The following is a 72089-nucleotide window of genomic DNA, read 5'->3' as shown; positions in this document are numbered from 1 at the left end:
GTTATTGTAGCCGCCACACCAGCATGAGCAGATGCTACCCCTTCGTGCGCTGCTTTAATCAACTGTGATCTTATGTCTTTGTTGGGACTATTGAGACCAGCACGGGACAGCCGCATAGGAGCTCCCGTCATGCTCCGCGGCTAGCCACAGACACGGCGAGATGACGCACATTGGAGTGAGACGCGCTGTGGAAACGTTCTGCGATTCAGCATTCCTCTAATCCGCGGTACAGCAGCCCGGTTGGACCGCAGGTGGTAAGGGCTCCAACGGAGCAGCTAAACCGGGCACATTCTGAAAACTGACCCGACGCCTCCATCGAATTCCGGAGGCAGGAAGATGAGCAGCAGGAACAGGATGATGCAGTGGAGCAGGGGAGCGGCAGCCAAGTTGAGCCAAGTCACTGCAGAGACACAGCAGCACACCAACACCGTGGCAAGGACCGGACCCGCAACGGCCGAAAACAACTGCTTCGGACCACTCCACCCCCCTCATACCCCTTGCAGCTGAGGCACTGAGGCTCTGGTAAGAAAACCCTCGCGGCGCAAGGTAGTCGCAGTAGGAGTAGACTCAGACTCCCGCCTTTGCCCCAGCACCCGTAACATCGGAGGGCGCGAGACGCGGTAAGGGGTGCGTTGTCGAGCTGGGGGGGTGGTTAGGAAACGGAGACAGCGCGGAGTGACGGCGCTACTGAGGGGGAGGCTGGCTGTAAGGGATCAGAAGGCAGTAAGGGCAGTAAGCAGGAGACTGCTGGCTGTTGACTCTATTTGAACACCCTGATTTTGGGACTACAACTTCCCGGCTCTTCTTATAGCCTGTTGGCAGGCGGACTTGCTTAGGAAAACTCCAGTTTTGACTCTGCAAGGGAGAGACCGCCACGGTATACGATACACGAAGGTGAAGCAGGGATTGCTTCAAGAGGAAAAAAAGGCTGGAAGAATAAACAAGGTATATTCTGTCAGGATGTGGCCTCGCCACGCCATGCGGCGCTCTCCGCATCAGTCTATCGGTGCAGGACGATCTTCAGCCAGGGCAACCAGATTAGCGCACACTGCTAAAATAAAGCACCCTGCTCCCTCGGGTAACCACATCAACAAGGCTTAACCTTTAGACTCTGCCCTGCCATCAACTACAAATTTATCTCTCAACTTCACTCCGCCCCTGTCTCACAACTCACCATCTTCCACGATTAACATGACAAGTTTGCACCTCAGCTCCGATCTCAGTTCTGTCTGTTTATCGCAGGAGCCAAGAGTTTTGGTACTCGATCCAGGTCCCAATCCCGGATCTCCTGGCAGAGGCTCCTCACTGGTTATTCAATCATCCCCTAGCCAGAACTTTGAGGCCTCTGGCAGCCAGGTCTCTGTTATGGATACAGCTCCTAAACCGTTATATCCTCTGTTTGGGAATGGGTCGGGGAAGGGCCAGAAGGATATCACTCCTTCACTAATCAATGATTCTATTTCTGCTCCTCAGACAGATAGCTCCCCATCGTACGACCCAGTCAGTAGTGCCGGGGGTAGCACAGCAGTCGGATCTCCTCCTTTTGTTACCACTCTTAATGGATCCTCCGAGGCAAACGATCTAACAGCAGCCCTATTTCAGGAGCTAAAAGACAAGACAAGACAGACACAGACACTCCACCAGAAAGTTTACTCCTTCAGATTTTAAGGGAACTAAAATCTCTGAAAATTTCACAGGATGATGCAAACCAGAGAACTGAGTCACAACTAAACTTAATCTCCAGTAATATGCAGCAACTTAACTCACGAATTAAGGAGGTTGAGCAGCGAGTTTTGGATCTTGAGGACGTGCGTATGTCTACGAAACCTTCCCTGGCAAAATGTCAGGCAGATTTGCTAGATCTTCAGATCTGGCTTGACTATGCTGAAAACCGATCACGCAGATCTAATTTGAGATTCACAGGGGTTCCCCTAGGGCGTGTAAATGGTCAGACAGTGACAGACTTAGTTACTGCTCTTATTCAACATCATATTTTGTTAGATCCAACAGACAAGCACTTAGATCTTACTATTATGCAGGCCCATCGGGTCCCTGCTATACAGCCTTCCAACGCTAAGTATCCTCGCACTATTCTTGTGAATTTTGGTGATTTTCGCATCAAGGAACGGATTCTTCAGCAAGCAGTTAAGAGTAAAATCCACCAGATTCCCGGCGACTATGTATTTAAACTTTTCTCAGATATGTCGGTGGTGGCTGCGCACCGGAGAAGAGAACTGAAGACGTTGATCCCGGCATTTCAAAAGGCTGGGGCCCAGGCTGGGCTAGTGCAGCAATCTAAGCTTAAAGTTTTTTTTCAGGGTCACTCTAATTTTATTCATACAGTTGACGCTGCTAATTCTTTGCTCCATGTAATGCAAAATCCTGAGCAGTCAAGACGGACAAGTGGGCGGGGGGAAGTTGGGGCGGGAAAAGTATAAGGGGAAAAATATAAGGGAAAAAATATAACAGAAAGGGGGGGAGACACATTCTGCGCTAAGAGGGAGGATCTCATTGTATTAGAATGGCAGATTGTACTGAGAGCGACCACAGCACACTTCCAGGGTAGTAATACTTTAGCCCCTCGCTGGTCTTTGGCTTTTGGTGCTATGTCAAGGCACCAGGTTAGGGATGAAGGGGATATGGGGGTGGGGGTGGTCTAGGTTGGCCCAGACAGGAGGGCTCCAAGTATTGGCCACCAAGGGTGAGGGATGGGGCAGTAGGGGAGGGAATGGGAGGGGAGGGTAGGATGTCAGAATCTATTTTTTTTGCCACTCCAGAACGCTGTTACACTTATTATTATAGAATTTTTCAGCCCATAATGTGGGCAATATCATTCAAAGTAAGTCAAGGTTTAAATCAATGGCAAGGTTGTATTCTCCATTAAGAATACTGTCCTGGAACGCAAATGAATTAAATAACCGTAGGAAAAGGACCGCAATTGAGAAAAGGGTTGTTACTTTAAACCCTTCAGTTACTCTTTTACAGGAGACTCATATTCCGGCTAATAAAGTCTTGGGCTTTCACATGTTTAGAAAGATGGTCGATTTTAAGGTGGTCGCTGCAGCCTCAGCGGCACGTAGAGGTGTGGCGGTCTTTTTAGCCTGAGGCCTCAGTGCACACCCACTTGATTTTTTTTCTGATCCTGGAGGGCGATGGTGCTGGGTGCAGTGTTTGATTGCCAAAGAAAGATTTATCTTCATTAGTTTGTATGCTCCCTTGCTAGATGACCTAGCTCCTTATGTTGGGATGTTTCAATCACTTTTGCAATTAACAGGCAAAATCATTATTGGAGGAGATTTTAATTTTCTTCAGGATCCAGTTTTAGATACTACTGTCCGGGGCAAGAAACAGCATAAACCCAGAGTTGCAAATTTTTAAAAAGATTACGTTAGGGTATTGATGCTCTGTGATCCTTGGAGAACGAACGTTCCTAATGGGAGGTAATATACCTGTATCTCAACTCGATTTAAAAGCTCCTTGCGTATTGATTTATTTCTGATATCAGAAACATTGTGTTTTAAAACTCAGTCGGTGCAGCACTAAGGCCTATCCGACCATGCCTCCCTAGTCCTAGAAGTGCCTCTCTCTTCCAAAGTCACTAGAAATCAGACTACAAGGTGGGCCTTCAAACCTGCAGCTTCTCCAGGACGAAGGATGGTTACAGATTTCCCAGGACGAAATAACATAATTTTTTTTACGGAATCAGGGATCTTCAACCCCCGCTGTAATTTGGGATTCATGTAAGGCCGTCTTCAGGGGCTGGGTAATTGCTAATGAGGCTGCAGATAAACTTTATCTGAGACAACAAATTAGGACACTGGAGGAGGCAGTCCAAAGCTGTTTAACTGCTTACCTACATGCCCCTTCTGAAAATAATAGACAGTCCTCCGAATCTGCCAAAAAGGCATTGACCAATAACTTTTTTAAGACTGTTGACACAGACTATTGGGCTTATAAACAAAAGGCTTACGAAGAAAGTAATTTCGCAGGTAAATTCTTAGCATGGCAAGCCCGAGATCGAGCTGCTGGGAATATTATACATGCTTTAAGATGTCCTGTTACTGGATCTAGACACACTAACCCCAGAGCTGTGGATGAAATTAGGCTGGAGCATTATAGAAGAATTTACAGCCATGCTCCGAACATTCACCCTAGGCCCATTACAGAATTCATGGGGAGACCGGACATTCCCAGACTTACAGAAAAAGACAGTGAGGCTCTGATACAGCCATTCACAAAGTATGAACTTCTTGACGTGGTTAAGAACCTATCCACGAGGAAGGCTTGTGGAACAGATGGCTTTCTGGCTGAATTTTATAAGGCCTTCATTAAAGCATTTTTTAATGATTTTTTGGCTTTAATTAATGGCCTTCTGGTGGGTAAGCAGATTCCCAAGACCTGGCATTTAGGAAATGTGGTTAGCTTCCCTAAGATGGACAAGGACAGGGAAGACCCTAATGCATATCGTCCAATTTCACTGTTAAATACAGACTATAAAATTATTACTAAACTCCTTGCTAATAGGCTAAATCGGGTAGTTAATAAACTGGTGCATTCTGATCAAAATGGGTTTATACCAGGTCGGCAACTTGCTTCTAATACGCACTTTCTGGCTGAGGCTCTGGACTATTTCGCTTCTAATAATGTTCCTGCCATCATTCTTTTACTAGATGCGGAAAAAGCATTTGATTTGGTTGTATGGGACACATTTTTTGCAGTACTTGCTAGCTATAAGGTACCCTCCCAGATCATTGCTCTAATTCAAAGGCTCTATCTACACTCGGAAGCAAAAATTATGACAAACTCCAAGTGCGTTGGTCAACTTCAAATACAATGGGGGACTAGGCAGGGCTGCCCTCTATCCCCGATACTCTTTGTTCTCTTTATTGAGCCTTTAGCCATTAAAATTAGACAACATAATCAGATACAGCTTCCTTTAACGTTTATGGGGAAGATTAAACTTTACGCAGACGACACTATTCTGTTTCTAGATGAAGAACATATCTCTCAGGAAGCGGCTCTTAATGTATTCGCTGAGTTTGAACAAATTGGTGGCTATAAGGTCAATATGACTAAGACTGATATTATTTTGTGCGGCACCTCTTCTAATAAACTGCTTCCTGAGTTAAGATGCTGTGTGAATCCTAGGCCCAAGAGATACTTAGGGATTTACTTCTCAGCTAACATAGGAGACCTGTACGACCTTAACTATGCTACACTACTTCTGAAAACTCAGGTTTTGTTGACTCGTTGGGGATCTCTTCCCCTTTCTATACTAGGTCGAATTGTGTTAATTAAAATGTCGATTTTACCACTGTTCAGTTTTCTGTGTGTTCTGACACCATTTTTTAAAAACAAATTGAAGTTTATATTGCGCCCATTTATTTGGCAAAATCGGAAAGGTCGAGCCGCATTAAATATACTATATGTGGAGAAAGAAAAGGGTGGATTAGCTCTGCCTAATGTTAAAGAGTATTATTTTACTTTTTTTGCGCATTATTTCTCTAGCTTTAAAATAGATCAGTCAGCAGGCTGTGGGTTCTTCAATGATTTCCGTGAGTTAATATGCAGGGAGCATAATATTCGAAATCCAGCTCTCTTGGCGAAACCTCCTAAAAAAGTGCATTATAAGATTCTTAAATGGTTCTTTAAGAAAAAATCTGACTTTTTTAGAAAATATTCTATTACATTTCTGCATTTCGATACCCCTCTCACACAGATCACGTTACGTTCTGGTACTCAGCTCAATGCATACTTAGCAAGGAGATGGGAATACGCTAGATTCAGTAAAATTGGGGATTTTCACGCTAATGATATCTGAGAGACTCCCTTAAATATCCGGACTGCTGTTAAAAATTACTTTTTCTTGCTGGGATCCTATAATACTTTGCTATACACTCTGAGGGATCTATATCTCAATTCTATTATTAATCCCCAGTCGTTGATCGTAGAACTGGTAGATCCTCCTGAGATAAGGTCCACGGGGTCATGGAGAAAGCTCTTGTCAGACAGGGATAAAGCCAATCCTGGGGTAAAAGCGCAAAGGAAATGGGCTCGCCAGGAGGGCTTAGATCTCTTGAGCAAAGGCTGGGAGAGAATTAATCATCTGAATTTCTCAGTTCTCAGAGGGGTAAACTGGCATCAAATGATATTCTTCAGCAAATGCTTATTATATCGAACTCCGCAGGCCTTTCCCGTATGGGACCTAGTTGTCCCGACCAGTGTTTTCGCTGTAAGGAAGTAGGGGTGGCAGGCTGGACACATGTGATTCCGACATGTCGATGCATACAAGAAGACTGGTCTGGAATATTTAAGATGTTAACAACCATGGCGCAGGTATCCATCACTCCCAGTATCTGGCTGATGTGCCTAGGCTTTGACTCTGAGGCTAGGCTCCCTTCTAGGTGGGAGAAACTTGTATTTATCGCTACTGTGGTCGCCAGATCTCTTCTGCTAAGAAACTGGTGGTCTGAGCTCTTTCCCACTGCTCAAGAATGGCGGTGAAAAATGATGCAAATCAGGAAATAAGATACGCTAACAGAGCAGGAAGTGGTAAAAAGTTTTCTTTGATTTGGGGTGATTGCTTCTCAGATACATTTGGATGAATTTCTCTATGGTTTGATTTTCTATGGAATGATTATACACAGTTAATTATGTTCATTGTAAGTGGTAAAGGATTGTTTTTGTTATTATCTTGATTGATCCTGACAAAGGGGGGAAGGGGAATTTAAATTTAATAAAAAGACATTTAAAAACAGAAAACTCTATGATATTGTTCAGTAGGCAGGGTGTTTGTTGGAACTGGGTACTCCAGTTCATATTGTAAAAATTCTTGAGTTTGTAATTTAGGGTCAAAGATGTAGTCTACATCAGTGGCTGTCAAAGACGTGGTCCATTTTATCCAACATGGATGTAATCCTTTAGCATTAGGAACACTTGCTTTGGTAACAGCCTATAGGGCTGGAATGGGAGAAACGACAATTTTGCTTGCCCTAGGCTAGAGGTCTTTCTTTTATGACAGCCATCTGAACAGCAGTGAGAATTTTCACAGTGGGAGCAAAGCGTTGTTCTGCGGCTGACTACAAATGTGATTTGTAAGCAATCGGGACGATCTCACCCTCATTAAAGGTTACATAAGTGAAACCAATGGCACCAGCAATTACTCTGATAACCAAGTGTGTTTTGTTGTCACTTGTATGTAGGTGTTGTGCTGCAAGCATGTCTGTCTGCAGTTCCCTAAGTATTCATGTGTGTTAGACTGTCCAGAATTTACTTGAAAAGTCAGGATATATTAGGTCATGTAATGGTTTTATGCGTGATGCATAATCTGGAATGAAAGTTCTGCCAAAATTTAGAAAACCCAAGAGAGATTGGAGTTTTTTATCGTATTTGGAGGTTGTAGTTGTGCGCATTTTTCTAAGAATTGTGGCGCTAGGCTCTTTCCTCACTCAGTAGCTCATATCCCAGAAATAGGACGCTGAGGAAGGCAATTTTTGTTTTTTTGAAGTTGAATTTGTAGCCAAATTAAGCAAATCCAACAACAATGTGGGCTACCCATCTTAAATGTTGTAGCAATTCATCATCTGTAAGATAGATGTCATCTACATAGGACAATGCTTCAGGGTCAATCTCGTGCAGAATTGCAGTAAGACGAGCTGCAAACAGTCCTGGGCTGTTCCTGTACGCCTGAGGTAAGCCTAGTGCACTGAAACTTGTTAAGTCTCTACTCTCAGGTGCTATAATCTGGCAGAAAAAAAACATTGGAAATATCCAGAGCTGTTTTGTATTTTTTAGGCACTATATTGTTCATCAGTGCTGTGTTATTTGAGTTTTGTATAGCGTATGTGTGTGTATGACTGTTTAAAAGTCTGTAGTCTAAGACTATTCTGTATGAATGGTCCGGTTTGGCTACTGGGAATAAAGGATTATTCATTGGTGAGACACAGGGTTCAATTATGCCCTGGTACTTTATTTGTGTGAGTATTTCTCACACTGGTGCTTTTGCTTCATGTTTTATTGGGTACTGAGGTTGGGGTTGAGGTTAATTTTTTATGTAAATGACATGGTAGGGGGATTCTTTATCCCATCCTACATGGTTGCGATATAACGCAGGTGCTTGTGCCAATGCCCAATCAATGGCATAGGATTCAGCGAGTTCCTCCGGAACAAGGGGTGAGAAAGAATGTTTAATAACATCCCCATACGAGCAGGTACAGACAAATTCAGGTGGCCAATCTTGTTCGGGCAACAAAACATCATATATATTTACCACGCAATCCCAAAAGATTGCGTCTATTGTTCGTTCAATGTCTCCTTCTAACTGTAGCGTTACTTTAGACACCAAATCAGGCGTGGAGACCCGCATGTCTGCAGTTTCTACTTGTAGAAAGTCATCAGTTGCTTTCACCTCCAGATGCTCTAGAAGACTGGCGAAGTATTGTGACCTCTGTCGCGCTGTCTAGCAGTGCTAGTTCCCACTTCCTGTTCTTCAAGAGGACCCTCTTTTGGAGCGGCATGTCGTACTGCGACTGCTGCCACCTTTTTCTTTTTGAATTGGGGTTTTTGTTGGGGAGGTTTCTCTTCCTTTTTAATCAAACCCTCTGAAGAGCTTTGTGATTCCTGTCTCGGTTTCACGTACTCTGTTCTCTGCTCTGATCGCCCACCTCTCTCACTGCGTTTTTGCGACAAGTCCTGAACGAGATTGGCGTGTATCAGTAGATTGATATCTATCAGGCTTTTTTTAATTATCTCTATTTCTGAGATTGTATCTATTTTGTGGAGTCTCTAATTGCGGAGATTCTTCCTTTTCTTTTTTAGATGTCTGTTGTTTTTTATCCCAGCGTTTTTTATTACCCTCAGGAGCTTGCTTGGAAAATTATTTATTAGATTTGCCCTGAAATTGTGGTTTAGTTGGTCTGGCCCCTAGACTATCTCAACCAATACTAAAATAGGTCTCTGCGATAATCTTTGGCAGCTCGCGTACTTGATCCTGTTGAGAAACACCCCAGAGCCGCCTGCAAGTGCGACTGCTTCCCCTTTAAGGTTACTTAAGGTTACTTAAAATAATAGCGGACACTGTGGCAAAATTGGCCATTAATTGCATCCCCAAGTCCAGAGCTGGGACAGCCCCGTATTTATCTTGAATTTGTTTTAACACTTCTGGTAAGTTGGCAGGCGTCGGTGTACCGTGTGCGGTAGTATAGAGTGCGGCAAAGACTGTGCCCCATGTATTACAATGATCAGCGCATTTATTTCCTGTGCTAACCAAAACGGAGTTTCCTCTCGTTTGGCAGTACTTTACCCACAATCGAATGAACAGTTGCAGAATTCATACCTGGCGTCACTGCATGTGGTTGTGCCGGAGCAGCACTTGCAGGGTTTGTATTCAATATTTGCATCACAAACTGGACTAATCATCTGTATGTTTCTGTTATTTCAGTATATAAGTGATGAACCTCAGCTACCGCTAAAATTGCTACTGCAGGGTGAGGTGTATGTGTGACCAATAAAGGCCAGGTAGGACCATCATTGCTTATGCTAAAATAAAGTGCATGGAGCTATATCTAAAATGGCTACACAACAACCATACACAATACTCCACAGAGCCTACTTAACACCAACCAGGCTTAATCGAATTTTCCCTGTGGCGCACCTCACATGGCCCAGATGCCGTTCCAATGAAGCTGATCTTCAACACATGCTATGGTCATGCCCCACCCTAGTGCATTAGGGGCGCTCAATACATAGCATCCACACCACAATCACCAACATACCAACATAAATACATGGGCAGTGACTGCCCTGGGCATCTTCCAGCGGGAGAAAAGTCATAAAGTAAGAGCATCCTTCGCAAGCATGGCCTTATTATTAGCCAAGCAGACACTCACACTCCTTTGGAGAATGGATAAACCCCTGCAATCACACTATTGCACAAATCACCGGGGTGAAGCAGAGAGAGCCAACCTACATCAGGAGGAAGCTAGGCACCTTTGCAGGAGACCCATAGCTGCAGCCTGGGACGCCATGTATTCACAGTTCCAGAGCTGGTGTGAGACACCCCTACCCCCTCCATAAAATTCTGCCACTGAAACAACCTGTTGCCCTGTGGCAGATCTCTTGGCCTTGATTCCCTAACCCCTGTGGCATCATTTCTGTCTTCCTTTCACTTCACCTGCCAACACCTTTCAAAATCACCAATCCTGCAGCATGCTGAGTGCACTGAGTATACACCACTAGCATAAACGCCTCCTATTGCCTCTCCCGGGCTCACAGACCTCCCCCCCCATAGTCACTACCATTGATCTTGCTCATGCTTTCTTTCAGCCCTCTCACAGTCCTACAAGGTTCCCACCCTCACTCACCTAACAACTTGATTCCATCTATGTAAGGGCTTAGCCCTGACGAATGTTGGTGATAAATTAGGCATAACAACTCTTGTACTAACACGGCCTTGCCAGTCTGTTTTATATTAGCACCATCAGTCATCTACTAATACATCAAGTAACGTTGAAATCAAATGTAATGTACTTTTTTTTTTATGCTTCTACATATTGAAGTAGAAAACAGCATACAAGAAATAACCTCAATAAAAGGTTTTAAAAAAAAGAGGCCTAGCTTCCATTGTGTTCCATTGTGAGGAGTGCTTTGTCTTCTGCCGGTCTCACATTGCGGTCAGTGAACACCAGATGAATTTTGAGCCGATTGTTCCCATGCTTTTTAGGAATCGTGGTACATGTCCTGACATTGCTCCTGGAGGAGGCCTGGGACAGCCTTGCCCAGACCATTGCGGATGGGTCAGAGGCATCTAAGTTTACTGTGCAGTGAGGCATGGAAACCACTGATTCTGTAGGCCGAGCCATGGCTGCGGCAGTAGTGTTTCGTTACCAAGCGTGGCTCTGGTAGTCTGGCATTTCAAGGGTTTTCCAAGCTGCCCTAGAGGACATGCCCTTTAAAGGTGCTTGTGTGTTCTGTCACAGTGATGATTCTGCACAGCAGCGCTTTCAGGACAGTCGAGATGAGGCAGGTCCTTAGGGTATCCTTCTGCCTTGGCCCTCGTACTTTTCTTTCCAACCCTCCTCTTGGGCAGGGGTGGACAGGCTCTTCTCTTGCATTGGATGATCCTTCTGTCTCCGGGATGAAATTGTAGAAGCCACGTTATGTTCCAGTCGCCTCACCTTCCCCACCCTTCTTCCCTCCCATCCTCTGGATGGTTCCTTTCTACCCCACTTGGGTACCCCTGTTGGTAACAGGTGTTTATTTTCCACATGAGTGGCCGTTCTTATGTGCTCCTGTCACTGGACAGGGCTTATTGAATTAAGATAACCCGGTTGGGTGCTCCTGGCAGTGGACATATTTTCAGAACCTTCCTGCTGGAAGAGGGTTGTCCTTAACTGGCCTGTGAGGCCATTTCGGTCAATTGACAGCCTTTCTGTTCCTACAGGAGGTGCCATCAGGATTTGTTCTGCACCTGTACACTTTAGCACATTTTTATGCTGTTGAGTGAGCTTGCTCTTCTTACTCTTACAGTTGTAGCGGTTGCCTTCCCTCTTGCTCCTACTATTGTTGGTTCATTTGGTTTTTTAGTACTTATGTTTCACTGGTGATATTCTTGCTCACCAGTGAGCTGTGTTATGTATGGGCCTCGGAATCTTCTTTATGGTGTTGGATTGTGTGCTAACTCCTTTATAATTTTCTGTATAAGCGCCCCCTAAATGCCTCTTCTGGGCTTTGGACTTGTTCCGGATTACCCTTCTAGGATGCCTCCTTTCAGAAGTTCTTTACCTGTATGGACTTGTATTTTTAGTAGAGCTCTTTGTCTTCTCTCATACTAAGTCTCTCTGGGATACTACAGGTGATAATATATGGTCTGTTTCTTGCACCCGCAGTGTTTGTTTCCCAGAGAATGTGAGACTTTGGTTCCTTGGGGTCTTCAAGCACTATTGCAATAATCTTGGGGACATTCTGTTGCTTCCAAGTGTAATCTGTGCTGCTGTTGTATCAGCCCTCTTAACATTAGTCCATTTGGCTGCACATGCTGTCCCTGTGCGATTATAGATGCAGTTTGGGCAAGGTTCTGCGAGGCATAGTAGACTCCTTCTGTGTTCCATTCCTGCTGGCTCATGGGTAGCCGTTGTTCCACGCTCTTGTAACTCAATTTCTGTGAGCAGCCAGGGGTGTTCCTAGCCTGTGCAGATTGTCCCTTATGGTTTTGTGCAACAAAGCCTTTGTGTGTTGGACACTGTCTACAACATAAGTCACTGTACTCTTGGTTATTCCCTTTTCAGTGCTTGGTGCTTGCTTCTTTACATGCTACACCTCAACATTGTCGTTGGATGGCCTACCATTCTCCTTTCTCTGGATAAGGTGGACTGCATCCTACAGCTCTGGCAGCTGTGGTTGGTACTGTTTGGTTTCTGTGACAAGACTGTCTTGTTCTTCATGCTTGGTGACTGCAGGTTTCTCATGCACTGTCCTGGGGCTCAGTGGCATGTGGCATAGTCGTTGGTGTTTGAGACCTTCAACGGCTGAGAATTGCTTCACTTGCAGCTATCTTTACTCATATAGCTGAGCTATTGCCTCTACTTATCAACGCTCCCGCGGGACAGGAGTTCAATCTCAACAAAAAGAAAATACAGCTTTACAAAATTTGAAAGAAAACCACATGATCACAATAAAACCTTGTGACAAAGGGGGCAGCATTTCCGTACTAGACACTACATACTACACTGATAAAATGTTGGATCTGATCCAATGTTCTGATTTCTATAGAGCAGTGCCTGGTGATCCGGAGGTCCGGATCAAGAGACAGATCAAAGAAAAGAACAGCATTGCATTGCATTGCATTAGAGTCAGGGCTTATCTGTCAGAAAGAGTTCGATTTTCTCACACCAAAACACACGAGATTTCCCATAATATATGGACTTCCCAAAGTACATAAGAACTCAACAGATCCCCTTCTACGCCCTATTGTCTCTACCATCGGTTTAGCCATCGAACCTCTGTCTCAGTATGTTGAAGCTTTTCTAAATCTATTAGTGACTCAGCTCCCCTCTTACGTTCGAGACACGGGACATTTCATCTCCAAACTCGAAGGTTTAGACTACAATCTGAAACAAGAAACACTGGTCACTATGGACTTAGAGGCCCTATATACAAACATTCCCCAACAACAGGCACAAGACTGCGTTCAGTCTTATCTTGCAGATCTGGGCGCTGATCCCTTACACGCTTTTATCTTGGAATTTCTGAAAATTCAACAACTATTTCGAGTTTAATGGAACTATTTACCAACGATAAAAGGTGTAACGATAAGAGGAGAGACAGCATAAGCACTGGGGTCCTGGTAAGCATGGCCACTGTCTGTGCCCCCTGCGTAGCAAACTTATACGTTGGGGCGTTTGAGAAGTGACATATCTACAATGAGATTGCCCCATTTTTCGAAAATATACATTTATGGTGCAGATACATAGACAATGTCTTTTTCATTTGGAGAGGAGAAGAACAGGATTTGCAGGAGTTCTTTTTATGGTTGAACCTCTGTGATAATAATTTGAAGTTCACCATCAAACATGATCATAACCAAGTAGAGTTCTTAGATGTCCACCTCAAACATCTGGATGGACGCCTGGCAATGTCTGTTCAGTAAACCCACAGCTAGGAACACTCTTCTGCACTTTGATAGTTTCCATCCCAGGAGTCAAAGACAGGTCATTCAGTTTTCTCAGTTCCAGCGCCTGAAAAGGAATTGTACAGAGATGAAGGATTTTGTCAAGTATGCAGATGTCCTCTCCGATTAAAATAAAGCAGAGAGGTTATCCCACTAAAGTGATAAGAGATTCACTAAAGAGTGCGAAGTATTACAATTGCGAATTACTGTTTCAGGGCAAGGAACATACCAGCAATGACAGGCTGGCATGCATCATCCATCACTCCACCTTAAACGACAGAATTAGGAAGATCATTAATTCTGAGTGGCATATCCTGAATACAAATGAAGACTCGCTATATTTAGAGAAACCCGTATTTGCGTTTAAGAGAAACAAAAACCCAAGATCTGGTGCAAAGATCTATTGTTGGATTAGAACCCATCAAAGGCAACTTTAAATGTGGAAATTGTCATGCCTGTGAGGCAGCCATCTACCTTATCCTATGTCCATGTAACCTAGGATACGTGGGAGAGACTTCGAGGGAGTTCAGAGTCAGATTATCGGAACATAAATCCTCCATTAAAACTCAGAAACTCAATGCCCCCCTAGTCACTCACTGGGTCACTTTCAACCATAAGGAGGAGGATATCAGATGGACCATCCTTGAGAAAATATCCTCTAGTGACGATCCGGGTTCTGAACAATTTTGAAAAAAGAAAGAGGTCTTATTGAACGAGGATATTCCTTGGTACAATGCCCTTTGAGGCCAAATGGTTATAGGATTGGCGGAGCCTTACTGTGGTCCTTTACGAGTATGCTACGGGCCTTTGAGCCCTTACTCTTTTGTTTTATTTTTTCATTTTTAAATTTTGTTCTTTTTCTTCTTCTTTTCTAGATTTTACCATGTCCTTAAATGAATCTTTAGTACCAGGCCTGTCCAACCAGACCGAGGTTCATCCAATAGGAGTCTACCTGATTCTGGAGCTATGACCCCCTATCCCTCATGCAATTGCCTTTATGAAAATTTGCCTGCATAGTTCTATGTTTATAGTTTCCTTTTTTTTCTTGAATTTTTTTCTATGAGCCCCTATACCTTTTTCTACACAGCTGTGTCATTCCAAGATGGCGTCACGTCTCCTCTTGGTTTGGCTATCTTTCTTTCGAAACGCATATCTCTTGTCCATTTTTAGCATTTGCTGGCAATCGATTTCCGGCAATTATAAATGGCTGGGAACGCCACGCAGCACTGAGATAGCCGTTCAGCTTCCTACTTCCCCATGCTGGATTATCCTCATTGTTTCTTCTCTTAAGGTAAGTGTCCCTTTGAATTATGGCGTTGTGAGTTTAACCTTGGTATTCTAGCACACCACATTTGTTCAATACTGTTTTTTTTGTTTGAATGATTGTTCTTTTTACAGTTTTAGCATGTTCATTTTTAGCATTTGCAAACTATCAGTTTCCGGCTACGTAGAATGGCCGGAAATGCCGCATAGTACTGAGACAGCAATTCAGCTCCCTACATTTTTATACCGGACTATCCTCCTCTTCTCTTCTTGTAAGGTAAGCGTCTTTGTGATGAACAGCGCTGCAAGAGTAGCTTTCACTTTCTTGTGCGCCAAATTATATTTTTCAGTTTGAACGACTGTTTTTCTTTCAGTTTTAGTATTTTAGGCTCCCGACCCTTATCGTTCGTGGCAGTTGATTCAGTTTGCTTTGGCAACTATTAGGTAAGTATATAACATTCCTGTGTGCCATACTTTTTCAAATATAGGTCACGGGCTCTGTGTCTAACTTTTCTACAATTCTATCTTTCAGTCTGTATTACTGTTCTTCATACTGTTGTAGTATTCTGGGCCCTTGTCCTGCATTATTCGTGGCAGTTTATTTGGTTGTTTCTGGTAAACTACCAGGCAAACACATTATTCCCTTGCGCTATATATTTCTCTAAGCATTGTTTTTGCATGTGTTTAGAGTCTAAACTTGTTTCACATCACAAGTCTTTGTGCGGTATTCTTGCTTATTCACTTTCCCTGCACTTTCGGTTGTGTAAAAGGTCCTCACACTCACTGACTCGGGTATTCCCACTCAGGAACAGACACTTGTTATGCCCCTACTTTATGCCATATGATCGTTATAGAAGTTTATGTGTCTTTAACCTATATATAGATTTGAAGATATGACGCTGTACGCAATAATGGATATAGTGCCCTGATGAAGGTGGCTGTGAACATGATGAACTCATTCTAAAGTGTAAGTCCACCGAAACGCGAGTCGGCAGGAAAGATGACACATAAACATATGGAGTAACAGCTCTAATAAAGAATTTTATTCTAAAGCTATATCGGAGTCACGTCAGCTAGAATCTACATTGACATTACAAGTATTGAATCCCGTGAATCTAATCATAACATTTGATTGTATGGACTCTTTCAGAACTTATTATTGGAGACTATGTGGATACAATCTGCACATTAGCCAGATATCTGCTTTTATTTATACATAGGATTTGTAATAGTTTTTGAGTAAAGTTGTTGTGATATATATATATTCTGTTTTGAGAAATGTATGTATGTAAAATCATTTGTGATTCCTGTGTCTGGGTTTTGTTTACTTGTATGTTGTATGTGTGATTGGTTGTCTATGGTCCCTGTTTGTTTATTTGAGTATTTGTTATGAGTTATTGTGTGGTGAAGGGGGGTGTTTTTATATGTTTCTTATTAAAGATTTTCTATAAAATTGAATATTGATGCATATATACACACATCTATGATTTGATTATTAAAAGGAAAAAAGATTTTGTATATCATTTAAGGCCTTCTTTTATTTAAACTAAGCAGGTCTACGAAATGTATAGGAGAGTGATACATTTTCTACTTCAGGACTTCATTCCCACCACATGATAATGATATTTTCTATTGTGCAGTTGACCCTTTGGGGAATGCAGGTCTTGCAGTTCCCCTGTTGGGATTTTGGTAATAGCCAAGCCTGGCTCTCTTTCTGGATTTCATTTATGTAATAGCCTTCACACAGGGAGGGTGCCTCTTTTTAGCTTTGGTTGCATGACATTGACTGCTCTTGCTGGTGAAGTTGAGGTCTTATTATTTGCTGTTTAGCTGGTCTCTTTCGCTTCCCCACTGTCTCCTAACAAGGTTTTTGGGCAGCAGTTGTCCTTTTCACTGTTTAACTCTACCCCTTGGCACTGTCACTTGACACTCATTGTCCCTTATCTTGTTGCTGGTGTCTTTCACACTCTTCTCCTTTTAGTTTGTGGTTTTCTTTCTCCTGCTGCTAGTGCATTGACGTAATAGTGTTCTATTCCATTTCCAACATGTAGTCCTCTTTCTCACATGGTGTCCTCTTCTACGTCCGGAATATTACTGTTCCTTATAAGTACATTGTTCAATTTTTTCGTCAAATTTTGTCATATTGCCATCTTTCTGTATGTCTGCATGTTTCAGTATGTTTATACTCCACTAAATGCAACTCCATACCACACAGTGCCACTCTACTCCACACATCACTTCACATATTATGACTCTACTCTATGCCAATACACTTAAAGCCACATAATGCCACACAATGCTACACCACTCCACACAATCCCACCCCTCTCCATAGCTCACCACACAATAACAACTCTACTCCTCCGGCACAAAGTCACTCCACTCTACACAATGCCACTCTACTGCATTCAAAAGTACTCCACTACACTCCAAACCACACAATGCCACTTCTCACCACAAAATGCCACACTACTCCAATCCACGCAATGCCACTCAACTCCATGTTGTCCAGTGCTAATTCACACCATCCCAGTCCACTAAATGCCATTGCACTGCACTCCCAGTCACACAATGCCACTCAATTGAAAGGGACTCCACGTCACTCAGTGCCACTCTACTTCATGCCACAGAACACCATTGCACTCTACTTCACACAATGTCACTCCTCTCCATACACTGCCATGCAGCGCAATACCGCTCCACCCCTTCAAAGCCAATATCCTTTACATAGGTGATTCCTGTTGGCTTTGCTAATGCTCGTTTTGCAATATACCTGGTATCCAGTTGGTTTTCTGTCCCCTGGAGGTATATTGAGTACAAATCCTCATCGTCAACACCCACCATCAAATGATCCATAGTGCAATGATGTTTGATATTATGATGTTTTTTTGATTTTCCTCTAACTGATATATGGCATCGAGAGTAGGAACTAGGTGGGGTGCATGATCAGAGGGACTTGCACACTACTCCCCATGGCTGGATGGTACACTATGAGAGGACAACAAACAGGCTCAGGAGAGTACACTCACAGAAATGTATAATCACATAATTGAAATAGTCTAATTCATTATATGAGAATAGGGCGATATGTTGAGATACTCCTCTGATGTTACAAATTTGATACCTTTTCCGGATGGATTATCAAGTGAGGGAAATGCAGGGTGATGCCCTTCTGAATGGCAAGCTTCAAAGACTGTCTACAATGACTTTCTATGTCCTGGATAACAAAGGGACTCTGATAGCTTAATAGGGGCCTGGCAAATGCAATTTGCAACTAATGGCGTCCAGGAAAGCTAATTTTTCAAAATGGTCAAACCTCCACATATCCATTTTGGGGTGTATACAGATTAATAAAATGACCATTGCACCAAAATGTAATTATGTCCTGGGCATGCTTCCACTAGCAGTTCCTACATTTTTATTGATGGTATTTATAGACTGATTAAATAATTTGTATAAGGAAGATATTATTTACCAATAGGTCTCTATTAAGTGGTACCTAGAGTAATTAGGGCTTGTATATTAAGGTCTTTTGGACTGGTTGAGGGAACTCTGAAAAGGCAAGTATAGGTTTGCTGCTATGCTTAAAATGCAGCCTTTTTGGCAAGTAAGTAGGATACCCTAATTTAACTGTAAGTCCCTAATTTATGGAAAGGCCTGTAAGTTAAAGTGTAAGTGCAGAGGATGGTTCTGTGCCATCGTCGCACCTGAGGCAGGAGCTCTCTCTACTGCAGGCACCAGGCAGATTTCCTTTTGCTAAAATGAGTCTTTGGAGCTGAGGAACAGCTTCCACAGCACCAAGGCTATTTTACTTTTATCATTGAAATGATGACCAGCGCATGGCATGCTGACATAATTACAGTGACAATGAAAGTGAAATGAGACGATTGGCTCACTTCATTTTCACTGCATTGGTGCCTGGGGAGGGTTATCTCAGCCCTCTGAGCACGGATACAAACTGGAGAGGTGTCATTGGAAAGGGAAGAATCTCTCTTTTACAATGGTACCATTCCCCGATGGATTGCAGTAATCCCCAAGCAGGAACTCACCCACTACGCCCCAGGGACATGGGGGAGCTGCCCCTTAGGCTAGGGCTTGTGCTCCCCCCACCACAGGGAAAGCTTTAGTCGTTCTGCCCCCCTGAGGTACGGATGAGGGGAATTACTCCATCTGTCCCCCACTGGGTTTGGGGGGCACAGAGCCCACTAGACACCAGGGATTACTTTTTTTGTAATTGTAGGGTTGGGGTCTGCCCAACATGGTCACGACCATGCCTGCCCACCCCCATAGAAACAGGAAAATAGTCTTTCTGCCCCCTCGGCTGTTGACTTGGGTATGAATCCACGAAAAATATATTCCCGAAACTAATGGTAGAGTGACATTCAAATTTTATAAAGTGACTAAGTTTAATTTTAATGGCTATTAAGAAATGTTTTCAAATGTTCTACCATGACACAAGAGGCAATGTCAGTAGTGAATTGGATCTCCCCATTTTGTTTTTATTCAAAGTCTATTAGACAATTCCATACTATTAGGAAAAAATATTAAAAAGTTGGATTTAAAATCGTCCCCTTGGAGAATATCTTTGACTAACCACAATTACAATTATAAAGCAAGTAAGGTGCAGATTATCTTAGTGTCATTACCAGCATGAAAAAGACCACATTTGTAGCTGTCAAGTTCCTTTTTCTTTGACTGAATCATTTATTAATTCCCTTGGTGGTAGTTTGGATGCTTCACAGCCTGCAGGAAAGTACTTATGAAACACATGAATGGATATGTGAATTATTTATTATTGTCCAGCTAAAGTAATTAATGAGTACATATTATAGAACATTCTCACAAATAATAATTCAATTAAGAAACAACAATGACTGCAATGTGGGAACACAAAATAGGTATTGGAATGGTTTTTGGAGAAAAATTACCTCCAATTGACCAAGAGGTGTGTGAAGATTTTCCTTCATGGAATCAAAAACGAAATTTTCTTTGAAGTAGGTTTTAGTATCTGTTAAAAGGATATAAAAGTAGTGGGAAAAACATGAGCCAGATAGCTATATTGTGCTATGAATGGAACTAATTACAACATAGCTGAGGAAATTAGATAAATATTTTACTTTAAATTGAACCCGTTGAAAGAAAAGATGTGTGAATATATATATGTGTGTGTGTTTATATATATATATATATATATATATATATATATATATATGTATGTGTGTGTGTGTGTATGTGTAAAGAACAATACATGAGAAGGCGTTGGGCATAACACACTTATACTTCAGCACTGCTAATATTAGCTTCATCATTAGATAATATATGCTTCATCCTTCCATTATTACCAACTTTGCCTTGATGGAATTTTTAGTAATTAGGTTGTCAGTTTCTTGACAGAGGTGGAAGTAAACCTGTGCTACATCTCAAAAAGCAATAGGGCATAGAATTGACCATAAACAAACAGTTGCAGCAATAAAAAGGCATGAATGGCTTAGATATAATTATGACAAAGGAAAGTTTATTTTGCGAACGCAAGTCCACAGATTCATGGGATAGCAATATGTGAAATGTTGCCTATTGTGCTAATTACTATATAAATTCTCATTTTTAATAAGTGTCATTTGCCATTCAGCAGCACATTGAACCATTTTGTTACTGACTCATGAGAACCTGACAGCGTTAAAATTCACATATGATAATCATGTAAATACCTGAAAAAGTGACAATCGATAGTAACTGAGGGAAATAGCAGAAGACACCATTGCTGAAATTGCAGTACACTAAGGGGAAAAGTGAAAGATGTCATCAAACAGATCGAAACCCAAATATGATTTTTAATTCATTTTGTTTTTATAAAATTTGACACACACATTCAGTCTTGTCAAACATATATTCCCAAGATAGGCATCTATTATCTATTAAAAGAAAAACCCTAACTTACACCTTGTAGTCAATTAGTATAAATGATCTTACTTTTACAAATTACATGTTTTTTAAAAATTCACCAATTAGTTCATTGACATAGAAATTACAATGTATTGCTAGAAGTGAGTCAACCATTATTAACTTCCTGATTCAGTCTTTCAGTTGTCATAAATTTCGAGGGTATTTTTTAATCATCTCGCATATTTGGTCTATCTTATTGTTTAAGAACCTATTCGCCAGGAATTTGCTGTCCTTTGCGTAAGTTGTAGAATTGAGAGAAAACATAATAAGTTTAAAAATTTTATTAAATTAAGGTATGGAGCATTAAAAAAAATCCAAAATTATAATTTACAATTGTACTATTCTACTTATAGTAAACTTCAACATTAAGTTGATATATATATATGTATAGAGGACATTATAGTTAAGTTCACATTATGCGTGCACAACAACATAGAGATAACTATAACTCGCACCCCTGCCATGCAGTTTTCTCATCAATAATTTTACAGCAAATGTTGCTCAGTTATTATCAATGTCTTATAAGATGTTATGAGTGCTGTAAAATGTGGGGTAATTAGCAGTGCAATGCGAGGGTGCAAGTTATAGTTACTTGAGATTAACTATAAATGCTGGATTTCTAAAGTTTTGTGCGTGTAAAATGTGAGCCTAAGTGGAACATCTCTGTAACCTTTGGACTTTTTAGTGACTTTCTAGGGTTTTTAAAAAGTTATTTCCTAACTATAACGCCCGTTAACCTTTGGGTGTTTTTCAGTAATTGTTTTTTTTAAAAGTAATATTTAACAAACATACATTAATCCAATGCCTACAGCTGAGTGCTGCGGGGGAGGATTGGCCTCAGGCATTCAACACGGGTGGGGGGTTACCAGCCTACCCCCCTCAACCAGGCCCATTTTGGCCCAGGGACCCTTCCCTCGTGGCCTGCCACCCTTTTTAAAGGGGAGGGAGCACGCTGCTAATACTGGCCCAGGATAGATCATCCCCTAGGGCCTGCCAAGCATTTAAATGGGGGGGGGCATGCAGCCCCCATCAGAGGCCAATATTGGCCACTGGACTCCATCCTTGGGGCCTCAACTGTAAATACTAAAAGAGGGTGATATAGTGAGTGAATGGCGCTCCTACTTTCAAATCTGACTGCCTTTGTATAAGTGGCACACAGTGCTCAACACTAGGGTTTCACCCCCTAAAATACCCTATTGTGATGGCACACGTGTAATATTAATATGCGACAATACACAAATGTATCAGAAAATTTACAGCAGACCAATCGTTCCTATTATATCCAAAGTAGAGTTCTTTGTTAAGTTCCAATAGATGTTTAATTAAACTGAAATTCAGCATTCCAAATTACATATTCCTTCTGTAATTGTTCACAATGATAAATTCCTAGTTCCAAAAGCAATTTCTAATCCATCAAGTCTCAAATGATTCCACTTGATATTCCATACATTAACATGTGCCTCTTCAAACCAAAGCCTTCAATAATCACTTGCTTGTCCGTCAACACATGTTTCATCCGGGGAGTGCCCCTGGATTTCTTCAGGACCTCCTAAAATAATATTCCCATAAATGATAGATCAGTAATCAGCATATACATTAAATTCTGAATCCCATTATTCCATCCTTGGGGCCTCACCTTAAATTGTAGGGTGCCCTGGCCCCACTCGGGATAGCCATTTTCTCCATGTTGGAGGTCACGGCGGGAGCCTCAGTGTAGGTCCTGGGAGGAGGGAGTGGTACTGGGATATGATAGGCAGGGCTAGGTGGGTGGCTAGAAGTAACAGCATGCGAGAAAGACAATGGGGAAAAAAGGAAGGAGAGCACAGTGAAAACAAGATTAAGGCATGGAGAAGGCACCCAAAAAAGTGGGGGGAAAAAAGCTAGGAGTGGGCAGTGAAAACGAGGAAAAAGCAAGGAGAAAGCACTCAAAAACAGGGAAGAGAAAGCAGTGAGAATGAGAGAAAAGCAAGGAGAAAGCAGTGAAAATGAGAGGAAGCAAAAAAAAAAAAAAAGTTTTGCCCCCAGAACCTGTCCGATCCGGGAGGAGAGTGGGTGGGGTACACACGGGCTGCAGTATAAACATATGCTGGAGACCATGTTTTAAAAAAAAAATGTTTGCATGGATACGTGGATCATGAGTAAATTCACAGCACTTTCTTATTTTAAAAATTAATTAAAAAAAAAAAACATTTCTTGGCCTCGGGTGGGGGAGCGGTCATGTGGGACCCCACCAGCAGGTCGAGGTGGTCAGGGTATTCCTACCTTGCCCCCTTATGTTTTTGTTTTTTTCACCTTTTTTCTTGGGACTCGTAGAAGTTGGAGACCGAAGACGGCTGCCAACACTTCCTGGTTGGAATGTTGGCAGCCAGTCACATCTCAGCATGAGATCTGTTAGATCCATGGAAGTTCCATGTCCCTAGATATGATTATTTCTTTTTTTAATAACTCCAAAATTACTCTATGGATTTACACCAAATCGCAAAGGTCTGTTTCTGGACAAAGATCTAGCTTTCTGCCAAATTTGGTGTAATTCCGTTCAACAGATCGAGTTCTAGTATTGTCTAAAACCTATTTATGAAATGATATGGGAAACACACTTTGTGACCCCCTTCCCCTTTGTCTGGGCCTCCACTTGAAGGATCACTCAGAAATGTAACATGCAGAACTAGCCAAAGTATGGCACTTTTTTTAGAAATTTTTTATAAAGATTTGTCAAACGGCGCCAAAGTTATTAGCAAAAAAAAATGCTTTCCCTATGGAAGCTAGGTCCTGACTGTAGGAAAGTACCATCTTTCTTGGCATGTTACCCCCAATTTCTGCCAGTTTGTCAGTATGTTTTGCCTGTCTCACTGGGGTCCTGCTGGCCAGGACCCCAGTGCTCATAGTTTGTGGCCTAATGTGTGTGTCAGTAGTGCTTAACTGTGTCACTGAAGTTCTGCTAACCAGAATTCCAGTGCTTATGCTCTCTCTGCTTCTTAATTAGTCACAGTAGTTTAGTGTCTTTATATTCCAATTCCAGTTGGTGCACCGGACCCCCCTTATAAGTCCCCAGTATATGGTACGTAGGTACCCAGGGCACTGGGGTTCCAGGAGATCCTTATGGGCTGCAGCATTTCTTTTGCCACCCATAAGGAGCTCAGACAAACTTTTCTGAGTGAAATGGTGCACACACTATTTCACAGCCATTTTCACTGCACTTAAGTAACTTATAAGTCACCTATATGTCTAACCTTCATTTACTGAAGGCTAGGTGCAAAGTTACTAAGTGTGAGGGCACCTTTGCACTAGCAAATGCAGAACAATGCATTTCCTTTCGGAGGAGGGTGTTACACCCGGTCCCTTTGGAAATAGGTGTTACAGGCTTGCGAGGGGTGACCTCCCAGAGCCTGTGGAAATGCTTTGAAGGGCACAAATGGTGCCCTCCTTGCATAAGCAAGTCTACACCGGTTCAGGGGCCCTTGTCCTTGCTCTGGCGCGAAACTGGACAAAGGAAAGGAGAGTGACCACTGAATTAGAATCAGCAGATTGCAGCAGTCTTTTTGGGGAGTGCCACCTACATTTTCTTTTCAGGTACTCTGGTCCAGTTCCATGCAGTGCTTTATCCCCCATACCGAGAATCTCCTCAACATTCTCAACATAAAAACGTAAGACGAGATCAGTTTATTGATCCGGTCCATAAAAGGCAGTGCAGTGTCAAAAACAACCCTAAGGTTCTTAACTTTAAAAACTGGCGGAGGAGAGCTGAGGGACTCCAAGATTGATTCCAGAAAGAGGTGTCCCTACCAAAAAGGGAGAACCTGTTTTTTTTCTGAATTCAGCTTCAGGCAATTGCCACTCATTCAGCTGACGATAGCACACATACATCCTTTGAACCAATCAGTGACCTCCTCTACATTATTTGAGATCGCCGCAACAATTTGGGTGTCATCAGCATAGGATAATGTGGCAAATCAAAAAGAGTGCATCAACTTGGCTAGGGGAGCCACATAGGTTTTAAAAAGCGTTGGGCTAAGTGAAAACTCCTCTGGAATACCGCAAGGCAAGGAGAAGGATTTTGAATTAAACTCTCCAAGGGCCACCATCTCCTCTCTGTTTCTTAAAAAGAAAGAACATTACGGGCCAAACCAGCAACCACAATTTCTGCTAAACACTCAAGCAGGACTACGTAACTCCATGTCAAATGCTGTCCTTAGGTCAAAAAGGACCATCACAGCCCTCCTCTTGTTGTCCATAATGTGTCTAATCTTTTTAGAAACTAAGACCAAGGCTGCCTGGTTACTGGAGCTTGACCGAAAGCCAGACTGCGCATCATTGAAAAATTCCTTCTTCCCTAAGTATTCTGACAATATTGTGTTAAGATGTTTCTCAAAAACCTTCACAAGACATGGTACGCGCAAAATTGCTTAAGCATTTGTCTTTTCTTTGGGGTTAAGTGAAGGATTTTTCAACAAGGAAAGAATTGAACCTTTTTTCAATTCCATAGGGAAGATGTCCTCCATGATAGTATTTAGCAAAGTAGTAAGAACTAGGGCTATCTTCTCCGCTATAGCATGCAGTACTTTAGGCGGGCAAGAATCTGAGGGGGCTCCTCATTTAGTATGACCAAATCAAATGAATCAGTTGTCAAATGGGGAAATTTGCGCAGCTCAATATTATAAGAGCTCAAGAAGAAAGGCTCTATGCTTGGATCTGGAGAACATTGTATAAGGTCAGATTAACTGTATACTGTCAACTTTGTTTTAAAAAAAGTCTGCCAATTTACCAAAAAAGTCTGGCTGTGATGACCATTCTGAGGATTAGGGCTAGAAAGTGCATGAGCGGTTTTGAAATGCTATCGACGAATTTACAGCCAGGTGAATTTTTTCAGTATAATACTTGGCTTTCTCCTCAATGATAAGATTTTTGTATTCCCGAATTACGTCTTTATATCTGCCTTTTTCTATTTCACTATTATCCCCTCTCCAGACTCTCTTCCCCTTGACATTTTTGTTTCATGGTCCTTAATTTAGGTGAGAATCGTGGTGCAGTCGGACTATTTCTATAGGTTTTTATATTTTTGAATGGTGCCAGTATAGAAACTGCCTCATTTATCCACTTTGTAACTTGCTTCTGCTACATTAGGATATTTGGTAAGCTGCAACAGCGTTGTTTCAAGGCTTTCTAACAAGTCCCTCTTGTTAATACTATTCCAGACCTGGCTCTTTTTACCCTTTCCTGCTATATTCACTGTAGGGTTTGAGGCTGAAATATCAAGGTGGAATCGGATTGCCTTTTGATCATATGTAATACCGCTTCCTTCTTGAGATTAGAATTATTAGAAAAAATGCGATCCAAAATTTGGCCTGCTTTAAGTGTAGCAGTCTTCACTAACAAATTTAGGTTAAAACAACTCTAGTTCTCAATTAAAAAAGCTGAGTCTTTAGTGCTGGGGTCTTCTAAGTGGATATTAAAATTCCCTAATATTGTATAGTTAGGATATTGTCCACTTATCTCAATAAAGTTGCTGAATCTCTAGTTTTGGGGCCAGGGCCCCGTGTTTTTAGAGTTTTTAGAGTCATATACTCCCCTGACAGAAACTTCAGATCCAGACTTTGCTGCAGCTTTTCCAGCTGGTTATGCTATTAGTAGATTAGACTGGGCTTCTAACGAGGTGGTGGAATAGCTATAGTTTATTGTAATCTGCTAGAGCAAATGTGTGAATCCTAAAACCTAGCAGACAGTGAGGCCCATTCTTTTAAATGTAAATTAACCAACAATTTTATGTTTTATGGCCTTTTGATCTACAGGAGACATTGTACATAACATGGTATAGATCACGCAGAACAATATTTATATGCAAAAATGGTAAGAAGAATGCTGACACGTAGTCCAACATAGTACCAGGCCCAAGTATAGACTCATGACAGAACGGTCTGTAGATGGCAGAGAGATGAAGGGAAGAAAACAGCGTGGTTCTCTGGGAACAGGCAGGGAACAGTCGCTCATGAGGAGAGGGACGTATGTCCTTAGTGTGAGAGGAAATTTTTGGCTAGTAGAATTTTTACTTCTTTCCTGAAGATAGATGTGGATAGGTTGCATCTAGTATTGGGAGGGAAAGAGATCCAAATCCTGGGGGCAGTTCTATAGATCAGTTGTAGTTTTTCTTTTTCTTTAATTTTTGTGGTTTAAGTAGTGAATAGCTTATGCTTCTGGAAAATCTGCTTCCTCCTCTGCTTTCGCTTTTTCCTGTAAAGCGCTCCATCACCCAAAAGGGTACTGTTTGCTCTGTATTGTAAACTCTAAAACAGCTCTAAAATGAATAAATAGATGAGCAAATGAATTTATTTTAATTGTAATTGCATATTCAATATTTGAACCTTATATTATGTACTCACTTCGTTCAGGCTTCAATTGCATAAGTCAATGGTCAGAAGTCTGGGAGTAACTTCTCCCGCAGTCTTTATTTTCAGTGCAAATGCCTCAACTCATTTTGTGCAGTAGTATGTTGCAGTAAGAATATATTTGTTGCCTGTAGGGTTGGTGGGTAGAGGTCCAGTTAAACCCCCCTAGGAGGTCCCAGACCTCTTGAACCTATTTTAAACACATTATAAATGTATGTCATCAACAGTTCTGTTAAATCTTTAATAACGATTTAATTTCTTTCACTAGTCCGCTTTTTATACCAAACTGTTAACATCATACCTACAGAACTATAAGGTCATAAAGTAAAACATAGGACAGAGTACATACTGTAATTGGTTTTAACTCTGAAGAAATCTGCAGTGTTGGTTGTTCTTTTTGACAACTATCACACACCTTTATTTTTACAAAAAGAGTAATAAAGTTCTATTAAATAAAGAGTAAATTTATGTCACCTGAAAGCCAATTTACACCAACATATTTCTTATCTTCTACCAGAGTGGAACTTTGTAGAACCTCCTCGAAGTCTGAGGTAAATCAGAGCATCAAATCTGCCCTCCAGTGTTCTCCTGTCTAGACTGTGGATGCTTTTTAGGTTTAGACGTGTGTGTTGTCCATTACCTGCTTGATAGAGCGAGCCTTCCTCTTGTTTGCCTTTTGAGAAACCATCCACTGAGCTTCATGTCAGTGGACTGCACCTGTACCTTTGTTACCTCTTCTGCAGCCTGTGCATTTTCTCCACATCTCGTTCAATAATGCTCTTGGTGTTGTCTGTTGATTCTCTAGGGACCTCCTCTCGATCACATACAACAAGCTCTGTTTGCATATTCTCGCCACTGTGAGACTCAGATTATCTGAAAGCACTCTATGAGAATCTACGTTAACATGTTCATATACTTATCTCTCTTTTATGGAGCTTTCTGTTTATTTTATCTATTCCCAAATGCTCCAGTTCCTCACATATGGTTGTGAATCTGCTTCCTGCTGTTCCTCAGCCTTCTTAAAATAATCATGGTTATGCATCATGTTTGACTTACAGCATCCTTTTTCTGGGAACCAGCAGCTCAAGTGTATGAAAATGTACCTTTGGGACGTGATTTAAAGAGATGCTCACCATTCCCATATAAAGTACATTTTTTTTAGACTGGGCAAGTTTGTGCTCTATCGTTCCCAACCCCACATTTTCTACACAGTGTGCAAGAGCATTGTTCTTTTGCATGGCCAAATCTCTGACACACCCTGCAAAAGAGAGGTTGCCCTGAATACAACAAAAAAACCCTTGTTTTAACGTATTCGTGGGGTATGTGCTACTCTTCCGATGTCATTAAGATCCTCTTTAAAATTTACTAAATACTTGCATCTTCCGTTCCAAATATCACATATATTTTATAACTTTGTCTCTTCTTTAATTGATGTGCAGTGCCTGCTTAAAAATACCTCCAAGTCTGGGGTCAGTGAAAGGGTTATACATATTGTTTTTTGGTGCATACTTAGGAATAAAATTGAGGCCATGCAGCACTTGACTTTCAGTATGCAGCATAGCATTTCGCATAAATGTTTTACACCCAGATTCGTTTGAAAATATAACATCCTAGATGCCCCTCATTAAAAATTCCTGCACACATTCAATTGCCTTTTCAGAAACATTACATTCCTTCTTTATGACTTCAGCTACTAAAAATAAAAAAAAATTCTCCTTACAGTGAATGCTTCTATTCCATCTCTAGTCTGACAGAATGAGGCACATAGTCAACGGACCGAGTAAAGGCCAGTAATTTGGAGAAAAAAGTCATGGCTGCTTCCCCTTAGTAGATGCACTTCTGCAGCTCCCCAATGAGCTGCCCTTCAGCACTGAGCTTATAAGTGTGTTTAAATATAAAGCAGATAAATAAGAACACAGTTAACACAGCCCATAGTCTTTTTTTCAGGGCTTCACTCCTTAAACAGTAAAGTCGCTTTCTTAGCAGGATAATATTTGTCAAAACCCACCAAATGATGCCGATCCCCACCCTCTGACAGGAAATCTAAGGGTGAGGGAAAGTGAGGTTCACCATGGGCACAGCAAGTCACAGAGACCCACGCCCTGGTACTCTCTCCCTTTAAGAGTCTGAGAATAAAAACAGTACACCGCCCCTGTCAGTGTTGGGGCTAGTGAATGGAGTACCCAGCCCTGAGCCCTGTGCCCTCTGACATAGCACCAGCCTCTGAGGAAACATAGGGAGGCTGTCGCTGACCCAGGCGGTATTATTGAAATCCACAAATAAACACAATAAAAGGACCCAAGGGGCTGTGCATCACTTCTGCTGGCAGACACTGGCTCTTAAAGCGTAGGGCCGCTCAAGTGCCCATCAGCAGGGCCCGAGTCACAGACCACTGGCACCACACCCCGTGGCACGATGCCTACCCCAGATCTCCCTCAAGGCACCTCCCGCCAACACAGGCAGTTATGAATTATAGTTATGAACAAACCTGAGGTGACGGCTGTATGGAACCGGTCTGAGGAACTGCGTCACACCTCTTAAAAGAAAAGGATCAAAATGCTAGGACCTCTTTTTCGTTTTGGCACTTGCTGAGCTCTTGTCAAGAGATGGGAAAGAGGCAAAGAGTCCCATGATCGGTCAAGGAAAGGACGACCCCAGCCCGAGTCAGCTAGGGAGATGGGCAGGTGAGGTGAGAATTCTTGCACCATTCGGGTTATCGCTTCTCGGCCTTTTGGCTAAGATCAGGCGTAGTGCTTGGTGCTGGCTGAACGGCGGGGGTGATTTCAGACTCTTTGGTGGGGCTGGGCCTTTGTCTCCTTGGCTTGACTGGAGCCAGGCTGCGATTCCTCAGAGGTGACGAAAGATCCCTTGGAGCGAAATATCATCTCTGGGTATTTTAAGGGTTGGGCCTTCGTTCTCTGGCCTGTCCGGAGCAAGTCTGACACTTCTGGACATCGAGGATTGCGGTGGATTGTCTTTTAGATTTCCTTGGCTGCTCTCTAGTTGTGGAGACAGGCCTGCGCTTTCTGGCTTATCCGGAACCAGGCTGAAGCTCCGTGGCTGGTGTAGGCTTTGGGATTTCCTGCATTTTTCCTTGACTTCTCTCTGATCTCTCTTACTGCTCAGGAGTTGGCCCCCGGGACAGCCTGCCTTCAGCTGCGGCTGGGGATCTGACACAGCTGTTCATTTCAGGACCATCGCCGGATCAGCTTTTTTCTGCTTCAGCATTTTCGGCATTCCGCCCGGTCTCAGGGATACGAGGTTTCAGAGGGAGGTTTGTCTGCGCGCCTCTTCGGCCCCTGGCTAAGGGCTGTTTTCTCTCCCCGGCTTTCCCTTGGAGGACCTTCTACAGGGGTGTTTTTTTCTGCCAACAGACTAGGTGTTCAGACTCTCTGCCGAGGTAAGCCTACATCACGTAGGTTGGTTTCTTCTCATTATTTTCCTCTGCTGCTTGCTTTTTATCCTGCAGCCTGGCCTCCACCAGCGCTCCCTGCAGGCTCAACTACTCCCTATGGCTACCAGTTCTAAAATGCAGCGCTCTGCTTGGGCATTTGATTACATTCTTAATTCTTTGCAAGTAGAAGTGAGTGAGGCACATCGCAAGGATAAGACTCTTATGTTCATCGTGGAAGAATTTTTGAAAGATGCTTGTAGCATAGCCGGAACAGCTATTGAGTGTGTTCAAGACTTTACTATTCGAGATGTATTTGACATTATTTTCTCCAGTGATTCTATTTGCCAAATGGTTTTGCAAACATTTTCTGAAACTACAAACCCCTGCATCAAAGAAGGCTTGACTGTTACTCCCATGTTTGCTTAAAAAGAGGTAATGTTTGTGGTACACATGTACAACCCTTATGCAGATCCCAGACTAATTAAGGTTGTTCTGTCACGCTACTGCTCCAAAATAAGAGGACGACAAAAAATCTGAAATATCTGTGGCATCTGGAATGGAAAGAGGAAATATTTAGTAACGTTCAAGGAAGACCCTAATGGCATTCAGGGCCTTGCCCACCCCAGTAAACTTTTAGCCTAAGGGCAAATAAAGGCGTTCTTGTATATTCTTGGCAGCCCATTTTTGCAGGCTTTGTCAACACTTTGGCCATCCGAAAGAACAATGTTCCAGGTCAGTTTGCAGAAACTGCAGGGGCTCAGATCACAAAGCACAGGAATGTCCAGCTCCCAAAAAGGGCAACCTATGCGGTAATTAGGAGCACCTTTTCATATCTTGCCCTAAAAGGAAATGTATTTATGCGCAGGCTGCTAGCACCATGGGCTCCACCCTTGGTCATCCCTCCTCCCACGATTTCTAAGGCTTTAGCCGAGGAGCCTGTAGCACAACAAGATTTAACTGACTCAGAACTTCTCGGTTATGTAGACGGGTTGCCTATTTACACTCATGGCCCAATCGAAAGTGACCACCCTGAGGAGGGCCCATTGTCCGCTCTCCTCCAGGCTTTGGCTCTGGGACAGTTAACTCAGCAAATAGTGGAGGAGGAACAGGACCGCATTGATACGAAGCGCATCAAAAGTAGGGCATTAGAACAACGGCATAAACACTTACAATCCCAAAAACCCTCCACTCTTCCTGGTATCATGGACTCTGCCATCCCTCCTATGGCCACCAGCCAAATAGATGACTGTATTCAAGAGACAATTTTTTTTCTGGAGAGAATATTCCACTGCAAAGTTCGGCGGTGGTCGCAAAAGATACTCATCCTCAACCTGTTCTTCCCCCTCTGATTGCTCTTCCCTTTCACTTAACCAAGAGTCTAATCCCGATATGGGCCTTAGTGGGTGGACTACCTACCTGTTTCATAAACGCAAGAGTCGAAATTCCAAGCAGGCATTAGAGAAACCTTCAACTGCTCGGGCCAAACAACGCACGACTTCCCTGACTAAAGTTATGGTGTTAGATTTTTGTAAAACTCTCACCGCTGTCATAATTTGTCCACAGGAATGCCATATTCCTTATCGCAGGGATTATTCTTTCTATAGTGCTGCTTGGGAGATTGGTCCATTAGTTTGGTCTGTGGGGGCTAATAAAAATGATGGGGTGGCTATTCTTTTTCAAAAAAAGCATTGGTAGATCACAGGCGAAAAGGTGTTATACCCTGATACAGCTCTTCTTTTATCTCTATTGATGGATGGTATCCCTGTGAGAGTCTTTACTGTTTATGCCCCTGCCCACAAAGTGGACAGGGAATATTTATTGCATCTCATCAAACCTTTCCTTAGAGGTGCGGTGCCAATAATCCTGATGGGATTTTAACTGCATTACACACTGAGCTGACTGTTGAGGTCAACAAGGAGAGTATGTATTCAATGTCACTTCTAAACTCTTAGAGACTATGGTGTATAATTTGCAACTGTATGACACTTACTCTACACATTTTCCTCCCAGCGCAGTATTTACATGGCAGGCCGCCCATGGTAGTAAGCGGGCTCGTATTGACTATATTTCTGCCTCTAAAGTATTCACATCCAACTCTAGTAATGTTTCTCCTGTGGGCTTCTCTGATCATAATCTACTCTACTGTTCTTCACATTGATTCCCAGCCTACATGGGGTCTGGGATATGGGAAGATAAACCGTACCTTGTTATCTAATGAGCTAATTTGTAAACAGTATTGTGTGAGTTCCAAAAAATTGGTCCAGCACAAGCCTACCTTTCCCAATGACTTTCGGTGGTGGCAGTGTGTTAAATGCCAGACTAAGGGTTTTTCCAAACACAGGGCTATCTTCTCCGCAAAACCACCTGGGATGATTTCCATAAGCTGCAACGCCCGCTCATTCTCCTCCAACAAATGGGTGCCGCAGGACAAAATGTAATTACTGAAGTGCGTCGGATTAAGAAAGAGATGTCTCTTTGGCTACAAAAAAAGAGCAAAGCTCTCAATTTAGCTCTCAATTTTCACGCCCATGTACGCAGTTTGCATGAAGATGAAAAAAATGTACTTCTTTCTTTTTTAAAAAGGCAAACTAGCATCACAAACTTTTGACTGTTACAAAACACAAATGGGGTTCGGTGTCATGGCATGCAAACTTGTCAAAATATTGCAATTTTATAGGGACATGTATACACCTTCCCCATTCATTTCCCCCCGCAAGATCTTAACCAATATTGTACACTATTAACTGACCCTTTTGATGAAACCCAACAGGAATATCTTAATGGCATGCTTATAGGAGAGGAATTCCTTACAGCTCTGAATCAGGCGCCTACTGGTTCAAGCCCACATTTGGATGGTCTCCCTTGGGAGTGTAACAAACGTTTTGGGACCTTCTTTGTGTTGACTTCATGGCAATGATCACCAATGGTTTTGCTCACAATACTCTCACTAAAGAGTTTTCTACTGGAATCATTACGTTCCTTTACAAAAAAGGTGATGCGACTTCCTTACAAAATTGGTGCCCTGTATCCCTTCTCAATACCGATTATCAACTAGTGTCCAAAGTGTTTGCTGCTAGACTCCAGACTGTGTTACCTACATGTATTCAGCAAGATCAAACTTATGCTCTTAGGGGACGGTACATTGTTGATAGTCTCACCGCCCTGCGCGATGTTATTCAATTTGCAACAGAGTGTCACAATTCTCTGGGAATTTTAACTTAGATTTCCAGAAAGCTTTTGACCGTGGGTCACATGTTTTTTGTTTACTGTGCCCAAACATTTACAGGTTCCACCACGGTTTCTTCACATGGTAACCACCCTCTATCAAAACGCGAGCAGCGTGGTGAGTAGAAACGGGTTTCATACTCCGAATTTTCCCATTCAGACGGGGGTTCGACAATGGTGGCCACTATCACCAGCTTTGTTTGTTTGTGCTGTGGAACCTTTTTTGTGCTATTTAAGTATGGATCTGTTCATCACAGGAGTCTTCTTCCCCGGAGGAGCAGGCACCCAGATAAAAACGGTGGCATATATGGACTCTGTAACTGTTCTGTGCTCCAGCACCTGTGGTTGTTCGTACTGTTTTACGCTATGCTGATGTATTCTATCCAGTGTCTAGCTTGTGGTTAAACCTCGACAAATGTGCTTGCCTCATCTCCCTGTTGCTACCAGTTGCGCGCCTACTAAGATCCTTTTTTTTTTTTTTGCAGAGGCTGGGCATGAATGAAGGAACTGGGACGAGATCTATGGTAGAATGGGGAAAAAAATATCTCATTATGGTCCACCCGGAACTTGTCTCTCGAAGGAAAAGTCTTGGTTATCAAAGCAGTTTTACTCCCCGTCATGCTCTATGTTGCTATGGTTTTTCCTCCCTCTAAAGTTTTACTCCAGAAATGTCTCAAGTTTTACTTTTCTTTAGGGGTCTCGTATGGAAAAATTGGCCCATCCTAAAGTGTGTAAAAATTGGAAAAATGGGGGGAAAGGACTGCTTTACATTTACGATTTCCTTTTCTCAAATTTCTTGTCACATACGTTGCCTCGCCTCTATGCTGATTCTCTCACTATTGCTAGTTTATTTACTCGTTATTTTACTGGTGTAATATTTCACCATTTTGGTTTGTATTGCCCCCTAGAATTACTCTGTTCCACCCTCTTATAAGGAAATGCAAAAATGTATCTCCTGGTTTGAGTTTACGTCTCTCTCTCCCTCTTGATGATTGCAAAAATGCCAAACAATTTCTGGAAAGAACTGAACTTATTGACACTTTTTCTGAACAACAATCCAAAACTGTACGGGCATTAGTAGGACATGCTGCCCTTCAGCATCGCCAAAAGGATTTGGCGTGGATGAGTGTTCATGGGTGGTTGTCTTTTAAAATGTTTGAACACCGTCCCGGACTGGCCTCATCTGCAGTGTGTCCCCGACCTCAAGGCCTCCACAAAGAAATGGTTTCACACCTCTTTTGGGGTTGTTCCTATGCTCAGACTTTTTGGACCATGATTCAAACCTTTACTGCTCCATGTTGCAGGTATTTCCACTCTTACATTCAAAACTCTACTCTACGGGGTTAACCTCCCATCTGCACGACATATCATTGCCTAGAGGCTTCTCATCTGTGGCAAACAAACTCTAGTTGTGCCTACTATCTGTAGGGGATAAATACTTATTTTTGCATAAATATTTATACCCTACAGATAGTAGGCACTTGTGCCTGGACAAACTAACCATTTATTTATATAGCGATAGGTCTTTTTACCGCACCCAGAAACCCAACCAACTGGCACATCACTAATTGGAAAGGTTCGGTTACTTGAATCCTTTATTTCACCTCGCCACCAGGTGTCTTTTCCCGATTGGCATTTGTATAGGCCTTAAATAAAGTTTTAGTTCTTGGTTTTGGGTGTTTAGGGAGGAGGCCATAGGTAGTCTACTTATACTTGATTGTATCTCTTCTAAGCCCGGAATTTTTTTTCTACTGGGCCTGCGTATCCCTGGCTTGAACGGGGCCAGGCTGCGTGGACGAGGTAGGAAGGGGGAGGGACACAGGAGGACAGTCTAAGGTGAACCTCTGGGGACGCTGTGCCTTCGCCCCATGGCTTGTCCGTGGCAAGGCTGCGCAAAACCAGAGGGGAGCCGAGGAGAGGAATCCTGCAACTCAGACGATATCCCCGATTCACCTGGTGGAGGGACGGGCTGAGGATTCCTGGCTTGACCGGGACCCAGCTGATGCCCAGAAACCAGGGAGGTCGGGGGGAAAGCCCTCCAGGAGGAATTTTGCTTGCGCACATAGCTGCGTGAAGCAGGAGGCTTTTTCTTTTGAGAGTCCCCGGGCGCACTGGGATAGTGTTCGGCCCGGGGACACTCAGACAAGCTACCAGGTATTTTCCATCACCCTGATAGTAGGAACACCTGATTTCCGGTCAGGAAGCACCCTTTTAGTGGTTTACATCAGAGGGTGGTGGGAGGGACACTGGATAGAAGGGAATGCAAAGGCACCAGATTGGGAGAGTCCCACAAAGGCACCAGATTGGTAGAGTCCCTGGGCGCACTTGGAAAGTGCTCGGCCCGGGGACAGTCACTGAACCTCTGCAGAAGGGAAATTCATATCCTGATGGCAGAACCCTCTGAATAAAGAAGACACTTATCAACCCAAAATGATGGCAGCATCAAAGAGCTAAGCAGCAGCTGCTGGCAGTAGTAATTCAGGGAAAAATGAAAAAAATCAAAGAAATGGAAGTAACACATACTCAGGAATGAAATATTCAGTACGATTTGAAGTCATGGAGGAAGAAAAACAGAAAAGGAACATGAACCATCTAATGGACACTCTTTAAACAGGTATTTAACATCAAACCTGAGCAAATCAAATGCATGCAGGATTTTAGAATAAGGGGACTTTTTGACATTACTTTTCAAAGCGAGAATGTATATCAGGATTTTACATATAAACTAAACCAGAACCGTGATAATAAGGGAAATTCCCTTGAAGGTACATGTGTACAATCCTTTTGTCTCCCCATCTGAGAACTTTTTTTATACAGATACTATCAAAGTGTTGGGGGGGGGAAACGAAGTTAAGAATGAACGGGGGGGTGTGGAATGGGAAAAGGAGATATATGGTTGTACTCCAGAGGGCTGAAGAAGGGATTGGGGGCACTAAACATCCACCACTGAATTTCTCCGTAGGGCCCAATAGGGTTTTTTTATATTACCCAGGGGAACCTATGTTCTGTAAAATATGCTTTCAATTTGGTCATGTCAAAGAACAGTGCTCAGGAGACATCTGTAGAAATTGTGGAGATAAAGGCCATTTGGCCCATGAATGCAAAGCGCCAAAGAAATGCAATTTGTGTGGAGAGCAATCCCATCTCTACAGGAATTGCCCTGCAAAACCAAACACAGTATATGAGAATATTAGTTTCAAAGGAACATCCCAGAACAGCAAACCTGAAAAAAATGATATAAGCCCGACTTTTAAAGCACAGAAAATTGCTCAGGAAGATTCCACCTTACCTGCTTCCATTCTTCCCATAAGCGTAGAAAAAAGTCTATAATCTCTGTCACAACACACTATCCCGGAAACACCAGAGGAGAAAATGCTAGAAGAGAAAACAAATCATGAATCAGGTGCTCGTGCCGCAGAACCATCCAAAAATTCTGAGAGGCGGCCTGAAAAAAATGTACCTCTACAATACAGTGAAGAATGGCTTTTTGCAACACCATCATCAACAAGCAGAACACATATAACACAAAACTCTGAAAGGTTCTTTTCTACAGAAGAGATCATGGAGGAGGAAGAAGAGGAAGAAAATGTAACAAAAAAGAACAACAAAAACCCCAAAAATCTAACAAGAAAAACAAAAACAGTGAATCCAAAGAAATTGTAAATGAAACCACCCTATCAGATTCAGAAGAAGATTCCAATATGACAACAAATCAATCCTTAAACCTGAAGGAAATTGAAAGTCTCCCAAGACAATCAGTAAGGCAATTGGAAAGAATAAAAAAAAGGAAGGATAAAGGAAACCCACATTTCTCAGAAGAAGCAGTTCAAAAAAGAAACAAAAGGAAAGCATCAACACAAAAAAATGAAGCAAATTACCAAGTCAGATCCAGAAGACCTTCATTTGGAGGGTCTGTCTGCAGCTTTTAAGGAGACTTTATCCACACCATTGGAAGAAGGGAAATCTCTTAAAGATTTTGTAGATTCTTTCCCCTTCTTAGGAAAGGGAAGAAGAGATTATCACTGGGGAGAGTCAATCTTTGCTCCCTCAGGATATTATTGAAATTGATCATTTAGAGCAATAACCTAATAATGTAAATGTGTAATATTATAACAGCTATCACATTAGCCACCTTAAATGTAAGAGGTATAAGACAGCAGTCCAAAAGAGCTGCTATTTTTAATTACTGAGAAAACTTACATGTTGGCATTATTTTTTACAGGAATGTGGCACACCTTATGCAGAGAATTATAATTTTTTACAAAGAGAATGGAAACAGGGTCCATCATTCTGGTCAGGAGGTGGAAACAAAAATGCTGGAGTTAGCATTTTATGCAAAAATTATAATTTTTCCATTTTGCAAGAAACTGTTATTTCTCCTGGAAGAGGTTTGTCCTGTACCATAAAACTAAAAGAAACTGTCCTAAAAGTAATTAACATATATGCACATACAGATAAACATGAACAAAATTATTTATTCAATGATTTACAATTCTTTGTTACAGGATCACAACCCACATTCATAGTGGGAGACTTCAATTGCATAAGGTCACCCCAAGATAGAATAGGCTCTGCCACCCACTACAAATTAGATATATCATCCAAATCTTAACAACATCATTAGCAATTGCTCATTGCAAGATACTTTTCAGACATGCAACCCAAATAATGCAGGTTTCACATGGATGTCAGGGGACGGGAATACTACTTCCAGAATAGATTGCATTTTGGCGTCCCAACACCTAAAATGTATATCTTCACAACTACAAGACAGCTGTCTATCAGACCACCAAACTCTTATCTGTTTGTGAAATACCTACACATAACATAAAAGGACAAAGTTATTGGAAACTTAACACTTCAATTCTACAAGAAGAAGACATTATCTCATCCTTCAAACTACAATACCAAAGATGGCAGAATTAAAAAGGGGATTTCGAAACTTTGGCTTCATGGTGGAAGTATGTCAAACAGCAATGTGTTTTTTTTTTTACTAACATAGGCAAACAAAAAGAAAAAGAAAAAAGAAAATAACTTTCTGATTTAAACCAAAAATTCACGCTTTTGGGGGAAATGGAAGATGCAGGAATAAATGTTAAAAAAAACATTTATCTACTACCAAAAATGCCATTAGAAAATGGTATATGCAGAAAGGAAAAGAAACAATTTTCAATTCCAGGGTTAAAGAATATGAACAAAATGAAAAATGTAATGCCTTTTTCTTTAAAAAATCAAAACAAAATAATAAAAAATGTTCTTCCCTACAAAATTTAGAAGGAAAGCAAACAACAGATATAAATATTACTCATGACTTTTTCTCCACAATATACAAAGAAAAAAAAATAGAAGAAGACATCTGCAAAGATTTCCTAGATGACATTGAAGAAACTCTCCCAAAAGAAGCACAAATGTTTTTGGACAAACCTTTGGATGGCCAAGAATTTATGGATGTTATATCCAAGGCGCCCAAAAACTCATCTCCTGGGCTGGATGGGCTCCCATGGGAGTTTTATAAATCCTTTTAGGATACTATTGCACAAGGTTTTATGCATATGTTATCAGAAGCGATTTCTAACAATAACTTACCCATGTCTTTTTTACAGGGAACAGTAACTTTATTTCACAAAAAAGGAGACAAACAAAATCTCAACAGTTGGAGACCCATTAAATTATTAAATGTAGATAGTAACATTTTTAGTAAACTTTTAACAAATAGAGTCAAAAAAGTTTTAGCCGCAGTGATACACCCACACCAGACCTGTGCAGTGCCAGGGAGGAAAGTCTGGGATAGTCTAATAACAATAAGGGATGCAATATGGATTGCGGTAAATAATGACTCTACGCTGGGAGCTTTATCTTTAGATTTACAAAAAGCCTTTGACAGTATATCACACAATTATATGTTCAAAGTTTTGCAAAGAATGGGGTTCCCTCAACATTTCCTTCAAATGTTACAACTGTTATATACAAATTCTGTAAGTTCCTTTCAGATTAATGGCTTTTTCACAAAACAGGTACCAATAAAAACAGGGGTCAGACAAGGATGTCCTCTATTGCCAGCGCTCTTCATTTGCACCCTAGAACCTTTGCTGTCTACCTTAAGGAAATATAAGGTAATAAAAGGAATTTTCTTCCCAGGAGCAGGGGGGAACACTGCAAAATGCATAGCTTACATGGATGACATAACAGTCCTATGTCCAGACATACCAACAGTAAGAAGAACTATTCTGCATGTAAATATTGTTTCACAAGCTTCCGGTCTCAAACTAAACATAGAAAAAAGTAATTGCCTAACAATAGGGAGATGGGACAATTTAGCAAAACTGCAAGTTAATACCACTACGCAACCAATAAAAATTCTAGGGGTTTTCTTTTCTAAAGATACTTCAGGTACAGTAAATTGGGACTCTGTACAGAACAAAACGCAGCAGAAGCTGGGGTTGTGGAAAACCAGATTCTTAACTCTGGTTGGGAAGATTTTGGTGATAAAAGCTGTAATTCTGCCTTTAATTCTTTACTATGCCATGATTTTCCCTCCACAGAAGCAGCTTTTAAATAAACTACAGAAAATGTTGTGTGATTTCTTTTGGTCATCCAAAATGGAAAAAAGAAAAAGAAAAATTGTGTTTAAATCAATAAACAATGGAGGGAAAGATTTACCCAATTTATACCATTATATTTTGACTAATCACATGTTTCTATGTTTAAATGCAATCAGAGAAAAAATAAATATAGCATTGTGTTTTATTAAATATGGTGTAAATAACATTTTCAGGAAATGTAAACTTGTAGAACCAGACAGTGCCATACCAAATGCCTTCTTTGTTCCAAAAATGTATAATTTATTTGTTCCTTTCTTGCAAAGTCTTAAAAATTTGGAACTGGACATTGAAGATTTTGCTCATAAAAAGACTTTTAAAGCTGCCTTCAAAAAGACTGAGATCCTTTTTCCTGCAAATAATCTAAATGAAGAACAATCGAAGAAAGTCTGGAAGAAAGCCAACCATAAAGAACTAACAAACAGTCAAAAGGATTTGAGCCGGCTAACAATACATAAAGGACTACCACTCAAGAGTTTTCAACGTAAAAGAGGCCTGTCAACAACTCCAAGATGTCCAAGAGAAAAATGCCACGCAGAAGATACAGTCTTACATTTTCTTTGGAACTGTTCATTTGCGCAAGAGACTTGGAAAGCAATTGGACCCCTAATAAAAGAGGTAACGGGCCAAAAAAGCATAAATTATGAAACTTTATGGCATTTCATCTTCAGTTACAAGTGCTAAAGATCTTTTGCTGTGGAAAATTGTTTCATGTATTAAAGAAGGTTTATGGATAACTCGAAACTTAGGAATTTATCCACATAAACAGTTTATAATTAAAGACTATGTTAAAATAAGCTTAGATAAACTAATGACATACTATTGGGTTACTTATAAAAAATATGGCAAAGAAGATGCAGAAAAAATATGGAAACAAAAAAACTGGAAAGATTGTGTTTCTTAAAATAATTTCGTTATAAAACATGACTTTTTTTGTAAACTTGTTATGAACCTATAATAAAGGCATGGCAAGTCCAAAGTATCACCACCCGTATGGTTCGGGATTGGTTAAAATGTAAAATATGCTACCTATTATCTAAACAAAAACCTTGTAAATCTTGACTTTTTTGTAAACTTAACATGAACCCATAATAAAGGCATGACAAGTCCAATGTTTCACCACCCGTATGGTTTGGGATTGGTTAAAATGTAAATATCCCACCTAATTTTCAATAAAGACTATTTTTACAAAAAAAAAAAAAAAATCTGTTCTTATCAGTTTAATATCTGATACGTCCTCTATCTGGGGACCATATATTAAATTGATTTTTGGAACAGGGAGATGGAACAGGAGCTTGCTTGCTCTGTCCACTCCACGCATCTGTCTCTTGTTTTTTTTTTTTTTTTTTTTTTTTTTTTTTTTGTATTTCTGTCGTATTAAATTCCCCGACCCTCCCTCCTTTTTTTTTTTGTCCCCTGCTCAGAGGCCACACTTCGGTAGAGAAAAATGTCAGAAAAAGACTGCATCTTCAGCAGTGTTTTTCTTTTGTTTTTGGATCCATTTCACAGGGTAGCGAGTGATGGAAAAGAGGTGAAGCAGAGGACAAGAGCCCTTTCTTGATCTACAGCATTTTCAGCAAGTGAGGAGTGAGATAGGAATGGTAAGACAGGAAGAGAGAAAAAGAGAGAGAGAGAAAGGGGGCAGCTAGCTGTGGCCGAGCAGAAGAAATAGACACTGTCCATGTCTTCTCTGGGCAGAAGTTAAAAACAGAGTCCTTTTCCTTCTTTGCCCGCTCCCAAATGTCCACGAACGGTCTAACCTTATCTATAGGCCTAGGCTACAGGTAGGTTCCCTATCCTGTTCATCAAACCAGAAGGCCAGACTCAGATCCCAATCAGATCTGAAGGTACTTGGCCTGCGCTCTTTGGCATGTCCGAGGCCAGGCTGCGTTCCGACGGGTGAAAGGGGAGGTCTTGATGGGAGCGAGGCTGCATCAACCAGTGGGCAGAACCAGGGGAAAACCTGCAACACCGCCACCAAAACCACTACACATAGCTGTAGGGGGAGGACATATGATCCAAAACACGGAGATAGGCAATGAGTGGCGTATTGGGGAAAGCCACCCCACCCCTCCCTGAGAACCCAGCCAGACGACTTCACCAGCAGCACCTGCTCGGGTCCCTTCCTTCTTGGGACAAGCCTGGAAGTCCCCACCAACGACCCCCCCCTAAAAGCAGGAGGCCACTGCAAAACCACTACACATAGCTGTAGGGGGAGGACATATGATCCAAAACACGGAGATAGGCAATGAGTGGCGTATTGGGGAAAGCCACCCCACCCCTCCCTGAGAACCCAGCCAGACGACTTCACCAGCAGCACCTGCTCGGGTCCCTTCCTTCTTGGGACAAGCCTGGAAGTCCCCACCAACGACCCCCCCCTAAAAGCAGGAGGCCACTGCATCGTGGGTTCGGATGCCCCCACTGCATCGTGGGTCTGGATGCCCCCCCACCGCATCGTGGGTCCGGAGGCTCCCCCCCCCTCCCAAGAGGTGTTGCAGGTCCGGAGGGCCCACCCCATATCGCGGGTCCGGAGACCCCCCCCCCCCGAACCGCATCGCAGGTCCAGAGACCCTATAATCACAGATGAACTCCTTGCTCCAAGGGACATCAGAGTTTCACAACACACTGCCAAGAAGGAAATGGAAGCAAGATCAAATAAGGTGAGACTGCACACATCCCTCTCACACAGCGCGGACCTCTCACAGCACCTGGTCCAAAGGGCTTTTGACTTTTCTCTTCCTCCTTTTTTTGCTCTCTCTCTAAACTTTTTAACACTCACCTGATCTTCTACCCGAGCACGCTCGTTATCATCATGGTCCTAACCGCTAGATGAAAAGATATTTGTGGTTAAAATCTAACAACACAAATACAGGTTAAATCACTCTTTGAGGAGATGGCCCCAGGGTGGCGCTCAATGGGCACAGGCCCACAATACAACAGAAATGTACCGAAACAAGGGTACAACACCATAAAGTTTGAAGTTAACGAAGAAAACAGGAATGTCAAGGGAGTACAATTTATTCCAATAGAGATCTTAGAGAAACTTTTTAAAGTAGGACTAGAACAAATAGGATGCATCCAGGAATACCCGAGTAGAGGGATTTATGAATTTAATTTTCTACATGAAGCGACAGTCAGTAACATGATGTATGGAATGATATTTAAATAAGAAGAGGATGCAATGAAAGGTGATACGATATCCAATGTAGCCACAGCCAAAGAAATCCTGATAACCATCCACATGTATAATCCATACGTGCCTGACCAGGATGTAGAACTTTTCCTAATGAAATATTGCTAAAAAAAATCAGAGGAGGATGGCATTTAAAAAAATGTCTAGGTATACGGAATGGGAAAAGAAGGTATCTATGTACCCTCAAACAAGACGACTCAGGTATGGGAAACTTGAAACACCCACCAGCTACATGTGCCATAGGAGCCAATAAAGGTTTTTTAAATTATCCCACTCAACCTACTTTCTGTAGGTCCTGCCAAACTTTTGGACATACCAAAGAAAATTTCAAAACGGAAATATGCAAAAATTGCTCAGGAACAGGTCATAAGACAAATGCCCAAAACCTAAAAGGTGCAACATGTGCGGCAGTGAAACCCATCTTTTTGCACACTGCCACATGAGGAAAGGATCTTACGCCCGTCACCAAAGACAAAGGGGAAAAAGCCCCGCTAAAACCCAATAACCAAGGAAACCAAGACATAGACAAAGAGATAGAGACAGATCATTTAAAAGTGTTAGCCAAACTCAGCGCAGAAATCATAGAAGCAGCACAAGATTTTGAACAAAAAATTGAAAAATCCAAAGAACAATATAGAAAAAAACTCAACAGAACAAAACCAAGAAAAAACACTGCATAAAGGAGAAAAACAAAACATACAAAGAAATGATCCTCCATCAGTCTCCCAAGCAGCCTCAGCTGCACTGCAAACAGACTTTTTTTTAGACAAAACAGAGCACAAAGAAACAGGCATAATAGAAATGGATAAACAAAATAAAGGTATGGGTGACGAAGGGTGGGAATTGCCAAAAAACAACAAAAGAAAAGCAACAACCACCCTCAAAGAAAAACTACAACTCACCCCACAGAAAAAAACAACAAAAAACATCTAAAAAAAAAAAAAAAGGGGGGAATTTAGCATTCTAGCTGACCTCTCAGATGATGAGGATGTTCAAGTAAAAATAGAAGTATCAGATAGCCAAGGATCCCAACTGGTACAAAAAAATACAAAATACAGATAATTCAACCATTTTCTCCCCTTTTCTAGGGATCACAGAAGATTATGGCCCACTTACTCCCATAATGAATGGGGGCCTATCTGATAATATGGACTCAAAATGGTCTCCCATTTAACGGAAAACAATATTTACAATGATGTTTATAAACTTACTAATGGCGTTTACACTCGCAACCGTAAATATTAGAGGTTTGGGACAAAATGAAAAGAAATGTACAGTGATGGAATATTGTAAAAATGTAACAGCTGACATCATATGCATGCAAGAATGTGGTTTCATTGCTAAAAATAACTATGAAGAAAAAAAGCTTTGGTGGACACTAGATCCATCAACATGGTCAGGAGGAGGGAACAAGAACGCAGGAATAGCAATACTATGCAAAAATCCAAATGCACAAATTATAAAAGAACAAGTAATATCTGCAGGCAAAGCAATGTTGACTACAATACATTTCAATGGATCAATATTTCACATATTTAATGTATATGCACCAACAGACAAGAGGGAAAGGGAAGAGCTATTTAACATTATTTAATTTTTTCCTACAGGTTCACTCCTAACCTTTATGGTAGGAGATTTTAATTGTATCTTAAATACCAAAGACAGAATAGGTCTGATAACAAAATATAAATTGGACATATCAGCTAAGAAACTGAACACATAGCTCATAGACATTAACTTAAAAGATGCATATAAGGATAAACACAAAATAGGAACATATTTCACATGGCACTCTGATAAAGGGACCACAAAATCACGCATAGTGTACATCTTTTGCAATAAAAACACCATCACCACACAATACAAAATCACACCCACACCTTTCTCAGACCGCTCTATAATCACAGCCACTTTCAACATTCAAGCACACACAAAAAGATGAAAAGGATACTGGAAGCTAAATGTGCCTCCCTTACAAGATGAGGACACTATCAAAGAATTTGTTAAATTACACAACACATTACAAAAAGCTAAAAAAGAACATAAGTCCACCATAGAATGGTGGTTACAAGCCAAAACATTACTACCCATATTTGTTTAAAAAGTACGGAAGTAAAAAAAACTTACAAAAATCAGAAACCTTTAAAATACTACAAGACAGACTAGCACTTCTAAAAAGATTAGAGAACCTAGGTATGGAGGTAGAGAAAGAACTTAACAAAGCCAAACAAGATATGAACATCTAGTTACAAGAGAAAGAGAAGGAAACAAGTTTTGAATCCAGAGTAAAACACTATGAAGAAGATGGAAAAATGTACTTCCTTCTTTTTTTCAAGAAAAAGAGGCAGGTACATTAAGAAATACAAGAGCTAATAGATGAAAATGGCGAAACAGGGAAAGTTACGGAAAAGTGTCAAAAAATTGCTAACTATTTCTATGAAAAGCTGTATACTAAAGAAAAAAATCATCACAAAATCGGATCACAATATTTAGACCTTATCGAAAATACTTTGCTTCCTAACAAAAAATCTTTTTTACAGGGAAAGCTAGATGGACAAGAATTGTTACAAGCTCTGCAAAAATATAGTAAATCATCCAGCCCAGGGATTGATGGAATCCCATGGGAATTTTATAAAGCATGCTGCCCAATAATAGCAAAAGATATCATACAGATGATAATGATTGCATCCAAGAGAACCAATTACCACAAACATTTTGCCAGAGTTATTACCCTAATACACAAAAAAGGGTCAGAAAAGGAGATTATCAATTGGAGACCGATCTCTCTTTTAAATGTAGATAAAAAACTCCTCACTAAGGTATTAGCAAACAGAATGAAAAAGGTTCTGAGCTCAATAATACATGAAGACTAAACTTGTGCAGTCCTGGGAAGACAAATATGGGATAACCTAATAACAATTAGAGACACAATCTGGTCAACTAAAGACAGAAAAGACTCTGTAGGCATACTTGCATTTGGATTTTAACAAAGCATTTGACAAAGTGTCACACACTTTTCTCCTGCAGGTTCTAGAAAAGATGGGTTTCCCTGACATGTTCATTAAAACAATGCAAATATTATATGTAAACGCCAACAGCTGCATAAATGTTAATGTTTTTTTGTCAAATTTCTTCTCCATCCATACATGAGTTCGACAAGGCTGCCCACTATCCCCAGCACTTTTTATATGTGCTTTAGAACCCCTGCTATTTCAAATTAGGAAAGATAAAGTTATAAAAGGCACATTTATACCAGGTGCACAAGGATTAGAAGCTAAACATATAGCCTACATGGATGACCTCACATTCATTTGCAAATCCCCACAAGCAATAAAACGAACTATATTACACATACACATTTTTGGGGAAGCATCAGGCCCGACACTAAATGAAACCAAAAGCCCAGTCCTGACCATAGGCCAGTGGGATAATTTAACAAAACTCCCCATCAAGACCACTACAGAACCCACAAAGATACTAGGCATACTATTCTCACAAGACACAAACGGGGAAAAGACTGGGAAGAAACAGCAAAAAAGATCAAAATCAAACTAAACTTATGGAGAACTAGAAAATTGTTACTAGAAGGAAAGGTGTTAGTAATCAAAGCTGTCATCCCCTATCCTTTTATACGTAACAATGGTATACCCGCCCTCTAAAAACATGCTCAAGAAAATAAGCAGACGACTTTTCACCTTTGTATGGAACTCCACGGCGGAGAAACTAAGAAGAGATCTAGGCCCATATTTATACTTTTTGACGCTAAACTGCGCTAACGCAGTTTAGCGTCAAAAAATTTAGCGCCGTCTAACGCCATTCTGAAGCGCCATGCGGGCGCCGTATTTATGGAATGGCGTTAGCCGGCGCTATCAGACCGGCGCTGCCTGGTGTGCGTGGAAAAAAACCACGTAGACCAGGCAGCGCCGGCGTAGGGGGAAAATGGCGTTAGGGCGTCTTAAAATGGGGCAAGTCAGGTTGAGGCCAAAAAATCGCCTCAACCCGATTTGCGCCATTTTTTTCGACGCCCAGACGCCATTTAAATGACTCCTGTCTTAGTAAAGACAGAAGTCATGCCCCCTTGCCCAATGGCCATGCCCAGGGGACTTATGTCCCCTGGGCTTGGTCATTGGGCATAGTGGCATGTAGGGGGGCACAAATAAGGCCCCCCTATGCCACCAAAAAAAAAAAAAAAAAAAATTATACTTACCTGAACTTACCTGAATGTCCCTGGGATGGGTCCCTCCATCCTTGGGTGTCCTCCTGGGGTGGGCAAGGGTGGCAGGGGGGGTCCCTGGGGGCATGGGAGGGCACCTGTGGGCTCATTTTGAGCCCACAGGCCCCTTAACGCCTACCCTGACCCAGGCGTTGAAAAGTGGAGCAAATGCGGGTTTTTTTGACCCGACCACTCCCGGGCGTGATTTTTGCCCTGGAGTATAAATACGACGCATTTGCGTCGCCATCATTTTTTTAGACGGGAACGCCTTCCTTGCATCTCATTAACGCAAGGAAGGCGTTCACGCCAAAAAATGACGCTATTTGCCCATACTTTGGCGCTAGACGCGTCTAACGCCAAAGTATAAATATGGCGTTAGTTTTGCGCCGAATTTGCGTCGAAAAAAACGACGCTAATTCGGCGCAAACGGAGTATAAATACGGGCCCTAGTATGTAAACCACATGAAAAAGGTGGGAAGAAAATGCCAAACATTGAAGGTTTCCTCTTCTCAAAATACCTATTTCTATGTTATAAAAGTTTACAAAACAAGAACGCAAAAAGTGCGGCCTCTATCAGATATAATACCGGTTTTCTTTTTCACAGATGCAAACTTTTTTCTGTAAAAAAAAAAAATTAAAGTTTTCAATCTGATTGTACCCCTAATGTACATATGTTTAGAACCATTCATAAAAATACAAAGCATTGCTAAAAGACTTTGATGAGAAGACCACAGCAAGACAACTAATAAGACATTGAAAAACGTTCCCCTATGAACTCTATTTCCAACTGGCCAATAAAAAAGTCTACGGAAACATGGAAACAAGTTGGTTGGAAAGACCTAACAAACAAACAGAAAGACATTGTGTGGATGGTAGCACACTCATGTCTACCAACAAGACAATTTCAAAACCGAAGAGGGATGGCGCAAACTCCAGCTTGCCCCAGAGAAACCTGCCTACAAGAAGAAACCCCAACACATCTAATGTAGAAATGCCACTGTGCCCAAAAATGTTGGAAGCAGTTAGGAAGAATGCTCAAAAAAGTTACAAGACTGGAAACAGTAAACCACAAACAAATTCTATATGGACTAAGGGGTTGCCTGGAAAATCTTAAATGCCGGGAAAGAAACCCTATGGACCTCTAGCAACCTACTTCTATTTATGCACAAAAACCTAAATACTAATGAATGTTTTTTTAAAAAAAAATCAATAAATCAATGATTTATATTTTACATGATATTAAAATACTAGGTGCACAAGAAACAGAAAGAATTTGGAATCATAAAAAATTGAATAAATGGCTGCTTAAAAAAAATTAAAAAGACATGACCTAGATGGAAACCACTAGAGAACAGGCCTGCGCCCCCCCATTCTGGACTAGTAAAAGTACACCACCCTATGGGATTTGGTAACCTGCAACTTTCCTTTAAAATTTCAATTAAGATATGTTTTTTCAAAAACAAAATCTGTTCTTATCAGTTTAATATCCAATACGTCCTCTGTCTGGGGACCATATATTAAATTGATTTTTGGAACAGGGAGATGGAATAAGAGCTTGCTGTGTCCACTCCACGCATCAACCTGGTATTGCAGTACCTCCAGGAACGGTGCACTTCCCCACCTGGGGAAAACTATGTTGTTGAAAAAAAGAAAAAAAAACTAAAGAAGCACTTCACTGGCACACCCTGTAAAGTGGCGCTAATGTGCTTTGGTTTAAATAAAACCAACCTGGCCACTTTGTGGCAGCTGTGTCTTGTTTTATTTATTTATTTATTCCTATATATTTCTGTCGTATTTAATCTTTTCTTTTAGTTTTCTTTTTTTCTCTGCTCAGAGGCTACACTTTGGTAAAGAAAAATGTCAGAAAAAGACCGCATCTTCAGCAGTGTTTTTCTTTCTTTTTTAGATCCATTTCACAGGGGAGCGAGGAATAGAGGGAAACCAGAGAAGAGCCCTTTTTTGATCTTCAAGGCTTTCTGCAAGTGAGGAGGAGTGAGATGGAATGGTAAGACAGGAAGAAGATGAGAGAGAGAAAAAAAAAAAAGGTGGGTTGGGGGTGGCAGTTAGCTGTGGCAGAGCAGAAGAGGTGGACAATGTCCTCATCTTCTCTGGGCAGAAGGAAAAGACAGCGTCCTTTTCCTTCTTTGCCTGGCCATGAACGGCTGAGCCTTATCTATGGGCCTAGGCTACAGGGCAGCAGAGTCCCGGGCAAGCAAGGACGAGGTGCCGGCCACCTCCTCTCAGGGTGCTGTCCAGGGTGGCCCGGCCTTCTGACCCCGGGGCTGGACGCAGTGGACAGGAAGGTGGGTATGCTAATGGAGGCATAATGAGGCGACTGCTGAGAACTCTGGGAGCCAGGAGAAACGCTGACGCCAGGGTCTCTTTTTTCTTTTGGCACTCGCTGAGCTCTTGCCAAGAGATGGGAAAAGAGGCGAAAGGCCCGTGAACAGTTAATGAAAGGACGACCCTAGCCCGAGTCAGCCAGGGAGACCGGCAGGTGAGGTGAGAATTCTGGCACCTTTCGGGTTATCACTTCTCAGCCTTTTGGCTAAGATCAACAGGTAGGTTCTCCTATCCTGTCCATCAAAGCTGAAGACCAGACCCGAGGCCAGGCTGTGTAGCAATAGGACCTAGGTTCTCAAACACCTGAAGAGAGGAACAGAATATCAAGCACCCAGTCTTACAGCACGGGCACACAGGCCCTTGCGAACCCCGTCATCGCGGACCCAGAGTCCCTTGTGAATCTCCGTTGCAGGCCTGGAGGCCCTGTGACCCCACCCCCTCAACGTCACAAACCAGGGGGCCTTGCTGATTCCCATCCTGGGCACGGAGGCCCCTGGATTCCCATCCTGGGCACGGAGGCCCCTGGGTTCCCATCGCGGGCACAGAGGCCTCCCTCTTTTCCCCCACCACGACCCAGAGACACACTCAGAGGACCCGGAGGTTTCCCCCACCCACCTGCTCTGATCTCCCATCATGAGCTGAGAGTCCCCCTGCTCCCCACCGTGTCCCAGAGACACTCTCCCTGTCCCGAGAAACCAGAGGCTGGGAGAGACGCGGGTCCCCCGTCCGCAAAAAAAAGAGCTGCTTGTACCCCGCCCGCAAAAAAGAGAGCCGCAGGCACCCTGCCCGCAAAAAAGAGAGCCGTGGGCCCCCCGCCAACAGAAAAAAAGAGAGCCACAGGCACCCTGCCCACAAAAAAGAGAGCCACGGGCCCCCTGCCCGCAAAAAAGAGACCCGCGGGCCACCCACCCACAAAAAAGAGAGCCGTGGGCCAACAACCAGCAAAAAGGATAACAGCAGGCCCATACGCCCGCAAAAAGGACAGCTGCGGGCCCTCCCGCCCGCAAAAGAGAGAGCCGCGTGCCTCCTGCCTGCAAAAAAGGGAACCTTTTCAAAACTCCAGCAAAGCAAAGAAACCACAAAGGGTGAGTTTATTAAGTAAGCTTTCACTCAAGTTACCTAGCTAAAACACTTATAGCTCATCTTAGTTCTTACCTATGTTTTTCCCTGCCTAAACAACAATCTAAATGTAAAAAAGCAACCCCCTTATACTTATTAAGACCAACAATACGAAAAAAAATGCCAAAGCAGGGATACAACACAATTAAGGTGGAAATAGAGGAAGACCACAGAGAAACAAAAGATCTAACGTATATTGCAAATTAAATATTTAAAAATGTGTTTAAAGTAGGCATTTGACAAATGAGATGTGTACAAGAATATTCAACTAGAGGTGTATATGAATTAAATTGTATTGATCAAGCAACAGTAAGTAATATTATGTATGGTCAAATGTTCAAACAAAATGTAGAAGCCCTACAAGGGGTTCAAATTACAATGGCTATAAGTAAGGAAATCCCAATTACAATACATATGTATAACCTGTATGTCCCATTTAGGGATGTTGAACTGTTTTTAGCAAAATATTGCATGAAAATTAGAGGAGGACATCACCTTAAAAACTCTATTGGGGTATGGAATGGTAAGAGGAGATTTTTGTGTACCTTAAAACAGGACGAGAACAGTTTGGGAGGTTTTAAACACCCACCAGCAACTTTTTCAATAGGGGCCAAAAAGGGTTTTCTTAATTACTCAAACCAACCTACCTTTTGTAGAACCTGCCAGACTTTTGGTCATACAAAAGAAACATGCTCCAGGGAAGTCTTCAAAAACTGCGGAGTTCAATCCCATAAAACCTATGAATGCCCTAAGCCCAAAGAATGCAATATGTGTGGGAAGGAAGGTCACCTGTACAGAATAAGCCACCTAAGACAATCCTCATATGTACAAGCAGCAAAAAGTTAATGAGGAAACCCCCTCTACTAGCTCCAATTATCCTTTCAATTTTATAGGGAAAACCCCCATACCCGCTAATGAGGATGACGCAAACATCAAAGTAGACCATTTAGAAGCGTTACAAACACTTAGTGCAGAAATCATAGCAGTCACACAAAACCAACCATGAAACAGTAAGAAACAAGACAGATAACAGCATTTCAGGAAAACCCTCAGAAAAAGAAACCAAAGAAATTATACAAAGCACACAGGGTAGAAACATACAAAACTTTACACCTACAGACTCACAAATAGTACAAGCAGCACAGGAATTAGAGAGACGTTCACAACCCACAGATTCACAGATAGCTAAAGCAGTACAGGAGCTAGAATCAGTGATAGGCGAAATTTACTAAGAAAGCTCCATAGGAAAACAAACTGTTCCTACAACTGAAGAAGGCGTGGATGATGAGAGATGGCAACTCACAAAGACAGGGAAAAGGAAACTACCCAACAAAGAAAATATACCCAAAACACCACGCACACCTAGGAAATCTACCAGAACTAAAGGGAAATACACACATGGTAAGTTCAGTGTACTACAAAACCTCTCAGAAGATGAGGTCACACAGATCAATGAGGTCCCAGAAACACAAGAGTCCCAAATTGACGCCACACCAATTATCCCCAATTTCTCACCATTTATAGGAGCAACAGAAGAGCATAGCCCACCAACACCAGTCATTAATGGAGACATAGCAGACAACATGGAAAGCCCATGGTCCCCTATTTAAAGTTTATTTTAAAATTAATATGATACAACTATTAACTTCAACAGTGTCCTTTACTATTGCCACCCTCAATGTAAGAGGTTTCACACAATTGACCAAAAGGTAACAGGTGATAGAATTTTGTAAAATCATAAAAACTGACATCATCTGCCTACAATAATGTTCCCTAGACCTTAAAAAAAACTATGATGAAGAAAGAAAGCTATGGACCTCAGGCCCCTCAGCGGGATCAGGAGGAGGAAATAGAAATGCTGGCATAGCCTTACTATGTACAAGTAACACGTTTCAGTTTATAGAAGAAACAGTAATATGCACAGACAAAGCAATGATTATAACCATCAAAACTAATGACACAACACTTAAAATATGCAATGTATATGCATCGCCAGAAAAAAAGGAAAGAGAAGAACTTTTTCACCTCATCAAACTCCTTCTCACAAGCACAGAACCAACCTTCCTAATAGGAGATTTTAACTGTATCACCCACACCAAGGATAGTATAGGATCCATATCCCAATACAACATAGACATCACATCCAAAACACTAAAAACACTAATTGAAGACACAAATCTAAAAGACACACACAAAGACAAGCACACACCAGGCACACTCTTTACATGGCATTCAGACAGAGGTACAACAAAATCAAGAATAGACTATATTTTTTGTAGCAAGCATATAGAGACACTAGATTTCACAACAAAACCTACACCCGTCTCAGACCACTCCATAATTATTACATCATACCAAGTACAAAAACATAAAAAGAGGGAGAGGACATTGGAAACTAAACACATCTCTGCTAGAAGACGAAAACGTTATAAAGAATTTCGAACTATTCTACAACAATCTTAAAAATGAAAGGGACCCCAAACAATCTAATATTGAATGGTGGCCAGAAACAAAAAAACGAATTGCCAGATATTTTAAAAATGTAGTAGTAAAGGAAAGCATAGAAAGAAGAGAACAGTTTGACATCCTCCAGGGCCGCTTAGCACTGCTAAGTAGATTTAAAAACCTAGGAATGGAGTTCACACAGGAGACAGAACAAACAAAAGAACTCAACAAATGGTTGTTTCTTTCCCTTTTCTGAGCAATCTTTAAATCCAGAGTTAGACATTATGAAGAAAACAAAATGTGCACCTCCTATTTTTAAACAAAGTACACACATATGCAGAAAAACATACAAGGCTTCCAAGATGATAAAGGAAATGTACATTCTAGCACGGGTAAATGTAAACAAATAGCCAAAAAATACTTTCCCAACATATATAGAGAAAGTGAAATAAACCATACTTTAGTTGAAGAATATACAAATCTGATAACAAACACCCTCAATGACCAAAATAAGGCCCTAGAACAAGGATTTAAAGAAGAGTTCCTAAAAGTAATTAAACATGGATCCAAAATGTCAAGCCTAGGGATAGATGGTCTACCTTGGGAATTTTACAAAAAAATTTGGTGTATTATATGCACGGAAGTAATGTATTTTGGGACAGAATGTATGAAACAAAATGTCTTCCCAAAAAACATTTGTCATGGTATCATAACATTGATACATAAGCAAGGAGAAGACATAAAAAACTGGAAACCAATATCCCTCTTGAATGTAGACTATAAAATGTTGACAAAAATCCCAGTGAATAGGATGAAAACAGCATTATCTTATATAATAAATGAGGATCAAACCTGTGCAATACCAGGAAGACAAATTTGGGAGAACCTGACCACAATCAGAGACACCATATGGACTACAAAAGACAGAAAAGACTCCATAGGGATAATGACTTGGGATTTCAACAGAGCCTTTGACAGACTGTCACACTGCTTCCTTTTCACAATACTTAACAAATTGGGCTTCCCAGAAAACTTTGTATCTACTGTAAAACAAACTGTAAAACAAACTGTAAAACAAACTGTACACAAATGCCTCCAGTAGCATCAACATTAATGGACATAAAACAGACCCCTTCAACATACAATCTGGAGTAAGACAAGGATGCCCACTATCCCCAGCCCTCTTCGTTTGTGCAATCGAACCCTTTCTGATCCAGATAAAGGAAGACAAAGCCATCAGAGGTGATTTCATAACGGGAGCATCTGGAAAGGAAGCTAAATGTGTAGCTTACATGGACAACGTAACCATTATACGCAAAACGCCACAGGATGCCAAAAGACCTATCCTACATACTGAAAGATTTGGACAAGCCTCAGGTTTAGCAATAAACAAAAGCAAAAGTACATATCTGACAATAGGGACATAGGCCAATATGGCGAAACTACCAATCCAGACTACAACCCAACCAACAAAAATCTTAGGCATATACTTCTCACAAGATCCAAAAGGACTGAAAAACTGGGACGAAACAACAACAAAGATCACAAAAAAACGAAACCTATGGAAAACAAGAAAACTGATGATGGAAGGGAAAACGCTAATAGAAAAAGCAGTCATACTACCTATTCTTTTATACGTCTCAGTGATTTACCCCCCTCCCCACAAAGACAAAAATAAACAACCTGAATAGAATACTCTTCACCTTTTTTTGGAACTCAGCAGCAGAAAAACTAAAAAGAGAGGTGGTATGCAAAACTAAAGACAAAGGAGGAAAAAACATGCCCAACCTAGAACACTTCCTTTTTGCAAAATATTTCATGTTGTGTTACAAAAACATGATAGAAAAACAAACAATCTGCGCACAATACATACAACTTTATGCTGGTTTCTTATTTCACAGACAAACTGTAGTCCTACAAACAAAGTTTTCCAAATAACAACCCTGCTAATGAATCTCTATATAGAACCCTTTATCAATAAGAACAAAGAAGTAATAAAGAACATAGACAAGATTAAGACTGCAAAACAATTACCAAAAGACATAATAGCTATGCAAAAGAGCACCACCATCAGCAACTGTGCAGAAGAAAAAACTTCAGAAGCATGGAAACAAGTAAGCACACCAAAACTCACAAAGGAACAAAAAGACATCGCCTGGATGACAGCATGCGCCTGTCTGCCAACCAGACAGTTCCAACACAGAAGAGATATGGCAAAAAACAGCAAATTGTCCCAGAAAACATTGCCCTGGAGAAGAATCACATCTACACATAATGTGGAACTGTCACTATGCACTGGAAAAAAATAATTAAACTCTTGGAAAAAATCACAACAATCCAATCTCTCAACCATGAAAATATCATCTTTTGGCACAGATCTTCCCACCACAGATCACGGGAAAAAATAATCCATGCAGGAAAAGAAGCACTCTGGACATCAGGAAACCTTCTACTCTTCTCACACAAACACCTAACCACTGTGAAATGCATTAAATTATGTTTTAATAAAATGAATATATACGTATGCTTTGACACTAAACACCTTGGTAAAACACAAACAAATAAAGTATGGCAACAACAAAAATGGTCAGAATGGGTAATAAAAGCACCATAAAGACTACCCATAAAGGGTCTGGTCTAGGTCTGTTATATAAATCACTCTTATAAAGGAAAAATAGGCAAACACTCTTATGAAATATTCTCGATGGAAACATACCAATATGACATGCCTGCGAGCATCATATTAGGTATGGTAAAATGTACACCACCCTATGGGATTGGTTTTACTGTACCTATGTACTAAAAAATGTATAAATAAAGATTTATTTTCATTACAAACTGTTCTTATCAAAGTGAAACCACTGTCCAGTAATATTTACTGGATCTACGACTGAGTTGGAAGTGAAATAAATTTGCATTGTATATTGCAAATTTATGCAAATTAACCAGACAAGGCCCACTTGTTTCTAAGGAAAGAGAGGAAGGACACCAGTGTGCTGGTGTCGGTTTGCTCATTAGGGGCACAAAATAGAACCCCCAAGGACCGTGTGGTCAGCTCCTAGAGCTCAGTAACTTTTGCGCTCCCTACTCACTCTATTTTTCCTGGTGTTTGGGTGGACTAATGCTGGAGGCTTAAAACACCTCCTAACATCTTTTACAGGCCTGTCAGCACTCTGATCTCTGAAGAGGGGATCCATGCTTCAGTGGTAACACCTATAACCCTCATCTTAGCTCTTGGGAGTGACTGTGCAGTGTTTCTTGCACAACAGGCAGTTTTCTGTCTGTTAGGTTGGTACAGGGCAGATAATACCCAGAGGCACACCAGAACCCGAGGTGACCCAGAGAGACTAGTAGCTGAAGGTAGAACCTATGGCAACCATGCTTGAAGAGATGGATACTGGTGCCCCAGGGCCCATAAATGATGGCATCCCCCCAGTGGATGCCCGAAGCCCAACCCAAACCCCCCCAGGGGCGGGCAGCAAGGTGGCAAGTAAGGCGGACCACTAGCGCTGGGAAAGCTGGTGAGCAGAAGGCCCCAGGGCCAAAGCAGGAAAACCCTGAAAGCCCCACAGCTGCCAAACCAGGTGGTAATGGGAAAGGTGGGGCGGGGACCAGGCAAGGGACAGCCCGAACCTTTTAATGGGTACAACCTCACCCTTAGGCATGCCCAAGTCATGCAGTGGGAGGTAAAAGATAAGGCGGGACCCAAGCTAGATAGAGACCACTTCTTAGCTAAGGTCATCAAGCCAGCAGGGATCCCAGGGGAGGAGCTACCAAGCATCAGCATCTGGGTGGATTTTTCTCTTGAGTTTCATCACTCACATCTTATGCAGGAAGTATTGGGATTTCTTCAAAGGGAGGAAGGAGGAGAAGCCATTTAACTCCTTTAACATATCGACAGGATGGGAGCCAGCATCGACGGAGAAGAGGATCACAGTGGAGATGACGAACCCACACATCCCAGACCGGGACATCGCATCACTACTCTAGAGATACGGCACCATCGCAAAAGGACCCACCAAGGTCAGAGACAAACAAGGCATATGGAACATGACTTGGCAGGCCATCATCAACCTCCACAAGAACCCAGCAGGAAGAGACTGTCTGAGGCACCCCCGGCAAGCTTCTACTTGGGATCAGACGAGGGCAGGATCCGTTACCCATGCCAACCTTTTACCTGCAGGAAGTGTCAAGTCGTGGGACACAAAAGAATAGATTGACCTGAGAAATACTGCAGGATCTGCAGACAAACCAGACACGAGACTAGTGGATGCACGGGAAAGAAGCTGTGCAACTTCTGTGGAGGAGAAGGCCACACCTACTACCAGTGCCCCAAGTCAGACAGACCCAGAACCTATGCAGCGGCAGCTGCAGGAACCCCAACCCAGAAGACCACCAGACCAAAGCTGGACCCTACTGCCAATGCCAAGGTGAACACACTCGTGAAGTCTTCTAGGGAAGAAGCCCAGACTAAACCAGAGCCAACCAGGAGAAGCAACCTGAAGAGACTGGCCCCGCAGGACCAGAAATCCCCAGGACCCAACCAAGAGGAGAAAATACATGTACCCACAGTGGAACCAACCATAGCGGCGGACCCGCCAACCCCACCGGAGGCTGCAGCCTCAGTGGGACCCACCCACCCCGAAGGAACCCCTGAGAAAGGAGCGCCAACCAACGCACCACCACCGGAGGCCCAAGGGGAGCCGGAAGAGACGCAAGCAACTGGGGCCGAGGAAGGAAAGGAGTCCACGGCTACCGCCAGGACCCCGACCGCAACCCAAGCCACAGAAAAAGTGAAAAAGAAAAGCAAGCACTCCAAGAAGAAGGTGGACAGCAGCAGCGAGGAGGAGATAGAGGTGGCCTGGAAACAGGTAAAAGTCCCAGAGGCTGCGAGAAAAGCAGGAAGGAAAAAGAGGAAAGGAGGCGGACCTGGACCAAAGGGAAACAGGCACTGCCACGAGAAGAACCACAGCCCGAACCCCTGCAAGATGAGGAGATGGAGAGGGACGAGGACGTGAACCAAACCCCCCAAAAACCAGGAAGAAAGAGACAACGGCAAAGGAAGGAAGACTTCTAAACCACAGAGAAGAATAAGGCCATCACTTTCCAAGCTGAGGACCAAAACGATGGCTGCACCACCATTGACACGGATGAGAACACCTCAGGTAAACAAAACCAGGCATACAAACGGTACTTCAGGAGCTACAGCAACAGCTAGCCCTGATAGACACCACCGGGGCCCCAAGGAAAAGACCCAGTGGACGAAAGTCCCAGAGGCAGGAGCTGAAATAGTGATTTCGGATGACGATGAAGAGAGCAAGGGAAAGGAGGACCAACAGGAATCCCAGCACCCCCAAAAGAACAGCTTAGAGACCCCAATCCCAGTAGCGGTTCTCACTTACCCGTACACTAACAGCTGTCCATATCATTGTTCACCCTAAACGTCAGGAGCATGAAGGACCAGGTTAGGCAAGTTGGCACATTGTCCTGCCTGGCCGCCCAGAACCATAATGTCTGCTTTCTGCAGGAATGCAGGATTCCGTACGCCCAGTCGTACAGCCAGATTGAACCGGCAGTGGATGCACGGGCCATCGTTTTGGCCCGGAGGAAACAACTGCAAATAATCTGGAGTCACCATTCTGATCAAGGGGAGGCATTTCACCACCGACAGGTCGTGGACGGCTCATGGTCTGATGAGGCCTGTTAGGCTCATCAATGTCTATGCCCCCCCAGAGAAGAATTAAAGGCTCAAGATGTTCAAGATGTTCAGGATGCTCAGGATGCAGCTCGTGACCTCCAGGACCATCCTGATGGGTGGTGATTTCAACTGCACAGTAGAGTTGGATGGACGCACTGGGTGAGACTCTGCAGGGATGGACGTGACGTCCAGGCTGTTGGTGGAGATGACAGGTGAGGCATCCCTTCGGGATGTCATCAGAAGTATGGGGAAATTATTCCTGGAGTAAGCCGGACGGCTCTGTGCGTTCATGGATCGACTTCCTCTTCACCTCCCCAACGGTAAAGCCTGGTCAGCGCTCCATGGTCGCCGTCCACTTCTCGGACCACAGAGCAGTCAGTTTCGAGGGGGAACTTACAGGGCAGTTCCCTGCTGGCCCCGGATCGTGGCAACAGAACTGCTCACTGCTGGAAAACGAGGAGTTAGTAGCGAATCTCAGAGTCGCGTATGTAGAGTGGAGGGACATCTTCCACTCCGCCGACGAGTGGTGGGAATGGGTGATGGACAGGTTCAGGAGCTTCTTCAAGGATGCAAGCAGAGCTGCTGCAGGGGAAAAGAAGAGTGAATTCAGGCAGCTGCAAAGCACACTGCAGCGCCTCTTTGAACTCAAGCTCAGGGGATGGGAAATGGATGGCGAACTGGAGGAAATCCAAAAAGGGCTCGCAGAGCACTTCAGGGAGGACTCCAGAAAAATCATCTTCTGGACCAGAACTGAGAACCTCGAGAAGGACGAGAAATGCAACTCGTTCTTCTTCAAGAAACTTCACTCGACCCCACCCTGCTGGTAGAGCTTCGGGACTCAGAGGGCAACCTCCACAGTGGGAAAGAGCACGTCATGAGAGTCGTTACCCACTTTTATGGCAAGCTTTACTCACCAAAGCTGTCAGAGAGGGCTGCTCTCTAGGCCTACACCCAGTCTCTGGGTGCCCATATTCTCGAGTCAGAGAGATCCCAGGCGGACAGTTTCCTAAAGGGCATCTCAGAGACACTGAATCCAGAGGAGAGAGAGGGCTTGAAAGCGCCCATCACCCTGGAAGAGCTGCACTTAGCTGCCACGACCTCCAAGAGAGGCAAGAACCCCAGAAGTGATGGTCTCCCAGTGAAACTTGATGTTGGACTGTGGGACCTGATTGGGCCAGACTTGCTGGACCTCTACGAGGAAGTGGTGGGCAAGGGCAGTATGCCGCGATCCCTGCCTGAGGGCATGAGAACGCTTTTTACAAACAGAAGGGAGAGAAGGAGGACCTCAAGAACTGGCGGCCCATCTCTCTCCTCAATATGGACTACAAAATCCTAGTGAAGGAAATGGCCAACCGCCTAAAGAAAGTAAAAGAGAAGATAGTCCATCCCGACCAGACCTGTGGGATACCAGGTCGACAGATCGCCGACAGCCTGGCCCTGGTTCGAGACACCATTGAGTACGTCAAGAGCCGAAAGATTCCCACGGCCTTGGTCAGTCTGGACGAGGAAAAGGCCTTTGACCACGCTTCCCATGAGTTCATGGACCAGACACTCAGAGCGCTGGAACCGGGCGACGACTTAAGTGACATGCTGACCGCAATGTATAGCGACATCTTTAGCACAGCATTGGTCAATGGATGGAAAACTGACCCCTTCCCTGTCCTGTCAGGTGTTAGGCAGGGCTGTCCACTCTCGCCCCTTCTGTTCATTTGTGTTATGGCGCTCCTCGCTGAATGCATCAGACAGAACAGGGACATCAGAAGGGACATCAGAAGAGTGACAGTGCCTGGAAGCAAAAGGAAGGGTGAAGTAAAGTGCTCTCTCTTCATGGAGGACGTCTCGGTATTCTGCGCATACGGGCGCTCCATAAAAGAACTGGAGAAGACTTGTATCGAGTTTGGGAAGGCGTCAGGAGCAAAGATAAACAGCGCCAAGTCAGAAACACTACTCCTCAGCCACTGGATCCCCACCTGAGACCCACTGCAATTCCTCATCAAGCAGGACTTCCTGAAGATCCTTGGAGTCTGGTTCGGCAGAGAAGGCGCAATAGAGAAATCATGGGTAGAAAGACTGCCGAAGACGAAACAGAAGCTGGGACTCTGGAGCCTCCAGAAGCTGACGATCGAAGGGAAGTCTTTGGTTCTGCGGAACGAGACACTACCAGTGCTCCAGTGCTTTGCACAAGTGTGGCTAGTGCAGCCTTGAACGGCCAAGGCCATCACAAGAATGATCTTCTATTTCATCTGGAATTCCAAGATGGATAGAGTGAAGAGGGAGGTGATGTTAAAAACCCACGACAAGGGAGCCAAAGGAGTGTCTGACATCGCCACCATCATGAGGGGAACCGTCGTATGTCACTGTGTGAGGAACACCTTGAAGTCAGAAGATGAAAGCCTTGTCGGCTTCCTGATGGCACGATTCTTCCTGTTACCAATGTGGAGGCGCCTTGTAGGGGCAGAGTGGGAGAGCGCTGTCCCCTACAACTGGGAAATCCCATGGTTTTATAAAGAAGTGGAGAAGTTCATTAAGGAGCATGGTCTGGTGGCTACTGCCCCGATGCAGTGGACTCCAAAGATCGTCCAACGACAGATCCGTGCGAGGGACACCAGCGAGCCAATCGGTGCCTTTCCCTCTGCCACAGCAGACCATGTCTGGGAAAATGTAGCCTCCAAGCACCTGACCAACCACCACAAAGACATTCCATGGATGGCCCTCCAGGGAGGCCTGCCTGTGAGATCCTTCATGCATGCAAGAGGGCTCAACCGATACAAGTCCTGCCCAAGAGGATGCACCGCAGATGAGACAACCTACCATCTCTTCTGGGAATTCGCCTACACCCAGGACCTTATGAAGGCCTACGCACGGAGCTTGGGGCCTGGATACCAACACCATGCATCATTGCAGACTCAGTAATGTATGGTTTGTTCCCTGGTTCCCAAGCACTCTGCTCGAGTCTCCTGTGCTGCTTTAAAGATGTTCTTCTATTTCCCAGAAACTGCCTGGCAGTACTGAAGAAGGAGACATCGACACTGGGCTGCCGGAAGATGATCCACAGCCTCCTGCGTGACTACACAGCACTGGACGGATCGGACGATGACAGCGATGACGAAACCTATAGGGGGCCACTTCTCCCCACCCCGCAAGAGACCCCGAAAGGACCACTGACCCATAGTCTCTTTTTTCTCTTCAGAAACCGAAAGGCAAACTGAGAGGACTCAGATGAAGACAGTTGTAGTAAATGTGAAATTATGTAATGTATTGTTTTGACTAAAGTGACCTTTTTCTTTAACAGGTAAAAGGTCAAAGGTATAGCTTGTACACATGTTGTCAAGCTTGTTACCTACGACTTACAGTCAAATAGGTATTTCTGGATGTGACGATTGCACGTATCTGAACCAAAGCACGAGTTCCTGACAACGGAAAAAAAATGAATTCTGTTCTGACCCTGTCTTTGTTTCTGAACCCTTCTTCCTGTGGCCCCAGTGCAGGAGCAGGGTTAAGTCTCCTTTTATCCACTGACCCTGCCTTTGATTTTGGAACCCTCCAGCCCACGGTCGAAATGCAGGAGCACTACCGCGGACTGAAAGGAAGACTTTGTTTAGTATTACCCACGAGCACTCCCGCCCGTAGCTCTAAGTGTCGGAGCATCCCTGGCTGCAATCTAGAGAGCCGAAGCACTCCCACCGGAAGCCCAAAACACAAAACCCACACTTGAGTGCCGGAACACCCTCGCTCGTGAGCCAGAGCACCACCTCGGTCCTGAGTGCCCCACACAACCAAAGAAAGACCGGATTGTTTGAAGGCAATTATCTAAAAAAAAAAAAAACAGCAACCACAGAAGGTTTCCACAGGACTTTAATGTAAGTTGAGCCAAACACCCACCCCACCCTCACAGACTCACCCCTCCCTCTCACCCTCACATTTACACCACTCTTCTGTGTGTACTTTAGACACTGGAATGAAACAATTTTTGGGGCAAACTCCTTCCTGTCCTGCACTCTCCCTCAAACACCTGAGCTATGTGTGGCTAAATGAGTAAATTCAAAAATTTGAAGAAACCAAAGTTTTTCTCACTCAAAGGAGATGGCACCAGTTTAGAGTGCAATGGGCTCAGGGCCTCAATATGAAAAGAATGTGCCAAACAAAACAAGGGCACAACACAATTAAATTTGAAATTGAAGAAAGCGAAAGGAATGTGAAAGGTGTACAATACAGAGATTTTGGAATTATTATTCAAAGTAGGGATTGATCAATTAAGATGTATACAGGATTACCCCAGTAGAGGGGTATATGAATTCAACTTCCTCAAAGAACATAATGTATGGGTTATTATTTAAAAAAGAAGAAGCCATGAAAGGGGTAACTATGACCACATCTGCAACCTCAAGAGAAATTCCCATTACAATACACATGTACAATCCATATGTACCAGGCAATGATGTTGAACTGTTCCTCATGAAATACTGCTCTAAAATCAGAAGGGGCTGGCATCTGAAAAACATTCTAGGAGTGTGGAACGGTAAAAGGAGATGCCTGTGCACTCTCAAATACGGTGAAACAGTTCTGGAGGGTCTTAAACATCCTCCTGCACCATTCTCTATAGGAGCAAACAAAGGTTTTCCAAATTACTCAAATCAACCTACATACTGTAGGGGATGCCAAACCTTTTGCCACACAAAAGATAACTGCGAAAAAAGAAATTTGCAAAAACTGAGAACAAACAGGACACAAATCTTTTGAATGCCCACAACCCAAAAAATGTAATGTGTGTGGCAGAGAAACATTTATACGGATCTTGCCACCTAAGACAAGCTTCTTATACTCGAATCGTCAGAAATAAAGGAGACATCAAACCCAAAGACAGTCACCCTTCCACTTCTATAGGAAAAACTGTAACTCAACACCTAGAACAAGAAGAAGAAATAGATATAGACCATTTGGAAGCCTTAACCAAATTAAGCACAGAAATCCTGGCAACGGAAACAGACAATAAAACAACCAGAAATACACCCCCCAAGGAAGGGGGGAAACAACACAGCGCCAGCCCTCAAAGGAAAAAGACAAAACCCATGAAACAAGCAATTTTCTACCCTCAGATACTCAAGTAGCCCTAGCAGTCCAACAAATGGAGAATGCAACTGAACAAATACCACAAAAAGAAACAGAATCTTCACAAGAAGGAATGGATGATGACGGATGGCAACTCCCAAAAGGAGACAAAGGGAAAGCATCATACATTCACAAAGAAACACCCAAACTCACACCAAAGAAAAAACTACCAGAAAAAAACAAAAGGGAAAAGTGTGAGCGGAAGGTTCAGTGTCCTCAAAACCCTCTCTGATGAAGAGGAGGTTCCAGACTCACAAGCGTCTATCCCACAGACATAATCACAAAATTCAAACCTAGAATCCACCCCAACAGAAGAATATGGCCCCCTAACGCCCATTATGAAGGGAGGCATGTTGGAAAATATTGAATCACCTTGGTCACCTTTGTAACTAAAAACGATATAATGGCTTTTCTAACAATGGCAATCACTATTGCTTCTCTAAATATTAAAGGATTGGGAAATAACAACAAAAGAAATGCAGTCATGGAGTACTGTAAAAATGTAAAAGCAGACACTTTTTGTTTACAGGAGTGCGCCATAGCACAAAAAAGAGACTATAACATAGAAAAGAACTGGTGGCCACTTGGCCCATCTTCATGGTCAGGAGGGGGCAATAGGAATGCGGGCGTAGCAATTCTTTGTACAAATAGAATAACAGAAACTATTATTTCAGCAGGAAGAGCAATGATTTTAACTTTACTCCTAAATGGAGAAAACATTCAGATATGTAATGTGTATGCACCTACAGACAAAAATGAAAGGATTGAATTGTTTGAAATGATAAAAACATTTCTTACAGGCCATGACCCAATATTTATGGCAGGAGACTTTAATTGTATTACTCATGTCAAAGATAGAATAGGGAAATCACCTCTATACAACCTAGACGCATCCTCCCAAAAACTAATTTCCCTCACCAAAGACACCACCTTCAAAGATGCCTACAAAGGCATACACACACCAGGGACATCTTTCTCATGGCACTCCGACAACAGCACAACTAAATCATGCATAGATTTCATTTTCTGCAACAAAACAACAGAAACCAATCAGTTCCAAATCACTCCAACTTCTTTCTCAGACCACTCAATATTCACAGCCACTTTCATCCTACAAACAAACAAAAACAGTCAAACATTATTGAAACTTAACACTTCTATCTTCAAGAGGAAGACATAATCAAAGATTTCCAAACATTTTACACCACACAGAAGAACAACAAAGAACATTTTGGCTCCACAGTGGAGTGGTGGTCACACACAAAAAAACAAATAGCTAATTTGTTTCAGAAAAAGGCAATACAAAAAAGCATAGAAAGAGCAGAAAAAATCAATCTCCTACAAGACCGCATTGCACTATTACACAAGCTACAGAACCTGGGTTTGAATACACAAAAGGAGTTAGAACAAACAAAAAAAGAAATGAACGAATGGTTACAAGAAAAAGGAAACAAATTATTTTTAACTCTAGAGTCAAACACTACGAAGAAGGGAAGAAATGTACCTCTTTCTTTAAAAAAAAAAAAAATCACAAAGAAATACTAGAATTTTTAGAGGAAAGAGATGAAAAACAAAACGGTTCAGACAAATGTAAAGAAATTGCTAAAAGAATTTATGAAAAATTGTACAGAAGAGGCAAAAAAGAAACCTCCACCATCACAGAGTACGTAAACCTGATTGAAAATGTCCTCTCATCTAACCAAGTGCAATTCTTACAGGAGGAACTGAAAGGAGAGGAATTTTTACAAGCCTTACAAAACTGTAAAATAAACAATCCAGCCCAGGAGCAGATGGCCCCACCTGGGAATTCTACAAAGCACACCGGCCCACCATCACCCTAGACATGTTTAATGAATGTACCACAAAAAAGTAACTCCCGCACAACTTTCCAAGGAATAATAACTTTAATGCACAAAAAAGGACCAGAAAATGACCAATTTATCTTCTAAATGTCGACTACATGTTGTTTTAAGAAATTCATGCTAACAGAGCCAAAAAAGTATTATACTCAGTAATACATGATGACCAGATGTGCACAGTTCCAGGGAGGCAAATCTGGGATAACCTCATCACCAGCAGAGACACCATCTGGACAACTAAAGAAAGAAAAGAGACACTAAGTATACTAGCTTTGGACTTCAACAAAGCTTTTGACAAGATCTCTCACAAATTCCTTTTCAAAGTTCTCAACAAGATGGGCTTCCTCTCTCCCCTTTTCACACAAATAATTGAAACTTTCTACTCCAACGCCAACAACTGCATCAACATAAATGGATCCCTCTCCACTCCTTTCCCAATCGAATCAGGAGTACGCCAGGATGCCCACTCTCACCCGCACTTTACATTTGTGCACTGGAGCCACTTCTAATACAACTCAGGAAGGACAAGATAATTAAAGGGTCACAGAAACCATTAGCAAAGAACACTGAAGTCAAATGTATTGCATACATGGACAACCTGACAGTAATATGCCAATCACCACAAGCTGTGAGAAGAACCATCCTCCACACGCAACTCTTCAGCCAAGAATCAGGACTCACCATCAATGAAGAAAAAAGCACAGTTCTCACAATGGGTCAATGGGACCACCTCGCCAAACTTTCTGTAAAGACCTCCACAGAACACATCAAAATACTGGGGATCTCCCTCTCAGAAGATACAAAAGGAAGACAAAACTGGGAAGATGCAAAAAAGAAAATCAAAATCAAAATAAACTTGTGGAAAACTAGAAAACTCTTTGGAAGAGAAGGTCCTAATCATAAAAGCAGTCCTACTTCTAATCCTACTGTACGTCGCAACAGTTTTTCCTCCCAAAAGAAAATGACTCAACAAATAAACTGCATACTCTACACCTTCTTCTGGAACTCCATAGCAGAAAAACTAAAAAGAGAACTCATGTGCAAATCACACAACAGAGGAGGCAAACAGTTACCAAATCTTGAATACTTACTTTTTTTCCAAGTATTTCATTCTATGCTACAAAAGCCTACAAGAGAAAAATACAAAAAGTGCATATTTTATCAAATTCTATGCAGGCTTTCTTTTCCACAGGTTCAAACTATATTCTGTCAGAACAAGGTTTTTGACCTAATCACCACGCCAATGTACATCTGCCTGGAACCCTTCTGCACCAAACACAAACTCCTTTTCAAATACATTGTAGGAAGTGTTCTCTGTATATACTATCTCAAAGTTACAGATAGTATTTTCCCGCTGGATGCGTAGCTGTTGCAGGTTCTTTGAGTCTGGAGACAGGCCAGTAGGGCAGGGCCAAGTCAGTTGTTGTCTCAGTCTTTTCTGCAGGGCTTTCAGGTCAGCAGTCCTTCTTCTTGTTCAAGTCGTCAGGAAATCTGTTTTCCTGCGTTCAGGGTTGCCCTTAAATACTCAATTTAGAGGTGTGTTTAGGGCTGGAGGGCAGTAGCCAATGGCTACTGTCCTTGAGGGTGGCTACACCCTCCTGGTGCTGCCTCCCTGTGGGGAGGGGGGCACATCCCTAATCCTATTGGGGGGAATCATCTGAAGCAAGATGGAGGATTTCCTAAGGCAGGGGTCACCTCAGCTCAGGACACCTTAGGGCCTGTCATGGCTGGATGGTGACTCCTTGTTTTTCTCATTACCTCCTCCGGACTTGCTGCCAAAAGTGGGGGCTATGTCGGGGGTGGGCATCTCCACTAGCTGGAGTGCCCTGGGGTGCTGTAACACCAGGCTTTTGAGCCTTTGAGGCTCACCGTCAGGGCAAGGTGTGATACACCTCCACCCAGTACAGGCTTTGTTCCTGGTCACAGAATGCACAAAGCCACTCACCCCATGTGGCCAGAAACCCATCTGGATGTGGCAGGCTGGCAGAAACTGGTCAGCCTAACACTTGTAGTTGGGCTGGTATACAGGGGGCATGTCTAAGATGTGGATTTATTGTGCTGAGAAGTTTTATACCAAACTTTCCAGTATAGGGTGTTGCTGTTATGGAACTGTGGAGTTCGTGTTTGACAAACTCACTGACCATATACTCTTTATGGCTACCCTGCACTTACAATGGGTAAGAATTGGCTTGGGCACTGTAGGGGCATAGTGCTGATGCAGCTATGCCCTCACCTGTGGTATAGTGCACCTTGCCTTAGGGCTGTAAGGCCTGCCAGAGGGGTGACTTACCTATGCCACAGGCAGCGGGTTCTGGGCATTGCACTCTGAGGGGAGTGCCATATCCACTTAGTCTTTTTCTCCCCGCCAGCACACACACACACACTGTGAGGCAGTGTGCATGTGCTGAGTGAGGGGTCCCCAGGGTGGCATAGTACATGCTGCAGCCCTTAGAGACCTTCCCTGGTTACAGGGGCATTGGTACCAGGTGTACCATTTACAAGTGACTTATCTGTGTGCCAGGGCTGTGCCAATTGTGGAGACAAAGGTACAATTTAGGGAACGAACACTGGTGCTGGGGACTGGTTAGCAGGGTCCCAGCACACTTTCAATCATAACTAGCATCAACAAAAGGCAAAAAGTTATTTAGTTCATTGTATTTCCGTCGTATTTAATAACCCCCCACCCACCTCCCATTTTCTTTTAGTTTTTTTTCTCTGCTCAGAGGCTACACTTCGGTAGAGAAAAATTTCAGAAAAAGACTGCATCTTCAACATAGTTTTTCTTTCGTTTTTGGATCCATTTCACAGGGGAGTGAGTGATGGAAAAGAGGGGAAGCAGAGGGCAAGAGCCCTTTCTTGATCTACTGCATTTTCAGCAAGTAAGGTGGAGCGAGATAAGAACAGTAAAACAGGAAGAAAAAAGAAAGAAAGAAATAAAGAGACAAGCAGGCACCTGGCCGTGGCAGAGCAGAAGAAGTGGACACTGTCCATGTCTTCTCTGGGCAGAAGGAAAAGACAGAGGGGGTGATTCCAGCCCTGGCGATCGGTGATAAAGCGGCGGCCAACCCACCCACAGGCCGGCGGTCCAAAAAATGTAATTCTGACCCTGGCGGGAACCGCCAGCACAGCCCGCCACTTTAACACTCCGACCGCCATGGCGGGACACACAAACAGCGCGGCGGTCACCGCCAACAGGCAGGCGGCAGACAATGTACCGCCCACCCTATCACAACTCACCAATCCGCCACCTTTTCCGGGGCGGGAGCCCCGCCGATAAAAACACGGCGGAAACAGACTACGAACGGGAAAACGCTCACCTATACACACTCCACGAGGAACCTGGACAGCATGGAACCTGAATTAAACATCCTACCTGCTCTCGTCTACCTGCTCATCTACCACGAGTACGAACGCCGGCGCAGACGACAACGGTGAGTACTGCACCTACGACACAGGGGAGGGGGGAGGAGAAAGGGTTACGGGCACACACATACGCGACACACACACCCCCACCCCCCCCAAATACCTACACACCAATGCAGAGCACCAAGTCACAGTGACACCACCCAAACCCCCCGGAATAATGCAAAGACATAATTAAACTGAGAAACAAAATTTATGTATAAAATAGGTTCATTGAAGTCATGGTAAAATAGCAATATGAATTGTAAAAAATCAAGTAAGAACATAGTGAAACTGATAAACATAGGCAATAAGTCCTGCACAGTCACTTAAATTTCCACTGTCCGTGGGCCAAAGTGTATCAACACATGGGCAAAGCCCACACAGGAGACCTGAGTCCATTGGAGAGAACACTGCTGGGGCATCAGATGACAAAACTACAGGCACCTCAGGGGGAAGGGAAGGGGGGGCACCTCAGCCACGAGTCCACGACGCCAGATCAACGAAGGGGCCACCATGCCCACTGTGCCATCCTGGGGAGTGCAAAGCCACAGTCTCTCAAGTCTCTACAGTGGGTGGTCTGCCCACTGTGCCATCCTGGGGAGTGCAAAGCCACAGTCTCAAGTCTCTACAGTGGGTGGTCTGCCCACTGTGCCATCCTGGGGAGTGCAGAGACACAGGCCATCAGGTGGATTACAGACTCCACTGGTCATGGAGGAGGCAGGGTGGCACGAGTGCAGCGGGAACACTAGCTCGACACAGAACCGGCACTGTCAATGGGCCAGCGGTGCTTGAGACGGCGGGCCCAGCGGAGCGGTGCTTGAGACGGCGGGCCCAGCGGAGCGGTGCTTGAGACGGCGGGCCCAGCGGAGCGGTGCTTGAGACGGCGGGCCCAGCGGAGCGGTGCTTGAGACGGCGGGCCCAGCGGAGCGGTGCTTGAGACGGCGGGCCCAGCGGAGCGGTGCTTGAGACGGCGGGCCCAGCGGAGCGGTGCTTGACAGGAAGGGCCCAGCGGAGCGGTGCTTGACAGGAAGGGCCCATCGGAGCGGTGCTTGACAGGAAGGGCCCAGCGGAGCGGTGCTTGACAGGAAGGGCCCAGCGGAGCGGTGCTTGACAGGAAGGGCCCAGCGGAGCGGTGCTTGACAGGAAGGGCCCAGCGGAGCGGTGCTTGACAGGAAGGGCCCAGCGGAGCGGTGCTTGACAGGAAGGGTCCAGCGGAGCGGTGCTTGACAGGAAGGGCCCAGCGGAGCGGTGCTTGACAGGAAGGGCCCAGCGGAGCGGTGCTTGACAGGAAGGGCCCAGCGGAGCGGTGCTTGAGACGGCGGGGCCCTGTTCAGCGGTGCCTGTCTTGGCGGGGCCCTGTTCAGCGGTGCCTGTCTTGGCGGGGCCCTGTTCAGCGGTGCCTGTCTTGGCGGGGCCCTGTTCAGCGGTGCTCTTCACGGCGGGGCCCTGTTCAGCGGTGCTCTTCACGGCGGGGCCCTGTTCAGCGGTGCTCTTCACGGCGGGGCCCTGTTCAGCGGTGCTCTTCACGGCGGGGCCCTGTTCAGCGGTGCTCTTCACGGCGGGGCCCTGTTCAGCGGTGCTGTTCACGGCGGGGCCCTGTTCAGCGGTGCTGTTCACGGCGGGGCCCTGTTCAGCGGTGCTTGTCCAGTCATTCAAGGGAGCCAGACCTGGCCAGGACTCCATGCTTAGTCGCCCTCCGACCGTGCAGTTGCTGGACCCTTCTGTGACGGAGTCCTGGGCCCTTGGGTGTCCTCCCTCACACCCGGGATGGGGCTTGTGGGGCCCTCCTGGTCCGCGCTCCTGCTGGGTGACTTCTCCGCCCTGCTGCCCTTGCCCTCCTTAGATGAGGCTCTCTGGCCCTTGCCTCCCCTGGATGTTGTGGCAGGTGAAGTGCCACAACTTTGGTCCTTGGGGGCAGCCGTGTCAGTCTTCTCGCGGCGGCCCTTGATTTTACGGGTCCTCTTTCCAGGGGGGGGGGCTGGCTGTCCCCTTGCTGCTGGCCGATGTGTCAGTGCTGGGAAAGGGTGGACTCCAAAACCCGTGCACTATGGTGACACTTGAAGCCGGGTTGGTGGTGGCTGAGGTGCTCTTGGGACTCTTAGCAGATGGAGGGGGTGGGTCAGGTGGGTCAAAGAGGTTAAGTTTGGAGAGGTAAACTTTTTTATGACCAAGGTAAAGGGTAGGTGGAGTGGAGGAAGAGGATGTGGTTGTAGGAGAGTCAGGTGTGCTGTCTTT

The 72089-nt window shown here is 43.2% G+C and overlaps 2 pseudogenes; both read left to right on the top strand.

Moving 5' to 3' along the window:
• Positions 1 to 41648: 41648 nt before the first annotated feature.
• Positions 41649 to 41809, top strand: LOC138297634 (U2 spliceosomal RNA; annotated as a pseudogene).
• Positions 41810 to 49319: 7510 nt separating this feature from the next.
• LOC138297614 (U2 spliceosomal RNA) lies at positions 49320 to 49494 on the top strand (annotated as a pseudogene).
• Positions 49495 to 72089: the final 22595 nt, after the last annotated feature.

This window comes from Pleurodeles waltl, chromosome 5 (genome assembly GCF_031143425.1).
Source record: "Pleurodeles waltl isolate 20211129_DDA chromosome 5, aPleWal1.hap1.20221129, whole genome shotgun sequence".
Taxonomy (NCBI): Eukaryota; Metazoa; Chordata; class Amphibia; order Caudata; family Salamandridae; genus Pleurodeles; species Pleurodeles waltl.
This window is presented reverse-complemented; position numbering and strand designations above follow the sequence as displayed.